Below are 72,089 nucleotides of genomic sequence, written 5' to 3' on the forward strand. Positions count from 1 at the left end.
TTGTATTCTGATAATAATCCAAATAAAATAAGATCAAGTAAAAGTAATAAATATAAATATTTGATAAAATAAATGGTTGATGATTATTTTCCAAACTTAAGAAGAAGTACTATAGATGATTCAGAACCAAGTTCTCCTGAAAAAAAATAGGTGAAGGTTTAATTTAAAAATATACAGATAAATCAATTGAATATGTTTGGATGAATGATGTTAGACAATTAATGGATACAATAGCAGTTATTCATGGTGAAGATCTAGCTGGAAATAAGAATTACCATTATGAAAAAGTTAGTATTTCACAAATGTTAGCATATAAATTTAGTGATCTTGTAATTGATAATCCAAAAAGGATTTCATATCTAATTATACTTTTGAATAATCTTCCACATACATTATGGAAAAGTGATAAATATGGAAAATGATTAGTAAATACTTTAATTAACAAATTGCCATTTGAAATGCATTTTCCTGGTTATAATTAATGTGGTTGAGGTACAAAATTAGAACGAAGATTAGCTAAAGGTATAAATCCATTAGATGAAGCTTGTAAAAAACATGATAATGCTTATAGAGATAATAAACAATTGGAAAAAGACATATAGCTGATAAAGAACTACAATTCGCTACAAAAGAAATAGTGTATGCCAATAACGCTTTGATTGGTGAAAAAGTTGCAGCAATGGCAGTTAGAAGAATAATGTATGGAAAACCAAAATTAGGTATGGGAATTAATTTTGATGAAAATGGTTGGGGATTATAATTTTAAAAAAAGTTTATTATATTTTTAACTATATAAATGAGTAACTTTACAATTGATTATACTCTTCTATCTAGTGGCAAAACTAAACTAAAGTCAATTAAATTTAAGTTAAGTAATGAACAATTAAATGCTATTGAGCCATTTTTAACCGATGTTCAAAAAAGATAGAAAGAAAAGAAAGTTGATGGAAATTTGCTTGTAACATTAGCTATTCCTGTTGTTAAAAAAAATTATTAAATACTTAACAAAAAAGAAAGATGGTCAAGGATTAACACAACATGAAGGCGGATTTTTACCATTATTATTAGCTGCATTACCATAATTAGATACAATTGGTTCCTTAGCTTGTAGATCTGCAGCAATTGCAAATGCAGTTATAAACAAAAAGAAAGCTGGTAAAGAACTAGAAGAACAATAAGACATAACTTAGAAATGGGAAAGAAGGCAGGAACTGGAATAAAGAAAACAAAAAATTTCAAAAAAGTATTTAATAAATATCCTAATGCATTAAGTAATTTCGATATAGAGGAACCTACTAAATGATTAAAAATTAATAAATACCATAATGCATTAAGTAATTTCGATATAGAGGAACCTACTAAACAAGTAAAAATTAAACACTTTCGTGGAGTATATATCATTGATGAATTACCAAATAAGCCATTTAAAATTGAATGTGGAATAGTTAATTTGGTTACATCTGTTAATCCTGGTACACATCAGATTTGTTATTATAAAAAAAGGATAAAAAAGTTTTTGTTCATTTATTGGTAATATACCTAAACAATTAGTTAATTATTTAGGAAAAGATGAATTATTTTACATTACAGAAAGAATACAAAATTTCGATGAAGTAATATGTGGTCATTTATGTATATTTGTTTTAAAATTACCATGTGGTAATTATAATTTTAATGATATTTTAGATTTAATAAATAGACATTTTTGGGAATAATATCAAAACTGATGAGGGATCATCGTATGATATAAGGTCATTGGAATCAAAAATTAAAAAGGATATAGAACCCAAAATAGATAATTTAATCAAACCATTTCAGAAAGAATTACATGGAATTTTTAAAATAAGTTAAACTTTTGTTGATTGTAAAGGTAGAAGAATAGTGAATATAAACGAAACAGTAAATGGCTACAATGCTGTTACTAAACAATACTTAGAAAAGGGATATGGTACAAAACCTCAATATACGAACATTCTAAAACTGCTCAATAATTATTTTACTAAAGAAGATGTAGAAAAAGCTTATTCAGAATATATCTCAAAAAACAGACATAAATCCATACTTAGAACAGTTAAGTAATCCTAAAGAAAAACTATATGATAAACAAATAATTGAATTTACTTTCTCAACAGCTAATGAACTAAAAATGTAGGTATTTGAATATCTTTTCATACTTAAAAAAGAATTATTATTCTTGCTAAACATACTAATGGATATTTCAACTTTGATGATTTTGTTATATCAGTAAGTTTAGATAATGGTGAATATCAACCAATAAATAATAATAATCTATCAATACCAGTACACACATCAAACTTTATATACGCACAATTAAAAGATTCTGTTAAAGATTCTCTTAAAACGTTTCCAGTTGATGTAAAGTTAATTTTATTTGGTGAAATAATTTAAAATTCAAAAATTTAATAAATTTTTTATCTATATAAATGGAAAATCATACTTCACATGACTATCATATTTACTGTTTAAAGTGAAAAAAGTTTACTGATACTCAAATCCACTTAGAGTAACAACTAAAAATGAAAGAATTGAAGGTCTTTGTACAGCTTGTAAATCTAAAAAGAGCAAATTTCTTTAAAAAAATTGTAAATGGTGAAGGTCTAAATAATAATATTCATGAAGAAATAATTAACGAATTGCATAAACCAATGAGAAAGAATTTTAAAAGAAGAAATATTTCTTTTGGTATAGATGACGCATGGCAAGCTGATTTAGTTGAAATGGATTCTGGTATTTTCAAAGGAATTTCAAAAATAAACAATGGTAATAAATATTTAATAACAATTATAGATGTGTTTTCTACATATGCTTTTGCTGTACCTATTAAAGATAAAACAGCTAAAAATATAGCTTTTCAAAAAAATTTATTGATAGACCACCAAATAATTTACAAACAGATAATTGTAAAGAATTCTATAACAAAGAATTTAAAGAAATAATCGAGAAATGTAACATTAATCATTATTCAAATTTTTCGGAGTTAAAAGCATCTGTTGTTGAGCAGTTGAACAGAACACTTAATGTGGAAGAAATTTGCTTTACAAGGATATTATAAATGGATCAATCTAGTTAAAGATCTAATTGATGAATATAATAATACAAAACATACTACAATAAGATTGAAACCAATAGAATTAAATGAAATTAATTTTAAAATAACTAATATGGTCTCTAGTCGCAGACTAAAGTCTGCTTCAGCTGACGCTAATGAATTTGACACTAAATTCAAATAAGGTGACAAAGTGAGAATTAGTAAACTTAAGGGTTTTTTGAAAAAGGATATACAGCTAATTGGCCAACAAGGTATTTAAAATTGGAGAAGTTATTCATTCTAATCCAGTTACATATAAATTAAAATATATAAAAGGAAATTTTTATGGACAAGAGCTACAGAAAACGAAATATCCAGATGTATACTTAGGTGAATAAGTTTTAAGAAAGAAAGGAGGTAATGTTTATGTTAAATGGTAAGGTTTTGATAATTCGCATAACAGTTGGATGAATAAAGATAAAGCTATTTTATAGTAGTTTAGTTTCATGATAAATTACCAACAAAAGATAAATTTTCTAGTAAATTAAATGTTTGTGACGTGTAAGTGATGAAGATTATGAACATGCAAAATTAGTTTTGGAAAAATTCAATATTAAAAGTCTTGGTGAATATCATGATTTATATCTTAAAATTGATGTATTATTGTAAGAGATGTTTTTGATAATCTTAGAGAAACATGTATAAATACATATAATTTAGATCAATCTTGGTATTTTACAGCACGAGGATTATCTTGGGATTCAATGTTAAAAATCACTAATCAAAAACTTGAATTATTATATGACTATGATATGCTTCTAATGTTTGAAAAAGGAATAAGAGGTGGAATTCCACAATTTTGTAAAAGATATTTAAAAGCAAATAAAAAATATTTAAAATATTTTAATAATAAAGAAATATCAAATTATGTAATGTATCTAGATGAAAATAATTTATATCATTATGCTATGAACCAATATTTACCATACGGCGGATTTAAACGGGATGAACCAAATTAAAAGACTTCTACAACAACAAGTGAAATGTCAAACAATAGTTAAGATGGACAGATATTTGAAGTAGATCTAGAATATCCAAAAGAATACATGATTTTCATAAAGATTTACCACTAGCCCCAGAATCAAAACTTGTCCCAGTTACAAATGAAAGTAAATTAATAACTAATTTAAACAATCTAATTAGTTAAAGAAGTATATAGATCTGAACTCACAGTTAAGGACAAAAGCCACAAATGATTTTGAAAAAGATTTCTATACATTTTTGAAAAATTTAGTAGTTGGTAAAATAATGGAAAATATAAGAAATAGACAAGATAATAAATTAGTTTCAGATAGTAAAGTATGTGATAAACTTCTAACTAAGGCAAACTTTAAACGTAGTTCTATATTTACTGAAAATATAGCTGCTACTCATAAGAATTAAACTAAAATTATATTTAATAAACCTATTTGTTTTGGATTGAGTACACTTGATTTATCTGAAGAATTAATGTACGATTTTCGCTATAGAGTTATCAAATCTAAATATGGCGATCATATTGAATTATGTTATCAAGATACAGATAGTTATATTTACAATATAAAAACCGAAGATATCTACGAAGATATGAAATCAATGATTGATTATTTTGATACAAGTGATTATCGAACAGATAATATATTTAACATTCCACTTGTAAACTAGAGAGTTGTTGGTTAAATGAGGGATGAATGGAATGGAATAATAATGGAAGAATTTTGTGGTTTAAGAGCAAAGCTGAATGCTTATAAAGTTGGTGACAAAATAGAAAAGAAATCTAAAGGAATTAAAAAATGTGTTGCTAAGAACAAAATAAGTTTAGAAGATTATAAAGACTGTTATTTAACAATGTAGACAATATAGAAAATTTAATTTAATTAAAAGTAAGAAATATGAAATATATGCAATTCAAGTAAACAAAAAAGCTCTGTCCTCATGATAATAAAATATATGTTTTAGAAAATAGAATAGATACATTACCATATGGTTATTACTCATTACTGAAAATCTGATAAATAATTATTATATATAAATCTAATAAAATTTTTTCTATATAAATGGAGACTATAATCAAGAAGCTTAATGATGTTAGTGCCTCAAAAGGGATAAAAAAATAGCTGAACTAGAGATTAATGTTTTATATAATGTTACTGACTGTGAATATTTAAATACTAAATATGGAGAAAAAATACGTATGGAACTTAATAATGATTTAAAATTTATCGTACCAGATAGATATTACAAATTAATTAATCCTTGGCAACTTGAAATAATTAAAAAAGGGCAAATGAAACTGAAATATAAAGGAATGAAGAAACTTAAAAATGGAAGTAATGAATTTCATGATACAGAATTCGTGATGTGAAATTTTTAAAAAACTATTTTTCTAATTATTTTTATTTCATTTAAATGGACAACAATAAGCGTCAGCTAAAGCAGAGTTTAGGCTATGCCAAGCCACAATTAAGACAGTGTAGTGAATGTATGATTACAAGCAGCATTGACGAATTTTATAAAGATAAATAACGAATAGGTGGATATACATATGTATGTAAAGAATGCTGTAAGGAACATAATAATATTAGAATTACTTGTAAATGTGGTAGAACTGTAAATAAGTCTTCATTCAAAAATCATTTACAATCAACAGGTTATAATAATCTTAGGCTGCTATAGTAGACAGTAAATAATTTTAGAAGACACGTTTTTCGCAATAGTCAAAAATAGGATAATTTTTGGAATGCAAAAAATGCCTCTTTTAAAAACTCTTTTTAAAATAGTAGTTAATTACGTAATATAAATAATTACATTACTTTCATCTATAGGAAATGTATATGAAATAAATGATTTTTTACGATAACTGTTATATTATTTTATTATATTATATTATATTATATTATTAGGGAAAAGGGATAGTAGTTTTTTTTTAGGTTCTAGTTCATTAGATCAATCTTATGGAAAATAAAAAATTGTGTTAACAAGTAATTTTTTATTTTTTATAAGATTGGTCTAGTGGTCCAGAACCTACAAAAACATCCTACTTACCTAGAGACACTTTCACCCCAGAACTCTGCGCCGCAAAGGATTTTGAGGCGCACATCACACTGAAATGTAATGCACGGCAATGGTACTTTCGAGCCTACGCCATTTCGTTAGTTCTCAGAGACCAGTTAAAGGAAGAATTGGTTCACCCATTTGCAGTTGAAGTTTTAGGATCTATTCCTTTTAGTAAACGGGCTACCCCATTAGTTATAGTGTGAAATCCATTGCGAAAGATCCCCCGATGCGACTAGTTTGAAGTAACTGTCAATGCCCAGTCAGAGATTTAGCCTATTCCGAAGCCGGAAGAATTACTGACAATATTAGAAGTTGGGAACTTCTTCTCTGAAATAGACCTAGCGGATGCATATCTCCAACTTCGGCTTGATGCAGAATGTCAACAGTTTCTTACACTTAACAGACCACACAGACTTTATCGTTTGAAATGCCTAATGCTTGGTACAGCAAGCGCCCCATCCTATATTCAATGGTTCTTAAAACAATTAGTACTCAATGTGGATGGAGACATTAACTCTTTAGACGACATCATTGTAACAGGGAGAATCACAGAGGAACACCTTCGCAATCTGAAATCTTTATTCAGCATCTTAACGGAAGAAAAGAAAAATATTTTTTCTGGCCCAAGATTGAACATCTCGACCACATAATTTCGAGGTCGGGCATTAGTCCTCTGAATAAACATTTCGAAGCCATAATCGAACTTTCCAGACCAACAGCGCTTAATCAGATTAGGTGGCTTCTGGGGAAGATACAGTGTTTTCAAAAGTAGTTACCCGCAGCAGCAACAGAAACAGTCCCCTTGCCCCATTTATGCAGAAGAGGGATGCCTTTCCAGTGGATACCAGCTTGCGAGCGTGCCTGCCACAGGCTGAAATCCCAGTCGTTGCGGGCCCCGTGCTTTGCACCATTTGATCCAACAAACCAGATAGTTATTGCGACAGACGCATCTGATACAGGCGTCGGAGCAGTCTTGGCAGACAGGGAGGCGGATGGCTCTGAGCGCCCTGTGGCCTATGCATCGAAAATATTGACTGACACCCAACGCAGGTACTCCCAAATAGAGGAAGAAGCGCTGGCCACCATCTTCACATTAAAGAAATTGCAAGTTTTTGTTTATGGCACCAAGTTTCACCTTGTCACAGACCATAATCTGCTGGTCTTATTCAGCGCTGTAGTAAAAATTCCTGACACGACTCCTCACCACCTCCCACGCCGAGTGTTATTTACTAGTATGAGATTCATTTCTGCAACACGACTGAGCATGCCAACGCTAATGGCATCTCCCGCCTTCCATGGGGACCCGATCTACCGATGAACAAAAGAAGAAATTGTGTGTTTTTCCATCGACGAAGAAGCAGAAGCCGTCGTAGATTCTCTTCTCATTACCAACTCCCGGGTTACAGGCGCATCCGGTAACGACTAGGTACTCCAACAAGCCCGGAGTCAGATACTTCACAGGTGGCTCAAATGAAAACTTCCCAAGGCTTCCATCAGTTCCTTAGTGCTCCCGTAACTTCTTTAATGCCCATCAGCTCAACTTGATCGACGGAGTAATCGTTTCTGACGAGGGACACCCACAAATAGTCATTCCTTATTCTTTACCTCAGCACGTCCTACAACTACTTCACGAAGATGAGAGGGGGGATCCCGAGCTCGACTCCTGGCTGGCATGGCCTTGCATGAAGCAGGAGACTGCCAAAGCCAGCAGAAAGCCCCATGACGTTCATTTGTTCTTGGCCACCATGTGATCGCCTATGGGAGAGGGTACATATTGATTTTGGAGGGTAGTGTTTAACGCCATGTTCTTGACAGTAGTTGATGCTTCCTCCCGATTTCCGTACATTGTCCGCTGCAATGGCACATAAACCACCAACACCATCACACCCATAGAGAAAAAGTCTTTACACTGAGGGTCTGCCGGAACAACAGCAGTCCACAATTCCGTAGCGAGGAATCTCGTGGTTTCAGTGTTCAGCGTAGCATTCACCACATTCGAGCGCCCTCCCCCCCCCCCCCTCCCCACCATTCCATCCACAGTGTATGGAGAAACCGAGAGGATGGTCTGCACTTTCAAAATTCAGATGAACAAATACTTCCAGGAACACTCCACTGATGCATCACTAACTTTTTTTCTGAGCAGTTACAGCTCCACACCCATCGGAGACAAAAGTCCTGTGGTACTTCTCCACAGTCAGTAACCCCAGACCGTCCTTGGCCTGTTCATGCCAATGCCACGGCCCACGCCACCAGTTGCCTGCTTCCAAGTTCCTCCCACAGACCTTGGTGTGGGAGAAAGGATTCAGCCAGAAACCAGCCTGGGTTCCGAGAGAAATCGTCCAGCACCAACGCCAGAAGGTTTTCTCCGTGCAGCTTCTGGACTGGGAGATTCTGCGACAGGTCCATCAACTTCTTCCCCACCTAGTTTCCCAACAGTCTTTACCGTCCCCCTCTCTTCACCACCGTTACCAGTCACCTACTTCTCATCATACCTCAGGCCACACAGTGAGTGTAACACCAGACTTATACATGCCTTTTTCCCACACCCAACTGACCAACACTTCACCCAAACAAGAGTAACCTACCCCAGACGTCGCCCAGCCCAGAGACTGTCCTTCCCGGACTACGAGATCTCGACCGGTTACCAGTCACGAATAAATCCGGATGAGGATGAAGACATGCCACTGCGTCCTCCGGCTCATTTTGCTCCGCTGCAGAGGTCCACACCAAACAACCTTCACCCACGGCCGGGGAGTTTTCGTCCGTATGCTCCTGCACCCCGAGTCACTAACGTCGTTGAGGGCTCGGAGAGGGACCCCATGAATGTGGCATTCACTCGCAGCAGATGCTATCCCGCTCTTCCAAGGGGTGAGGTATCCACCACCGTTAAAGCTCGGCTCTGAGCATCGGCACCCTCCATTACGCGAAGCCGAGAAACGCACCGTTGGAAGCAAATCCTCGTGCGCGGCCCGCTGTTAGCATTGCAACTGTCTTAGCGCGAGCGCGATTCAAACCACAGCGATTGGCCACGCATAACACTAGGAGATTGGCCGCCTAGAAAATACAGCGACCCGAGCCGCCGGCTCCATTAACTTTGGAGCCTTATTTTGCGTCACTACTGACGTCTACAAGCCTGTTCTCATCGTGTTATGTCCTACTCCACAACTCGGGAGTGCTTCGCTGAGGTGGACCTGCTATTCGACCTTGACTTGGCTGCGCTCAGGAATTAGAATCCGAATGAAATACTGGAGCTTGGACTTCAACATTCACTAGGCTTAGTACGCCGGAAATCAGCATTTGCCTTGCACTTCCTGGATACTGGTAACCACCATAAACTTGTATAATTATCTATAAAGTGTTCATCTCCAACTTGGCGCTTGGTAACAGAAATATTTGTATTATTGTTGTGTCAAGGTGAGATATATATTGGGTTATTCCTGGTTATAACATTTTCGTTCCTTCAATGGCGTATGATTGCGGTGATTATACAATCACCATAAGTCATAGAGGGGCCTGATGAAGGTGGAGAGGGCCTTCGAAACCCATTAGAATTAAATAAGTAATAAGTACGGATAAACAGCTGACGATTTTATTCATTACTTTACATATTTTTATCACCTGCTATCTCACAACGCATTTGAGGTTGAGAATGGAGGTACGAAAACTTATTTTCTCTTGGTAAGATTGTTTTTCACTGACAGCGCGCTATTGGATGGTTTTGTCCAGCTGCCTCCGGAGGTCCCTGACGATGAAGATGAGGTCATGGTAGCGCAGCGCCCATGTACTGGAGAATTTTACCTTCTTGCCTGCTAGAGTACTGAAACGTTAGGGAGCTAGGTGGTGCGCCGGTAAGCTGCTGGGCCTTAATAAAAACCACAAACCTTAAGCTAATTTATATAAATATGTAAAACTCCAGATTGTAGAAGGAGCTTTTATCATTTCGTGTAGGATATCACACTTCCGCAGTATCAACAGGAAACATTTATTTTGATCATATTGGATTTAATTAAAATAACTCCAACCAAAAGTTTTTATTAAGCTCACTGTTAAGAACTTTGATGTATTTAAATGAATTCTTCAGCCAATTGAAACTAATAAAACTCAATTATGAAGAATGAATTTTTAGACAGTAAACTTAGAATGTGTACAAGATGTTCAGAAACCGTTGCTGTGCAAGTTCTGCTGTACAAAGTGAAACTCCCTCTTACAGTGCGGGTAAGCGAATCACCTTTTCAAGGCCTTTACAATACTGTGAATAAGCTACATGTAATGCACAAAATTTATATAAGCACACACACAGTTAACACACATACGCAATAAAAAACCCGTCCTAACTTCAAGAGCCGAAAGTATTTAATACTTGGAAGACAGTCTCTAATTTGAATAAATGCATGGTCTCTCACGGAATTAATAAAATCTTCTCGGTCTTCTAGCAGGGCCAGGTAATTAAATTCCAATGAGATTTCGACCGAACTCTTCTCAGCCGTTGTCAAGTTGTAAATGACTGCCGTGTCGCCCTAGCCTCACCTTTCTATACACACGCTGCTGGCTGTGGCGTCACTGGTGCTCACATCTTAACCAAATGTAGTTTTCCTTCTGTGTCCATCGCGCTAGCTTCAACCTCGCGATGGCTGGGTCCCAGGCTCCGCTGAGCTCCTAACCGCTATCCTTACTGATGGTGTTTCCAAATATTTTTATTTCTGCAGCTTCTTTATATCGCTTTCTCCAAATTCCCTCCGTCCTCATAATGCCAGATGTTTCATCCAACAGAATTTGGTGTCGATTTTCTAAACTGTGTCCATCATAGGCTTCATGAGCGACCATATACGAGGGTTGGAACATTAATAGTGGAAACTGTTTACAGCTCGTACAAAATAGATACGTGTTTCAAAGTTGTACTGACCTTTAAAGAAGTCACCAGCATTGTGGATAACCCGTTGCCAGCGATGTGGATGTCATACGATACTCTAAGCAGTGCCAGTTGTGTTGACAGTTCGAGCGGCGCGGTCTATTGTCCGACGAATCTGTAGCAGTTCTGAAGCGATTGCCGTGAAGTGTTACCTTCAGTTTACAAATCGAGTTGAGCTTACGAGGGCTTAAGTCAGGGGAGTGCAGTAGGTGGTATAGCACTTAGCAGCCCCACCAGTGAAACAAAGAAGTAACAGCTTGCACTGTATGTGCTCGAGCATTGTCCTGCAAAACGATGCTCAGGTCCTGCAGAAAGTGTCATCACTTCTGTCTCTAAGCTGGTCGTAGGTTGTGTTCCAAAAATGAACAGCATAGAGACAGAAGTGATGACGTTCTTCAATTATTTGTTGGCTGTATTCCAATCTCCGTCTTCCTCTACATTTTCTACTCTCTACAGCTGCTTCTAGTACAACAGAAATTATTACATGTTGTCTTAAGGAGATGTCCTACCGCCCTGTCTCTTCTTCTTGTGTGTGTTTGGCATATATTTTAGACCGTTCATTCCATTCAACAGGCACTGTCATTCTTCTTCACTTTCACTTAGGATGGCAATGTCATCAGCGAGTCTTCGCATTAATATCCTTTCACCATGAATCTTAATTCCACACTTAAACCATCCTCTTATTTCCGTCATTGCTTTTTCCTTGTCTTGATTGAACAGTAGGGACGAAGAGACTACATCCCTGTTTTACACACTTTATAATCCCAACGACTCTATTTGTTCCTTCATGGCCCTTCTACAAATTGTATATTACCCTTCTCACCCATATTTTTCCCAGAACTTCCAAGACTTTGCACTATCTGACATGTCGAACTCCTTCCCCTAAGAATATGTCTTGTTTTCTCTGTAATCTTGCTTAGATTATTAACCGCAACGTTACAACTGCTACTCTGGTGCCTTTCCCAAAGCCAAACATATCGTCACCAAACACTTCCTCAATTTTCTTTTTCATTCTTCTGTACATTATTCTTATTAGCATCCTGAATGCATCAGCTATTAATGCTCGCACTTCTGGGCTCTTCCAATCTTCGTAATTGTATAGATGATGTTTTTCCCAAAGTCAGATAGTATATCGTCAGACTCATACATATTATACGCCAATGTGAATAGTTGTTTTGTTTCCACTTCCGTCAATGATTTTAGAAGTTCACATGGAATGTTACGAGGCCTTTTCGGAAAGTAAGGTCCGATCGTTCGCAAAATGCAAACCACTGTGAAAATCGAAAATGTTTTTTGCAACAGTTAGTTACACCTACCACTACTTCTCTGCATAGTCGCCGCCCCGATTTGGATATTTGTCGAAGCGTTGTACCCACTTTCAAATACCCTCGTCATAGAAGGCAGACGCCTGTGATTCCTGCCAATTCTCTACACTGGTCTACAGCTCATTGTCTGTGACATAAAATCGTTTTCATAGCCAGCGGTTCATGACAGCAGAGATGAAACTCAGGGAGAGTTAATTACAGGCTCTATTGTGGGTGATCAAGTACTTCCCATCGAAAACGCTGCAGGAGCATCTTCATTGCCCCTCAGAGTGAGGTTGAAAATTGTCCTGCAGAAGGAAACGCATGACAGCTATATTATGTGGGCTGCATGACATCAGGCGAAATCTCTCACCAGGCCCTCATACTTGGCGGGAGACACTGTTGTTCTTAGCATCTGTATGTGCTCGACGTGCGATCAGGACAGGGAAGAGTGATCTTGCGATCGACGGTCATACTAGAGGCACTGCCCAGCCCATCTGCGCAAAGCTTCATCAGATTTTCACTGTGGTTTACATTGCGCACTCCATCGAACCTTATTTTCCAAATCGCCCCCGTATTTATCCCTTCTGCCTTATTTAAGCTTAAGTCCTCCAAACGTCTTTCAGATTCTGATTCTAACACTGGCTCTGCTATCTCTTCCATACCGAGACTTACTTCTTCTTATACCTGGTCATGAGGAAAGTCCTCCTCCCCATAAAGGTCTTCAGTGCACTCTTTCCACTTGTCCGCTCTCTCCTCTACATGCAATTTCCACTGCACTCTTAATGTTAGCGCACTTACTTTTAGTTCACCGAGGGTTGTTTTCACTTTTCTGTAGGCTGAGTCAATCCTTCTGACAATCATTTCGTTTCTCGATTTCTTCACATTTTTGATACAGCTATTTTCCTTTAGCTTCCCTCCACTACCTACTTACTCGTATTTCATTCCTAAGTTACTTGTATTTCTATATTCCTTAAATTACCTGAACATTTTTATACTTCCTTCTTTCATCGATCAGCTGAGGTATATCTTCCGTTACCCATTTATTCTTCGCAGTTACCTTCTTTGTCCCCACATCCTCCTTTCCAACTTCTGTGTTTTCCTCTTTATATGTCCATTTCTCTTCAACTGAATTGCCTACTGAGCTATTCCTTATTGCGATGTTTATCGCTTTAGAGACCCTCAGGTGCACCTCTTCATTCCTAGTACTTCCTTCGGCATTGAATGTCCCTGCTGGACTCTTGAACTTCGGCTTATGCTTTATCGACACAGAACTGTGATACGAGTTTATATCTGCTCCTGGGTACTCCTTACAATCTAGTAGCTTATTTTGCAATCTCTGCCTGACCATGATGTAACGTAACTGAAATATTCCCGTATCTCCGCGCCTTTCCTAAGTATACTTCCTCCTCTTGCGACTCTTGAACAGAGTATAGATGTTACCGGCTGAAATCTATTACAGAACTCAATTAATCTTTCTCCTCCCTCATGCCTAGTACGAAGCTCATATTCTCCCGTAAGCTATCGAAAGCTTCTTCGGAGCCAAAGGGTCCAGACAAAGGGTCAGCGTCGTAATTGCACCGTCACGGGACAAAGGCAAAAGCCCTATGGCTTCACGCCAGCACTGTAGGCTCTGTTAGGTGTACGTGACCTGAAGCAGTGCTTAGCCATCCAGCGATCGTCGAGGGAGTGCTGAAAAGTAAAGCCTTCGAATGCTTAATGTGAAAACTGTTACAGATATTAAAAAGAAACCAATTATTTTTAACATTCTGCAGCTTTATTCTTCATGTTGACACATTTGTTTCGCATAATAGTCACCTGGCGATGAACACACCGGAGACCCGTTTGTTGATACCATCGCTGTAGAATGTTTGACTTTGTTGACGGAGCCACAACATCACCTCTGTTAGCACGGATTCATCACAATCAAAGTGTGAATGTCGAAGGAGTTCTTTTAATTTTGGAAACAGATAAAAATCGGCTAGGACCTTGTCAGGTCCGTGTGGAGAATGATAGACGACAGTGAACCAAAGGCGTTGGACTGTCGCTTGCGTTTTGTCTCGCATTGCCATGCTGAAGAAGTCGGCGCTCCACGTATGAACAAACTCTTAGATTTAGAACCTCGATCACAGCAATCTTTTTCTTAACCACCGCTGTGTTACACACCACATTTCGGAACCCAGTAGCGGCAGAGACCTGCAAATATCTAGGCTTGAAGATTAGAGATGTAGAATGTTAATATTGTTTGTTTTTAATTTTTCGCATAAAAAATTCGGTAGCATTGCTTTTCAGCATGCCCTCTTAAATATGCCTCATATTTAAACATATGTAGCCTGGCAGTCACCCTCATCAGTGACATGTCTTCGCTATAATACGAGCTGACATCGTTTTACAAGCAACCACAATGAGATTTGGCCTCAACTTGCTGCAAGCCTACTGCAGGCTCTGATTCCACTGCTGTGGGACTTAACCCGTTCCAGCTGGTGTGGCAACACCAGGTCTACTTCCAGGTAATGCCAGCCTCTTAATCTGGGCAGTAGCAGTTTGAGATCAGGGAGGTACAGCTGTCTAACTACTTTTGCCTGTTTGAGCACACTGTTAGGTGACCCATGTATTTTGAAGAGTGAAATGAGACGTCATGATGACAGTATATTTCTTTAACTTCTTTATTATGGCCCCCGGTCTTAGAACATCAGGAACAGCTTGGTGGAGGCGTCCAGATACCTCTCACGCGAAACAATAGATGTCCGGCATTGCTGACAGTCCAAAGAGCTGCGCCGAGCATGGACTTCACTGAATACCACCCTCACCGATGTCACCATCTATGATGGTAAAGACAGCGAGTTAGCGCAGCTGATGATACCACGTAGGTAGCCATAACTTCCCTCCAGCGAGCGGGCGGCTCTCTGCTCCAGCGGCGGCTGTTGTCATGACTCAGGGCAGGTCTCTGTATTGCATACGGGGATGCCACTCAGGGTGTCACAGGCTTGTGGTGTAGGCTGTGATACTGTGACGAGAATACTTTAGTACTCAAACGACTGAATACTTATACGCTCCTGAGTACGTTCGTTCACAGTTTAAGACACGTACTCTAAACACTCCTGTTGTGACAAATGAGGAAATACTTTCTGTTCTCTATTTGAGTATAGGAGTGTCGGGTTTTGCTATATCACTCCCAGCTGGCTCTGCATCATAGCGCCTGTCTGCCATGTTTTGCTTCGCAACGCATAACACTCTTGCATGCCTGCGGCCGGCTGTTTTGGAACTTACTTCCACTCTGGCGATTTTTTTGACCGAATAAGGTCGTATGCTAATTGCCCTTCTTTTTTATCAAGTCTCGGTCGCTCGGGTCGATCAAGCTAGATTAAGCTTTACACTAGAGTTCCTGGCGAATGGCCCTTCCGGGCCTGTTTCGCTTCTTAAGAATTACTCTAACAATTGGTTTTTTTAACCCTATCACTTCATGTTACACATTTCTACAAGGCTTCTTCTCCTGGTTCTTAAACACCACGGAACTCTTTTCATTACTACGATTTTTGCACAACGACTTCTAACTTTCTACTCCAAACCTGCAAGCTAAAATGAATCAGTTACCCTTAATACTAGGCCCTTGTTCGTTCATCTTCCTTGTGCTGCTCGGGTTACCTAGTCCACTAAAATCTGAACGACTTTAGGGTCTGAACTCAGTCTTGTGCTTCGACTTCTACGGACCAAAACAATGACTACGCTTAACAGAAATAGTGCCCATGCGGTGGTTGGTATGACATTAGTCAATGTTGTCTCTTTTCGGTAATGATTTCCCCGGTATAAATATACGTGTTGTGCTGATGTTCCCAGACATACTCATTCCTTCTGTTGCTTCAGAAGTGTGTTTGTCGACTGCATTCATTGCGGCCCTAAAGTGTGTTTCAAGCTGATTACATTTGCGGCAGTGGGCTCCTCACGCCAATAAAAACGAAGCGGCAAAAAATTCATGTGTATTATTCCCGAAATTGTGGCAAGCTGATGGAAAGTGGGCCTCATTCTCTCGGATGCTGTCCCAAGTAATAATAAACCACTCCCAATTAATTCTAGCCTCTTTGCTGCCATAAGCTTCCACTGCTCAAAACAACTAGCCACTACTACCGTCTTGTCAGAGGTAGAGAACAAAAATGCGCCTCGACCTTCTGAAGATGCAATTCCAGCTCGATCACATTTTTATTGCATTCTCTTACCTCGTTATGTCCCATAAGCAATTCACTGCACAGGAATTCGGCCTTTGTCTTATTGGCATATGCGGACATACCACAACTTCCCCTCTGCAGCGTTTTCTTGACTTTGCTTCCTCCATTACTACACTGTCTTACCTTATCTTTTGACGTTAATAATAGTTGCAATGCTTTTACTCATACAAATATCTTCAGTATCCCCAACTTGACATGATATGCACAAACTATGTATCACTGGAAACGTGCTTCTTTCCTTGCTACTGGTAGAGAAACAGAAATGGAAACTATCGCTCCATTAGTTCTCACCAACACCGTGGCTACCTTGAAATTAGAAGATGAGTTTTTGTGCTCGTGTTCTAACACCAACCCCAACTCCAGCTGTAGTTCCTCTGTAGTCTCCAAAGACCCTCTGAAAACTGCTCAGGTTACAATAAGTTTACCCGTAGCTGACGTCTTACAGCCTCCCTCCTGAAGTTCTGTTACCTTGGGTACTTCTGTTTTTAGTTCCCTGATATTCTGATCAACTCTCTCTTACGTAGCTCTGGCACATCGCAGAGTAAAACTAAACTAAACTACGTCCGAACAGGCCTTGTAAGGTCCAACGGTACCGACCGGCCGCCGTGTCATCCTCAGCCCACAGGCTTCACTGGATGCGGATATGGAGGGGCATGTGGTCAGCACACCGCTCTCCCGGCCGTATGTTATTTTACGAGAACGGAGCCGCTACTTCTCAATCACGTATCTCCTCAGCTTGCCTCACAGGGGCTGAGTGCACCCCGCTTGCCAACAGCGCTCGGCAGACCGATTGGTCACCCATCCAAGTGATAACCCAGCCCGACAGCGCTTAACTTCGGTGATCTGTTACCAATGTGGTAAGGCCGTTGTCAGTTGTTGTAATAGTCATGTGTTATTCTATACGTCCTTCTATAAACTTGCAATCCGCGTAATGTGCCAATCGCTCATGGCTTTGTTCTCTTTTGCCCACTGCTTAAAGCTATTCTATAGGGTCGTCCACTCTTCGAACATCTTCCTCATCAGCAATGCCAAATATTGTTTCCTAAACTCTACCCACAGCTTCGATCCAAGCCCTCTTCCTTCATGTACGTGGAATAACCCCCCGTATGTGATCATCTCACTCCTTAACCTATCGCTTTCCTACCCCTCAATTTGACAGCTGCTCCGCAGCTGCTTACACTAATTGCACTAAATCAGCACCAAACCCCAAAAGAATATTCAATGAATTTCTCCAAGGCCTTCATCCATACGGATTCCTCGTTGCTATTTCATTTACAACCTTATCTTCCTTTCCGGTCTGAATCACCTATCCCTGGAATAACGTCCAGACTCCCATGGAAAGGCTTCTACAGCCCTAAGTGCAGTAGACATTCTCGTTAGCAATTGGGTCTTTACTGTGAACGTGGTGTCTACACCTTGGTATGGCCCTCGATACTCGTCTTTCCCTCCGGTGTGTACGAAGTTGATTGCGTCGCTCACTGGCCAACTACTGTGACCTTGCCGTATGGCCCACTACTTCTCTTTACTTCTTCAGTGCTTGTGTATTTGCCCTCGTTCTCTGTTCCAACTTTATCTAATTACTCTGGCAGATCCCTTAACAGACTCTCCAGTCTTCCTTTTCTTTGTTTTCGCTATGTCGAACGATGGTGGCATTCTATGAGCAGGTACTACTTTATAGGACGATTATTCTGTATTCATATGCCGTTTTGAGATGTAGGCGGAGACGACATACTTTAAGAAGACATCCCATGCACGTCCATGTGGTATCAACACAACTTCCAGATTATCCTATGCACTCATTCAGTTCTTGCATTGGCTTGTGGATTGAGACGAGTCGTCCTCAACTTCTTAATATTCAATAACTTACACAGTTCCTTGAATAGGTGTGACGCGATGTTCGTTCCCTGGCCTTCAACTATTGCTTTTGGCAGTCAAAACTTCACCGTCTAGTTATTCACAAGTGCTCGTGCGTCTGTTGTTGCCTCCTGGTTTGGTACTGCGACCATTCTTAGGTATCTTGAAAAATGATCTACGATTGCCAGTACTTATTCCCTGCAGATGTTTCATTGAATAGACCTAAAACATCAATCCCTAGGAATTCGAATGGTTCTAATGTATGAGGTAACCTCTGCAATGCTATTCTTGTGCGACACATCTCGGCTCTCAGTGCACACTGTCGCATTTCTGCACACACTGGTTTACGTCCGCTGCCTATTCTGCGACTAATACCTTTCTCCTGCTCTTGTGTTGGTGGATCTGCAACCTCCATGACCTGCTGATGTGTGATCATCAGATTCTTGTAGCACTGTCTTCTTTATCTTCACTGGTGCCACCATCTGCTGTCCCAACTTGGTTTCTCTGCGTAGACGCTCATCCTGCATAAAAGAACTGCGACGGCTTAAAATACTGCTTACATTCGTCATCCTCACTCTGTGTCGTTTACCATTCTTTATGCTCAGTACCGTCAATATACTTTTCTGCTTAAGCCATGCTTCTTCGTTTATGCTGGACTTTGAAATCAAATTCAGTGTGTCTTACTACCCATATCATCTCCTTACTAGAAGGATCCTTTAACCCCTATAACTATTTTAATGTCGTGTGATCTGCTATCACTCTAAACATTTTACTGTACAGATAATATTTGAAATATGCAAGTCCATAAATTTGGCTTAACATCCCTTTCTCAACTGTGAAATAATTTCTTCCTGCAGATTTTAGTAGTCTTAATGCGTGAGGTACCGGGTGTTCTCCGCCTATACCTCTTGTGACAATACACAGCCAAGTGCATCGTTTGATGCATAACATTAAGAAACAAATTCTCTATTAAAATTCGGAAATATCAATAGCGGAGGCGGCCAGGGTGGCCGAGCGGCTCTAGGCGCTTCAGTCCGGATCTGTGAGACCGCTACGGTCGCAGGTTCGAATCCGGCATCTGGCATGAATGTGTGTGATATCCTTAGGTTAGTTAGGTTTAAGTAGTTTGAACTTCTCGGGGACTGATGACCTTGGAAGTTAAGTCTCATAGTGCTCAGAGCCATTTGAACAATTTTGAACCAATTTTGGAGTCAATGTTAAAGATTCTTGTAGCTGCTCAAAAGCATGCTGGCGCTTCTCTGACCATACAAATTTAGTACGCTGTTGTAACAACGGTGTCAACGGTCTGGCAATAACTGCAAATCCTTTTACGAATCAGTGATAATAGTTCGTGACTCCCAAGAATAATTTCACCTCCTTTACAGATTCTGGTATAGGAAATTCACGTACAGCTCTAAATAATCTTGGGTCTATCTTAACCCTATGTTTACTAATGATATGACTTAGCTATGCTACCTCCCCCATCACAAAATTACACTTTTGTGTACTCAGTGCTATCTTTGCTGCTTCTAACCTTAGAAATAGTTCCCTTAAATGCTGCATATGCCGTTCGATATCACATCCATAGGTGATTATGTCATCGAGATACACCTAGCACTGCTGTGGTTTTTGAACCTCATTGTACTCTGTTCAACAATCTCTGGAACACTGCTGGTGCATTTTTTAATCTGAGTGGCGTTCTTCTGAATTTATACTATCCCCCGGAAAACGCTGTTTGGTGTCAATCCTGTGGTGCAGACTCTATGTGAGGGTAATCAATCTTGAAATCCAATACTGCAAAATCTTTTAATTGTCCTAAATGCTCCAAAACTTCCTTCATCTTGGCAAACGATAGGGTTCCGTTATGATTTTCGCATTTAGTTGTCTGTAATCATAGCAAAACCTGTATTTTCATTTTCCATCCATCATCAGGTTCATTTTATTGGCACGAAGACTACTTCTGCCCCCCTCCCCCCCTAAAGGTTACTTTCTTCAGTTAATCCATCTTTCAGCTGTTGATCGATAAATACCTCCAAAATTGGCTCTAAGTACCTAGGTGGTCTGTAACAGAATGGTTATTCATTTGATATGTGATCATTTGCTGTTATTATACAGTGCTGTGTGTTATTTGTTGCTGGTAATGGCCCTTTTCGAAAAAAAGAAATAAAAAGATCGCATACTTTTGTACACGGCTGCACGTTCAGAGACCGTGAATAGTTACAATTCAAAGAAAACAGCTCTCGGTCACTATTTTTAACGAATTTCGTTAAAAATTCGTTAAAAATAGTGACTGAGGGCTGTCTTCTTTCACTTTTAAATCCTTAAATTCCAAAAGTAATTTTTTCCATTACTTTCCAGTTGCTTCCCTCTAGGTACTTCACTTTTCCTCATAATGCAGTTTCAATGGCCTTCGGCGATTTTCCATGGCATCCACCCCTTGTTCCACATTCTCCTTCCTCCTGGATATGCCATAACCTCCTGGTTACCCCATTATCAATCCCATGTCCACTGCGCTAAAATTTATCAATAGAAACAGGTACCTTCTTTTTCACCCTTTTTTGTACACATACAGAACCTCTTTTAACAAAGCGACAATCTGATCTAATAGTTCATTCTATTCTAACGGTTTCACCACACACAAAATTCCTACGAGCAAGCTCGACTCAACACTGACCCAAAGTGATTTCCCAGTACCTTTAGATGCACAGTCTAGAGAACAAGTCTGAGTGTGAACATTCACGATTTAATCTGTTCATCTTTCGCGACACTGACTATGCCTTCTTACAACTGTAATATTTTTCCATCCAGTTCCACCCCATGTTGCTGACGATCGATTATGGCACAATGCTGATACATGAAGTGTAATTGTTGTAACCGCGACAGGGACTTTAGCGGGTTTGCCGCTAACGAAAACGCGGCGGGACCGATGGGAGCGGCTCGTGAACAAACAATACGGACGAACGGCAATGGAAGGACAAGCACGATGACAGACAACCAAGCAAGACACCAAGATCAACATCAAAATTCTAAGCAACGGGGTCACAAGAGACGACCTCACGAAATCAAGCCAACGCCCACTCGTAAACGGGAAGTAATCACACGCAACATAAACATGAAGTCAGTAAGCGAGATGTCAACTGAATCAACACGAATACCAGACTGCGTCGCTGAGTGAGATGCAGCCGCCTAAATACACAACAGGGGATGTCGCTGTTGGCTGCTGGGACCACGTGCTCCACAGTGGCGCCCTCACGTTAGACTCATGGCCAGGAGTGCGCGCAGGCACGGCTTACGGCGCTACTGCTGCAGCGACCTCTGGTGGTCATCGAGCTCCATGCCGTCTGGCGCGGATTCGAAACCTGCGGCGCTCGGTACCAGAATAATCATAGAATCATTTCACACCCCTCTCTCACATATGTCACCGTCTCTACGCATTGTTTAAATTGAACCATATCCAGGTGAAAGTCTATGTCCACTGATCCTAATGCTGTGTCTTCTTTATCTCCCACTACACACAGTCTGTACCGTAGTGGGTTCGATTGCTTACGTTTCATCAGATCATTACTGGCGACCGACACATGCGCTACTGTGTTCAACAATATCCAGCAACCATTTTCTCCGACTGTTCCTCTCATCACACAATCCACCTCTTCATACGATTTCGTAGCAAACAGTCTTACTGGGGATGACCGTAGGTAGACCTGGGGATCCCGTGGGAGTTTAACACCTTATTATTCCCTGGTCCTCTACTTCTAAACCTATTACTTCCTCTTACTTTATTCATAACACCCCGAACTTGGTGACAATGTCTCCTTACATGCCCCACTCGCCTAAAACTGAAACATATCATATTATCTGCAAACACTGCATTCCATTCGACAAATCAATGTCATGTTCTATAGCTAACCGCACTGCTGTGCCCAAATCAGTCGGACCCTCTGCTTGTCCATACATATCTTGACATTTCCGCATGCTACCCTCTCAAAAAGCATTGAGAGCTCCCTGCTCAGCTTCATGCAAAGTAATTTAATTGACTGTAGCATCCTGTCCTAATTCAAAGGTACAACCATTAAGTTTCCTTATCCCATTTACAAACTGTTCCACACTTTATGTATTTCTCTCGGTCATTATATCTAATTGTTCCCTACAGCGTCTGGCACTACTTCGTTTCGTTTATCTCTGAATTAACATTCTTTAAGTTCTTCGAATGTTGTGGCTCCCTTAAGAGTTTATGTGTGCCCTAAGTATGTTTTAGTTTCTCCTGTTAACCTCTGTTTTGCAACATTCAATAATTCCTTATGATACCAACCTTCCATCTCAGCCAGACTTCCAAGGTCTCGCACAAAGGGCAGCCTATCCTCAGTTGCCTTACCAGAACAAGGAGCAATTAAACTTGCGACTGACAGATCTACACCCCGTTGTGATGATCGCGATTCCACCAACCTACGCAGTTCTGTATTGTCTGCTGTTAATTGTACTACCCTTACTAACAACATGCATAGTGCTTTCAGCTCTGACACACCTTGCATCAATGGTTCTACCAGAACTTCTTCCTTGACAATACTAATTTTGAGGAATAACATTCACAAGACAAGAAAACAAAGTATGTTAAATTAATTCTTATGCCTAGTCATGAGCCATCTCGACTCCCACCATTGCTTAGCCACATGGCCCTAATGTTTATGTGTATAACATTTTACTGCAACTGATTCCATACATGGCGCTGAGTAGCTCTCAGGTTAACACTCTGCACATGTAACAGGCACTAACCAAACGCGACTTCCGTGATCTCTAAAACAGGACTAATCCACTAGTTCTCTACCTGCAATAAGATCTACTTTGCAAAATGCATGACCATCAAACGAGACGTTGCTCTAACAAGACGACATCAATTATCTGACTCCAGGGTTAGACAACCCAAGGATTGTAACCCATGGAGAGTGAAATGAAACGTCAGGACGACATAAATTTGTTTAATTCACATCTTTATTCCAGCCGTCGGCTGCAGTACATCCAGAAAACCTTGGTGGAGGCTTCCATTTGCCCTTCAAGTGAAACAATAGTCGTCCAGCATTGCTGACTGCACATAGAGCAGGTCTGAGCATGGCGGCACACGAAAGCCACTGTCAGTCACCTCTCCAGCTGGGACCATGACAGCAGTATAGCAGCACAGCTGGCAATACTACTGAGGCAGCCGTGACCTTCCTCCAGCAATAACGTCGTCGATAGCCTCAGCTCTCATCAGTAGGCACTAATGCTGAGAGCTATATTCCTCCACGGGGTCATTAGTGGGATTATGCGACTCGCGTTGTGTCCTGACCTGAGCCACAAAACTACAACTGGATAGTGCACATTCATTGCCACACATATCCGTGACTGCGGCTTAGCTGAGCGCTGGCGTCACAGCTTGCTTGCCTGCATTAGTGCTTTCACACCCTCTGTCGTCAGCACACCTCGGAGAGCGTTACCCCTACAGAGAGTTGAATTAATGATGTTTTCTTAAAGACTTAACAGCATGCAACCAGTAAACCGCTCGTCACCTTACCGCTTCACTACCCAGTGGGGTAGGAATGGCTTATAATATTGTAATCTTGGCTCCACCATCCACTGTAGTGACCAACCTCCCCCACCCATTACAAAATGAACACGGACATTATTAATTTTATAATTACATCACAGTCATGCACCCAGGAAACTTGTAGGTAGTTTGTTTATATGTTTGATTCTTGGCAGCGCTTTAGACTATATTGATATCAATGGCAGCACTGTGCGCCCTCTGTAAGAGACTCTATGGCTGGTCGGACTCGTAGCTACAAGTTAATAGTTAGCAGTGAAGGAGGTGTCCGCCCCCGGTAGCTGAATGGTCAGCGTGACAGACTGTCAATTCTAAATTTGTGTTCATTTTCAGCCTATTTTTTCGCGAAATGAAAACACATTAGAGAATCATGAAGCAGGCATAAAAGAACTGCGGATCAATGTTGACGAAAATCACAGCACTTTGCAAGCTAAAATAGGCTGAGTTGTATCTACCGATACGATCACGCAACGTGTAAAAGATCAGGAAAACTTAAAGGACACAGTGGATACTCTAAAATTTTGTTCAGAATAACACACGGAGGAAATCAGCTCATTATCGGAAAAAGTAGCCGAACTTCCGGATCAGTTAACAAATTTATCTACGAAGGCAGATGATGATTTGAACTATGCAAGACCGGCAGCCTTTATTGTTACAGAGGAGTACAAGGACCTTAGGAAATTTCAACAAAGTCAGAATCACATTAAAACTCACCACAAAAGAGAAATGTGGGAACTGCAAGATCAGTTGGCAGACGTGATACAAGAGTTACATATTTCAGAGGATACTCGTGCTCCGACATGGGAAGAGGGATTTAGAAATTCTGAAGAGTCACAAAGTAATAACAACGGGTATTTCGGTGATTTTGAAAGGAATCGACAGGGTGCCGCGGGCCTTGAGATGGACCGCCGACACGACGTAAGAATCACAGATTTGCGAGTCGCCGAAACGATCATTTTGACTACAAAGTATTCATTACAACACGTTAATTTAAAACATTCAAATATTCCAGTAATGGTATACATCCACAAGTTTGACTTCATCAATTTTCTCATTGTTTTCTTCCTAATTGGTCATTAGCGCATAGATTAGAATTTATGTGTGGCTATTTAGAAAATTAATCAGCTGTAATACTGCGGCCGGTTTTTCGCGACTGTCACAAGAAGGAGATTTTTATCATGCCTTCCTTTCAGCATATTGGTCTCAGGATACTCAAGTTCGAGTAAAACATTATATTATAATAATGAAGCATTTCGCACAGGCGAAATTTTCCAGCCCTGTAAAATATTTTGAAAATATGTTGCATTAAAATCAGTGTTTGTCAAACCCGTACAGCCCCTCGGAACTCATCCGCATTTGCTTAATTAACATTGCCTGAAAATTTAGGACATATTATTTTGGCAGGACGTTGCAAAGATGATATCGAAGCTTTTCAGGGAGCTTTACAAGAACTGGAAATCGACACTTACAATCGCATGATGCGAAAACCGGAAAACAACAATTACAGGTCACATCGAACACAAATATGTGCCGACAGAAATAATAACCAGACACAACGAGGCTACTCTCATAATGTAGATCGTGACCAAAACATACATCACCCTTATGACAACCATAGGCAGAATAACAACAGTTACACAGAAAGGTCATTTTTCCGTTGGAATGACTATGACAGAGACAAACGTAGAAACAGACAATATGGCAACCAGAATAATTATTATCAAGGCAGACAAAATAACTTCAGACAAAACGGTCCACTTGGCAATTACGATTCCGAGAGAAATTTTCTACCACTTAATCGACAAGAAAGAAATTACAGAAATTACCGACAAGACGACAGACGTTATAGTCATGACGACAGACCTGAGTTTAATCAGAACTGGCGTGATTCAAATAGGGCAGAGCCCTCTCGTGAAGCTGAAATTGTAGAAATTAGACTTCCAAATCCCAGTAATGACGTACGACAACAAAGAGATAATAGACAGTGACTCGCACCGCAGACAGCCAAAACACGCACTTATGAATCTGACAACGTAGCTATCGTTACTATCAGTTAGGTGAAAACGGAAGACATGATGGACCTACTCCAGGAACATGGCACGAAACAAAACAATATTGCAAACCTTGTAATTCACATCACAGCAAATGACATAAAATTTACAGCAGTACTTAATTCTGGGTGTCCTATTTCAGTAATTAGTGAAACAGCTTTCAGTAAATTGCGCCACACTTCCTTTACGTAAGATTAAATTACGAGGTGCAGTTTTTGCAGAAAGTACAGATGTAAGCCGACAAACTAACTGTGAATTCTTATTTCAAAGCCACAGATATATCATGAATTTTCTTATTGTTCCATTATTGGCGATGGACATTCTAATGGGTGTAGACTTTTTGAAAGAGTATAAAGCAGTTTTAAACTTTCACAGCGCTGGAATAAGTTTAGAGAAAGAAGGTAAGCCAATAGCTTTGAAATTTGAAGATTTTCTTTCAAACCATGACGAGGAAATCAATCGGCTTTCTTTTGTTAGATCACGGTTAGGCAATTTCGACAGAATCTGACACTAAACATCACTTTGCAAATACTAAGAAGGATGATATTGTTAAAGTTTTAGATACTAACGTTTTAATTCAGGGGCAACAGTCTGGATGATTGACTGATCTGGCCTAGCAATATCAACCAAAATGAACTTGCTGTGCTGGTACTGCGAACAGCTGAAGGCATGGGGAAACTACAGCTGCACTTCTTCCTGAGAACATGCTGCTTCACTGCATGCTTAAATGATGATGGCGTTCTCTTGCGGAAAATTTGCGGAGATAAAATAGTCCCCCAATGGGATCCCCGGGTGGGGCCTAGTCAGGAGAACGTAGTTATCAGCAGAAAAAAGAACTGGAGTTCAATGGATCGGAGCATGGAGTGTCAGATCCCTTAATCGGTTAGGTCGGTTAGAAAATTTAAAAAGTTAAATGGGTAGGTATAAGTTAGATATAGAGGGAATTAGTGAATTTCGGTGGCAGCAGGAACAAGACTGCTGGTCAGGTGAACACGGGTTTATAAATACAAAATCAAATAAGGGTAATGCAGCAGTATGTTTAATAATGAATAAAAAATAGCAATGCGGATACGCTACTAGGAACAGCATAGTGAACAAATTATTGTAGCCAAGATAGACACGAAGTCCACGCCTACGACAATAGTACAAAGTTTATATGCCAGCTATCTCTGCATATGAGGACGAGATGATGAAAGGACTGAATAGACGTATGATGTGATACAAAAAGTTATTCAGATAATCAAGGTAGACGAAAATTTAATATTCAATGGGGACTGGAATTCCATAGTTAAAGGAGGCGAAAATTTAATAGTCATGGGAGGATTGTAATTCGACAGTACAAAAGGGAAGAGAAGGAAAAGTAGTTGGTGAATATGGAATGGGAGTAAGGAATAAAAGAGGAAGCCGCCTGGTAGAATTTTATACAGAGCAAAACTTAATCATAGCTAACACTTGATTTAGGAATCATGAAAAATGTTGTAAGCTTGGAAGAGGCCTGGAGACACTAGAAGGCTTGAGACAGGTTATATAATGGTAAGACAGAGATATAGGTACCATGTATTAAATTGTAAGATTTTTCTAGGGGGAGATGTGGATTCCGCCCACAATTTATTGGTTATGAACTGTTGACTAAAACTGAAGAAACTGCAGAAAGGTAAGAATTGAAGAACATGGGACCTGTATAGAGCGAAAGAACCTGAGACTGTACAGAATTTCACAGAGAGTATTAGGCAACGACTGACATGAACAATGGAAAGAGATCAGGAGAAGAAGAGTGGGTATCTTTGAGAGATGAAATAGTGAAGACAGCAGAGGATCAAGTAGGTAAAGAGATGAGGGCTAGTATAAATCCATGTGTAACAGAAGAGATATTGAATTTAAATCATGAAAGGAGAAAATATAAAAATGCAGCAAATAAAGCAGGCGGAAAGGAATGCAAATGTCTCAAAACTGAGATAGACGGGAAGAGCAAAATGGCTAAGCAGGAATGACCAGAGGAAAAATGTAACGATGTAGAAGCATGTATCACTAGGGGTAAGGTAGACACTGTCTACAGGAAAATCAAAGAGAGCTTTGGAGGAAAGACAACTTAGTACTGGAGGGAAGCGTGGAGGGTAAAAACTGTAGAGGGAGACTGTAGCGACTCTACCGTTTAGGATAGAGAAAGTTAGTTTTGTACGAATTTGGAGCACGAGTTATAGCTAGGTGCTGGCCGGATTGCAGTAAGTTACGCATACCAGCTATTGCGAAGACAAATAGAGGCCACAGGGACATAGAAGTGCCAGAGAGGGCGCACACAGCAGTTTCCATGGTGCAAGTTACAGGCAAAACAGGGTCACTGGCCAACCTAATTGTTATGCATACGTGACTCGAAGCGGCGTATTAGCGAAATAGAGGCATGCAGCCGAGTATAATAAGGTGTTGTCTTCTAACGAGAGTGGTTCAAGTGTGACAGCTCTCCTGGACGGCGATGTGTGTCACACCGCTGGGCTACATGCAGCAACAGATGAGACGACAGCATTCCAGTCCAGGATGGGTCGTTGGTTCGACGCACTGAGGCCGACGTGGGGTCTGCATCCAGACAGTGGTGAACCACTCTTCAGCCCGCTACTGCAGTCAATGGTCTCTGCTCCAGACACACAACGGAGACTTCCAAGGCGAGGGCCACAGATTCAGACGCCAGATGGCGAGCGGTTGTTGCCACCGTGTTCTCAGCTACACCAGCGAGAAAGAAGCAGCAGCGGGGCCAGCCTATGACTTCCAGGGCACAGTGAGGAAACTACAAGGACGGAATGGCTGAGTCGTCTGCTGGAGCAGGCGTCCTGACGTAATCGGAACTCTGCAGCTGGTGTACAGCGCTGGCTTGACACAGTGCATAGCACTGGGTCGCTGGGGCGGTGGCCTCAGCATTGCGGGACGCTGTGACACGGTCCGAGGTGAACGGGGCGCTGTAGTAAAAACAAAAAATCATTTGGAGAGCTCGGATGAGTTTTAATACAGCACCTATTGGATCCCACACACTACATTTGGTGTCTTCCCGCTACATTTGGCCGTCCTGATACATTTGGTGGCAGAAAGTGGCCATAACTTTTGGTGTTCGAGTAGTGGACATCGTCTGTGCAGTACGACGTTCGAGCCTAATGCTTGCAGTACGGTTACAAGATGTTGTGAGTTTTGGACGTTTTCTTGCCTATTTTTTCGAGTATGGCTCCTGGCACGCCACATTTTTAGATATTTTCCGTGGGTGTAATATTATTTTGTTGTCAGAGTAAGTGTTACTATGTTTAGGGAGTAATACTGTTTTTGTAGCATTTAATAGCTTTCGTACAGGTTTGAGTATGATGATACCGAGTATAATGATACTGAGTGCGATGACACGGAGGTGTAGGAAGTCAGGTTGTTCTTGTACATTAATGTTTTGTTTTGGGACTAACTAGGAACGAAAGTAACACAACGGCTGGGTCAAGGACACGAGGTGTGGATTTTGATGCAAAAAGTATCACAATTGACAGCAGACAATAAGCAATTGAGAAGTGAATTAACATGTAGAAGTGAGTGGGAAACCGCATCTGATCAGCTGTTGTTGCCAAGGGTGCAGAGGATTGATCCAGCCGCCATGAATTTGATTATTCGGTTTTCTGGCAAGGCATCTGAGGATTGTGTTCATTTGTGGTGGACTTGGAAATTTCAGTTGCGATGAGCGGTTGGTCTGATGAACAGTTGTTACATGTAGTCAAGATTAGATTAACAGGTGAAATGAAGACATATGTAAGGTGTTCTAATGCCTTATGGAATACAGGACAGTTTAAGCAGTTAAGGGAAGGGCTTTTACAAAGGTGCAAAAAGCAGAAGAGAAGTGAATTAACATCTAGAAGTGAGCAGGAAACCGCACCTGATCAGCCGTTGTTGCTTAGGGTGCAGAGGATTGATCCAGCCACCATGAATTTCATTATTCTGTTTTCTGGCAAAGCATCTGAGGATGTGCGTTCATTTGTGGATGAATTGGAAATTTCAGCTGCGATGAGTAGCTCTGAGTACTATGGGACTTAACTTCTGAGGTCATCAGTCCACTAGAACTTATAACAACTTAAACCTAACTAACCTAAGGACATCATACATATCCATGCCCGAGGCAGGATTCCAACCTGCGACCGTAGCGATCGCGCGGTTCCAGACTGTAGCGCCTAGAACCGCTCGGCCACCCTGATCGGCTGCGATGAGTGGTTGGTCTGATGAACAGTTGTTACATGTAGCCAAGATTAGATTAACAGGTGAAATGAAATATGTAAGGTGTTCTGAGGCCTTAAGGAAGGCAAGACAGTTTATGCAGTTAAAGGAAGGGCTTTTACAAAGGTACAAAAAGCACAATATCGCTCGGTACTATAGGGAGAAGTTAAGTGCAATGCCAAAGAGACAGGGGGAGACGGTGGAGAAATTTGCGGACAGGATAAGGGAAATTAATGAGTATACTTACGAGTTGGGTCAGAGTGATGAAGCGAATAGTGTTTTGTTGCAGGAGGCCAGTCAAAGGGCACTTGTATTTTTGAGATGGTTACCGGCGCATATGTCACGGAAAATGCATTAAGGAACTCCGAAAAATTTGTATTTGGCCATTCAGCTGGCAATTCAGTGTGAGGAGGTAGACTTGGCAACATGGATACACGAGAGGCAAACAGTGTTTACGGCGAATGTGAAATGTTTTAAGTGTGGTCGTACAGGACATGTGCAGAGGAAATGTACCCAGTCACCAAGGAATAGAAGAAGGGGTGGAAATCAGCAGCGTGGAGGATGGAGAAGCGGAGATAGTAGGAGTGGACAATCCTTAAATGGCCAAGGGGGCCCAAGACCCACCTAAGGGCGAACCCGTTTAATTTTAATGCTGCGAATACGTAAGCAGAGGTGGAATGTTCAGTGGTAGGATCCGTAGGAACTAAAAAGTTCAAGATTTTGTTGGACACAGGGGCGCAGTGACAGTTGCTATCAAGAATATAATGGGACGAACGAAATTAGTCCCACCACGATATAGGTTGCATGGAGTGGGGGATAAGGAGGTCACGCCTTTGGGGTCGGTGACAGTTGACCTTCGCATAGGGGAAGTCCAATTTAATGCATGCATGGAGGTGGTACCATGGGTAAGCGAGGGCTGCAACATGATCCCAGGAGGAGGTTTCTTGCATCAACACCATGCCAAAATTGACCTTGGAAAACGAACTGTGGAACTTGGTGGAATGTTATTTCCGCTAGGGGAAAGTGTTGTCAATGCATAGCTGTCATGAGGGGCGTTCAACGTAATGAACAAACCAATTGAACGGCGTACATTAGCATTAAGGCTTAATTCGCATGAGTGTGTGTCTAGTGGCACCGGGAAGTGTGCGGTCGAATCTTCCTGTGGGTGCAGTATGTGTTACTGAACCATTTTAGGATAATGAAGTTTAGGGTTCACTGACTTGTTTTGTAAAACACAGTGTTGTACGCGTACGGCAGGGGAACGACGGGCGAGTAGTTCCCGTGAACGTGGATAATTTTAGCTCTGTAGACGCGAATTTGAGGAAAGGAGTTTTAGTAGCAAATTTGGATGTGCCAGAGGACGAAGATTGGTGTTCTAGAGGTAGACAAAGCGATCAAGCCGACAGAACTGCATTGCATGACAAAATTAAGCATTTGAAAGGAGAAGAAAGAGAGCATATGGAAGAATTATTGCGGGATTTTAAGAATTTGTTTTTTCCACAAGGACCGTTACCAGCAACTCCATTAGTTCAACATAGGATACCGGCAGGGAATGAAGCACCTGTTTACCGTAAACCATACACAGTACCGAGGTATTTTCAGCCGATTGTAGAGGATTTCATTGATCAGCAGCTTGCTGACGGTATTACAGAGCATTGTAATAGTTGCTGCGCAGAAGGCATTGTCGTTGTGCCTAAATAATCTACGGATGGAACTAAGAAATACATGTTCTGTTGTGACTAGCGATACCTCAATAATAAGACAGTAACGGAAGCATACCCCATTCCGAACATATCGGAGACTTTGGCTCACTTAGGACAGTGCCAGTACTTTTCTACGATGGATTTGACAAGTGGTTATCATCAGAGGTGGCTCCAGAGGATCGTCCAAAAACTGCTTTCTCTCCACCTGGAGGCCATTACCAGTACATTAGAATGCCAGTCGGTTTAAAAAACGCCCCGGCAACGTTTCAGAGGTTGCTAAACAGTGTCTTGAGAGGTTTGAAACCACGGCAGTGTCTTGTCTATTTGGAAGATAATATAGTGTTTTCAAGTAGTACGGAGCAACATAGACAGCAATTAAGGGAAATCTTTATGAGGTTATGAGCAACTCGTTTGACATAGATCCTGGAGAAGTGTCATTTCGCTTTAGAAGAAGTAAACTATTTGGGTCATATTATCAGTAACAACGGTGTGAGAATAGATCCGAGGTTGGTTCAGGCTATAAGGGATTTTAGGGAACCGAAAACAGTTTGGAAGTGCAGTCATTCATCGGACTCAGTAATTTCTATGGAAAATTCGTGAAGGGTTTTGCAGATTTAGCACAGCCATTGACGCGATTGTTACAGAAGGGTGTGAAATTTGAGTGGACAGAAGAGTGTCAGCAAGCGTTTGACAAACTGAAAGAAGTATTAACGTCAAGTGGGGTTCTTGTGTTTCCATATTTTGAGAAGGAGTTTGCACTAGCATGCGATGCATCGAATCAAGCTCTATCCATGCTGATGCTGAGTTTCTATGTGGATTCTCATCACCATGAATGGGACGAGTATTTGAAGCATATTGCATGAGCATATCATGCAAAAATCCATACAAATACAGGTAATGTACAGGCGAAAAATGCCGTAACCGTTTGATTTAGTGAAGCTACAGAAAGGAAGGAGTGGTGAATCTGTACATCAGTTCGCAAGGACAATTCGGCATGTTTGGAAACGGGTACAAAAGGCCAATACGAAGGCTTTGAAAAGGCAGTAAGACGCAGTGAAGCGGAAAGGAAGTTTACCGCAGTATAAAGTGGGGCAATGGGTAATGCTGTCCAGCCTCTATATACGCAAAAAGGGAAAATGGAGAAGTTCCTCATGAGGTATCAAGGGCCATACCAAGTTCTTGAAACCGCGGGCAGACCTCTCAGCTCCCGACACACGCAGGAGACTTCCGAGGTGAGAGCCGCAGATTCTGACGCCGGATCATGGGCGGTCGTTGCCACCGCGTTCTCAGCTACACCAGCGAGAAAGAAGCAGCAGCGAGGCCGGCCTACGACTTCCAGGGCACAGCGAGGAAACAAGGACGGTGACGGCTGCGTCGGCTGCTGGTGCAGCCATCCTAACGTAATCGGAACTCTGCAGCCGGCGTACAAAGCCAGCTTGACACAGCGCGTTGACCTTGGTCGCTGGGGTGATGGCTTCAGCAATGAGGGACCCTGTGACGCAGACCGAGGTGAATGGGGCACTGTAGTGGAAACAGTGAATCATTTGGCAAGCTCGGACGAGTTTTAATACGGCACCTCCTGGCACCCATCCACTACATTTAGTGTCTTCCCGCTACATTTGGTCATCTTGATACATTTGTTGGCAGAACGTCGCCATAACAGAGACCAAGAGAGGAATACACTAAACAGATGCAAAAGGATGTAGGTTGCACTAGTTATTATGAGATGAAGAGGCTTGCAGAGGACAGAGTAGCCTGGAGAGCTCCATCAAACCAGTCTGTGGACTGAAGACCACAACGACAGGGAGTGTCTGCGCCAATGCACCACAGTCTCATTCAGAGTAGTGTGCAATCCCCAATTTATAAATTGATGCTTAGCATCTTTCATGTCTAGGTCTGCCACAATGAACCAAAATCTCATTCTGAGTTGTGCGCCATACACTATTTATTAAGGCACTTTTAGCACCTTGAATGCCAGGAATGGATGCACTTGAAGCAGCTCGAAGCTTTTCCTGACAGTTATGTGACTCTAGGCAATAAGCTTGAGTCAATATACTTTCAAAAAACTTTTTCTTTGTTTGTGACCGCATTGTCAATATACATAGAATTACATAGGTTTCTGTCTTCTGTCCCTGTTGCAAGCTACCTTCTTCAGGGTGTTTTTGTTTACTGTTGGATGAGAAAACTTTGTTTCTTATATACCTGCAGACATGGCTGTTATCTGATTCTGATAGGCTGTTTAGGACGAAGGGAGGGATGTTAGAATTTTACAGGTGTTTGTACTATTTCTTTTCATTGATGGAAACTCGACGTTTTAATTGGTGTTTGCATTACTGCTTGTGACTGGTGGAAATCGGCGAATGGAAGACCAGGTGGCAGGTGTGACTGGCGTAGTTTTCCTACTTTCTAGCACTGGCTGAGGCCCGCCAGTACTCTATGTACCTTCGGCCTCTGCCGTCTCCCGCGCGCCTGCATGTGTTGCTTCACGTGAGCTGCCATCCCGTAGCGCTGTTATTGCTGGCAGCCCAGACTTCGGATGTCGGTACCCGTCTTCTCTGTTCTCATTTGCCGGTCGCTTGGCTATTTCTATTGCCTCTCTAATCTTCCTCCGAAAGTAAGAGGCTGTTTCGCCAGTACGCATGCTTCACCAAATTCAGTCTGTTTGCCGCACTCATCCTAGTGTTCTGCCACCGCTGACTTGGTATGCTGTCTTAGTCGGATAAGTCTTTCGTATTCAGATATCCGTGTGCTGATTGGTCGCCCCGTATCGCCAACATACACTAATCCACATTCGCACCTGATCTCGTAAACTCCAGCAGCATGTAGTTTGTCAACTGTATCTTTCGTTGTGCGAAGAACATTTTTTATTTTGTTGCTGCTTTGGAATATCGATGCCTGCTCGTCGGGGAATTCTGGCCATCCGTTCAGTGAGACCTTGAACATACGGTAATGGAGCGATGTTTTGTGCTTCCTTTTGCTCTCGTCTATTGCCTTCATTTTTCTTCGCCATAGTTTTATCTATTTCTTTCGTTCCATAAGCATTGGTACAAGAAATGGTCTTGAGGTTCTGTAGTTCGCTCTTCAGATGTTCCTTATCGTTGGTCCTGTGAGCCCTTTTGGTTAAAGTGTGCAGGGGGAATTCTTCTGTATAGGGTGATGATAGGAGGAGGCGTGCTGGTACCTGTCAGTACTGGTTCGCTTCCTATATACTCTGTGGCTCAATTTACCATCAGGTTCTCTGTAAACTTCCACGCCGAGGGAAGGCAGCACCTCATTCTTTTCTGTATGTATAGTGAACAGACAACAAGTTGTCACTATCAGCCTCGTAGGACTCAAGCAATCCCGCGGAACTGGTCCTTCATTGCTATTTGTTGTCTTCTGTTAGGCACCGAGGAAATCAGCGGGCTCACAAACTATGAGTGCCCCAAGAGGTGGACGAGACTGTCACTACTACTACAGACGTTCAGTTCAGCAGCGGTGTGTTTGCTTGTGAATTGTAGATCACCTCGAATGAGAATGTCCGCACGTTCCAGTATTGCAGAACCACAACTATGTGTGGCCGGCCGTCACGCGGGAGATCAGACAAGTTTCAGCGAATTTGTTGCGATGATGACGGGCACCAAGCCCAACGACTCATCGTGCTTTTATTCACTGCCAAGGGTCCGTCGATATTCTGCAAGCGCCTATGAATATCTGTGATATAAGATTTATAGCCAAAAGACACTCAATAACGCCTCTCTGCTTGGAACGATACAAGTGCCATTTTGAAGGTTACGTACAGTGCCGCCACACATCGGAATTTCATGAAACTAGAGGGACTGAAGCGATGTCGCAAAAGAATTTCCGAATTTTTTCAACCGAAGCCAGCCGAGAAAAAAATGTGTTTTGTTACTTACAGAGCGTCCTCGCAAATGCTATGGTTAGTCCTCTTTCCCGTCTTGAGACGGTTTACATTGTGTTGCTACGACAATATCATCTGTATAGCAAAAATTTTGAGTATATCGCTTGAGTTTAAGTAAAATGGAGTCTGCACCGGCATCAACGATATTCTACTTTTTCTTATGCGATTTACTTGCGTGCGGTTACTACGAACGAGCGATTCTTATGCATAATCTCCAGCAGTTCAGTGGAATAAGAATGGCTTTTTTTGTTTTCGTCAGTTTTATCAGACGTCTACCTTGACACACAGCACGGTAGGCTGCAGTTAATAAACGAAAGCTTGTCACATTAGAAGCGAATTTCAATAAATGAAGTGGGAGTTAAGATCTGCTCACTACAGCTTAGGTTTGATTTGAATCAAAATTTCTTTAGTCTTACTATGCTATTAACAACTGTATATACTGAGCAGAAAATTAACTTTTCTAACAATTTTAATATATACTGGTCAGAGAAGCGAAACTGCTAGATTTCAACGGTCTTAGAATTACTGCTGTTTCAGAGATTGTATTTCAAATTGCTGTCTTCAAACGTTAAGACTATGACAGCAGAATTGTATAAAACATTTTCGTTGTAATTGGCTCAGATTGTTAATAAGTTCAGAATGAATACCATTTCCGGCAGCCTCGCTCAATTTGGGCTCATTTGCTATGTTAATCATGTTATTAGTAAAGCGAGAATTAATATTTCGATCTTCATTTAGCCTAGGTCGATGTCTTCCAGTTATTATTTAAAGAATTTTTAAAATATGCGACTATTTCTTTTCACCAAGGAATCAAATATACAATCAGGTAACAAAATTCATGCACGAATTCAGATGGCCGTAGTATCGCGTACGTAAGTTATAAAAGGACAATGCATTGGGGAGCTATCATTTGCACTCAGGTGATTCGTCTGAAAAGGTTTCCGATTTGATTAAGACCACACCACCGGAATTAACGGACTTCGATCGCGCAATGGTAGTTGGACCAGGACGCATCGGACATTCTATTTCGGAGATCGTTAGGGAACTCATTGTTGTCCACAGTGTCAGCAGTGTGCCGAGAATAACAATTTTCAGACATTACCACGCACCAGCGACAACGCATGTGGTCAAGGGCCTTCACTTAACGACCGATAGCAGCGACGTTTATGTCCGGTTGTCAACACTAAAATACAAGCAAAACTGCATGAAATAACAGCAGAAATCATTGTGGGGCGCACGACGAACATATCTGCTAGGACAGTGTGGCGAAATTTGGCGTTAATGGGCTTTGGCAGCAGACGCCCGACTAGAGAGCATTTTCTAACAGCACGACATCGCCTGCAGCACTTCTCTTGGGCTCCTGACCATATCGGTTGGAGCCTAGATGACTGGAAAACCGTGTCCTCATCGGATGAACCAGATTTCAGTTGGTAAGAGCTGATGGTGGGGTCCAATTGGGCTGAAATCTCACGAAGCTACGGACACAAGTTGTCAAAAAGACACTGTGGAACCTAGTGGCGGCTCCCCAACGGTATGCGCTGTGTTTACAAGGAACATACTGTCTCGTCTGGTCCAAGTGAACTGATCATTGACTGGAAATGGCTATTTTCGACTACTTGGAGACAATATGCAGCCCTTCATCGACTTCATGTTCCCAGACAACGATGGGGTTTTTGTGGATGAAAATGTGCCATGTCACAACGGGCCACAACTGTTCGCGATTGATGTGAATTTCCGGGCAGTTCAAGCGAACGATTTAGCCACCCAGGTCGCACGACCTGAAACCCATCGCACATTTATCCGACGTATGTTAAGAGGCCAGTTCATGTGCAAAATTCTACACCAGCAACACTTCCGCAATTACGAACTGCTATAGGGGTAGGATAGCTCAGTATTCTTGCAGTTTACTTCCAACGAATTGTGGAGTCCATGACACTTCGAATTTCTGCACTACGCCGGGCAGCCGGACGTCCACACGATATAAGGACCCGTGCAGGGTTGCTTCGCGTTCCAGGCGCTTTGCCATGGTTCGCGCGGCTGCCCACCGTCGGAGGTTCGAGTCCTGCCTCGGGCATGCATGTACGTGTTGCTCTTAGCGTATGTTAGCATATGTTAGATCAAGCAGTGTGTCAGGACATAGACCGATAACCTCAGCAGTTTGATCCCATAGGAGCTTACCACCATCTACACGAGGAAGTATTCCTTGACACATCCACTTCAGTGTAATTTTCTGATGTTCGTGTTATCTGTCGTCAAACTGAGTCAGCACTTTTGTATAATTACCTTGGGTAGCATCACAGGTAGTAGGTTACCTGTGTGCGGAAGTCGTTGACAGGGAACTGTTAGTTGCTAAATTCCTAGATCAGGGTTTGTGTCACGTTGATGTCTCGCTGATCTTAAAGCTTCTCAGTCTCTGGCTTAAGAAACAAAATGGAACTCTCGTTGTTCCATTCAGATCACTAGGCTTTTCTCATTTTTGTAGGTTATGGTTAACCTCCAGTTGATGTGTTGGCAGCTGCAGTCCCCCATCAACTCTAAATTGTATAGAGTTGACGAGTGAGAACATTGAATATTTACTGTTGGTGATTTGTATACTTTTTAGTTTTTTACACATTTTGTTCCTTACACATTCTTTTGAAATCCTACTCATTTATTATGAAACAAATGCCTTTGCATTATTCTTCTCCAAGACTATAAATCAAGTGCTTCGACTCACTACTTTTCCGGGTTTTCCACTGGTCATTGTTGATTCCCATATAACGTTGAACTCCAAATACACGTTTTCACAAATTTCTTTCTGAAATGAAGACTTATGTAACATACTAGACCGTTGGACATTAATATTTCAGCACCATGAAGGCGGCTTGCACTTAACATCAAATTGGTGTGATCTTGTATTCCGTATATACTGAACAACTACGTAGCTAGATTGTTGCTCTGAAATAAAATTTGAATGTTGTAGGTTTGTGACAAGCTCGTGTTACGCCTCATCGAAGATTGGGAACCGTGTACCATCAATGAAACTCGGCAGCGACAGGTTCGAGACCTGTTGAGACTGCTTGTAATAGTTCCATGATAACGCTGCAACCTGATGGCGGGATACTACGACTATGACACGACTATACACTTATCTGCCAGAACCTTATGACCACCTACCTAATAGCCGGTTTATTCACTTTCATCAGTGCGACGCGTCGTGGCATGTAAGCAATGAGGCCGTCGTAGGTATAAGCGACTTTGTGCCAGTAAATTCTGGGTAGGGGGCGATGAGCTCTGACCCAACGTTCAGTCACATCCCAGCTGTGTTCGACCGAGTTCAGATCTGCGAGTTGGGTGGCAGCCCATCAATTGGAAGCCGACACTGCATTTCTGGAACCACTCCATCACACTCCTGGCCTTGTGCCACGGTGCATATCTTGATGAAAAAAGCAGATCATCACGAAGGGGTGTACGTGGTCTGAAACCAGTGTACAACACTCCTTGGCCATAATGGTGTCTTGCCCCAGCTCCACTGGACCCATAGATGCCAACGTGAATGCTCCCAAAGCGTAATGGAGCCACTGCCAGCTTGTCTCCATCTAGCAGAAAAAGTGTCAAGGAGCTGTTCCCCTGGAACGCCCTCCCATCAACCAGATGAATAAGGTATCGGGATCCATCAGATCATGCAAAGTTCTGCCACTGTGCCAGCGCCCAATGCCGATGGTGTCGTCCCAATTTCAATCGTGGATGTTGATTTCGTGGTGTTAACATTGACATGGGTCGTCGGCTGCGAGGCTCATCGGTAGGACTGTTCGGAGCACTGTGTGTTCGTAGAAACGTGCACTATGCCCAGCATTAAAATTTGATGTTAGTTCCACCACAGTTCGCCGTCAGTTCTGTTTTTCCAGAGTGCCCAGACTATGGCATCCGACACCTGCAATTACTGGTGCCTGCCCACCCTACGACGTTTGGACATGGTTTCACCTTTGTTTCACCACGTGTTGAAGACATTCACCACAGCAATCCTTGAACACTCGAAAAGTCGTGCAGTTTCCGAAATCCTCGAGCCGAGCGTCCTGGCCGTCAGAATCTGTCCTCCGTCAAACTCAGGTAGATCGCTCGCCTTTCCGTTCTACACACGGAAGACACTCTCACTGATCCTGCATGTACCGTGAGTGTGTGTGACCAGCATCATTTCTTGCCAGGTGAAGCTGATATCGCGTGGAAGGTTTATATCGATAGTAGGTCGGTGCTCATAATGTTCTGGCTGATCATTGTAGAATTGTTGGGTCCAAGAGGGCAATATCGGCATACAGATACTCAACAGCCCTGCCGCACAACGCCCGGAGGGAGATATCGTCTGTTAGGCCGTGCTGGAACGTGTAGCCGCGTCACAGACGGTAAGTGACCAAACGGGCTCATCTGTAGCAAGACAAATATCTGTACAGAAACGTACATGTTGAGACTTCTCTTAGGTACGGTGGAAGAGCGATTGTTGCCGATTGTGGTCCACCCAATGACAACAGTGGGGACGGGCGTGGCGCCACGTCTTTATCTTTTCTCGATTCTGTATACAGGAACACGATGAATGCAATTGTGTGCGAAGGCTCCGAGGATAACGAAGGCTTCGGTACAGCATTTGCCTTCGTTATACAGACCTAGGACCTGTGGGTGACAGTATGGTTTGCTTTTGGGTACGCAACATAGTTATCTGTGACTCGCGAAACCAGTAATTTAGTCAGCAGATGCCACATTTCTGACGTGTTACCAGCGATAGCTGCGCTACATCGAAGACGTATCCGTAGGTTTTCGACATGGTAGCATAGGTCATCATGCTGCCTGTGCTGTCCTGACATGGCCCAATTCAGAAGGTAATCATGCACTGGCCACTAAGTTCTCAAGATCAGTCAAGCACTCAAAATATCTGGTCATAGAGTGACAGGAAAACACTATGCCACTGCGCGCCATCTGGCGATTTCTGGCCAAAAGTTGAAGCAGTATGCAATGATATTTCCATATCTTTTGTGAAACATCGCTTTGATTCGCTTTTCATTCACGGTATAGCCATTGTAGCTATCCGTAGTAGTCATTCTTTATACTAAATTTCACTTCCTGAATACGATGAAATACATAAAAATCAGCGAAGAAATCTTCCTACTGTACTGTACATGCGTCACGTAAACTTTGAGAGAGATCTGTCTGACGCCTCTCACATCTTTTTGTTCTTCTAAGCTGTCCACTGGCCAAATAATGGTGAACGTAATGAACCTCTTCCAAAGAAATATGCCATTGTTTCTACAAGTGTACATGTTTGTTAAATTATAATCAAGGTCCGCACTCCTTAATCCAACTTATGTGAAGACCAAACCTGACAACGGACGACGAAGAGGTAGATTGATGAAAAGAATATGGGAGGAAGATGCTGGCGTGTGTCTCACTGCCTGCACTTTGAACAAGACATTTGGCCTTCTGTGATTCAAAGTCTGTTGTTTGTATCCACAGGTAATTTGAGTGTGAAGAGAGCAGAAGCAATTGGAGTCATACTCGTAATTAGCTTCCCTGAATACATTTTCATCTACGTACGTACTCCGCAAGCCATCGTATGGTGCGTGGTTGGAGGTACCCTATGCAACTACTGGTCATTCCCTATCCTATTCCAGTCTTAAACAGAACAAGGGAAAAACGACGGTCTGTATGCCCCGCAACAGCCCTAAGCTCTCTAATCTTATCTTCGTCGTCCTTAAGCAAAATGTATGTTAGCGGCAGTAGATTCGTCCACCAGTCAGACTCAGATGTCGGTTCTCTAAATTTTCTTAATACTGTTCCCCCAAAAGAACGTCGCTTTCCCTCCATGGATTCCCATTTGAATTCCAATGCTCTCCGTAATACTTGCGTGTAGTTCGAACCTACTGGTTACTGTGTAGCAGCTCGCGTCTGAAATGCTTCAATTCTTCCTTTAATCCACCCTGTACGGGTCGCAAACAGTCTAACAGTACCCACACTGGGTCGCACTGGTGTCTATATGTGGTCTCCTTTACAGATGAACCACACTTTCCTGATATTCTTGCATTAAACCGAAGTCGACCTTTCCTACTACAATCCTTATTTTCTCATTCCACTTCATACTGCTATGCAACGTTACGCCTAGATATTTAATCGAAGTGCCCGCATCTCGTGGTCGTGCGGTAGCGTTCTCGCTTCCCACGCCCGGGTTCCCGGGTTCGATTCCCGGCGGGGTCAGGGATTTTCTCTGCCTCGTGATGGCTGGGTGTTGTGTGCTGTCCTTAGCTTAGTTAGGTTTAAGTAGTTCTAAGTTCTAGGGGACTTATGACCACAGCAGTTGAGTCCCATAGTGCTCAGAGCCATTTGAACCATTTAATCGAAGTGACCGTGTCCCGCAGCATAGTATTGATACTGTATTCAAGGAATATGGGGTTTTGCCTACTCACTTGAATTACATTTTTCTGCATTTATAGCTAGCTTCCATTCACCACACCGACTACGACTAGAAATTCTGCCAAAATTATCTCCCATCCTTCCTACAGTCACTGAAAGGCTATACCTTCCCACACACCACAGCATGATCAAAAAACAGCCGCATACTGTTGCTTACCCCGTCCGCCAGATCATTTAGGTATCTGTAGCATCACACTTCCCTGGGATACGCTTGATTATACCCATTTCTCTGATGGACACTCACTGTTAAGTACAATGTACTGTGTTTTGTTACATAAGAGGTCCTCGAGCTACTCGCGTTTCTGTGAACCTATTCCATATACTTGTTCCACCAAAACAGATTTTAGATAGACAATATGGCTGGGTCTTGGTAAAATTTGCTGTTTTGAAGAACGCGCCGCAGCGCGTAGTGTAAAGCAGTCGCCTTACATTTCTGGCGGTGGCGCCGCTGTGGCAATCGCAGCTTTGGTGTCTCCCTCTGGTGGGAAAGGGGAAAGGTTGCCTGTTCACGTGCATTTAACGGGCGCTATGAGTGTGAGCGGTTGGTCAGTCGGATTGAGTCTGGGTCAGTCTCGCGTCACCAGTTGCTGGTCTGTCTCTCGTTCGCATTTGTGCCGCAGTTAGTGTGTCTGTCGTCGGAGTGCTGGGATGTCTGTCGTTTGGATCAAACTTTAAAGCCGGCAAATGAGAGTCTTGCCACTCTACCAGTAACAGAATTCAGCTAGTGGTCACCCGGTCGGGGCTGACTTCCTGCATCTGAGTCTGCGCGTTATGTCGCCAGTCTGCTCTAGTTGCTCGGGCAACGGTCATTGGCGGTTGGTCGGTCGCGCACTGAGACACAAGATGACTTGTCCGCCTTGAGCGTCGGCGCGTGTGAGGTCGCCACGTCAGGCCAGTGAGCCGCACCGTATAGCGAGGGGTAGTGGCTTCGCGACCGACACGAGAGCAACAGGAGCCAACCCACGACATCGGACTGACCGGTGCGAGCTGCGACACCGTGAGACGGAAGATCGGCGCGCCTTCCTGCGTCCGTTGAAGCGGCTGGCAGCGGACGGTTCGGGAGAACGATTTGGGTGTGCTGCGCCAGGTCTTCACCAGACATCGCAGTTTATTAGAAGTTAAGTGATTCGTGATGTGTTGTCTCATTTACTTGTTAAATTCTGTTTGCTTTCTTGGTCAGTCTCTCGTCTCCAGCTTGCTCGACTGTCTCCCGTCCGTATTTGTTAGGCAGTTAGTGTCTGTCTGTTGGTCTGCCATTCGTTAACTGCTGCCTCTGACATGTTTGTCGGATTCGGTGTTAACGAATTTATTGCTTAAGGTGTAAAGACCGAATTCCTGAAATATGTTTTTATCCTGCCTATCATCTTGAGAGGTGGTATATGTGTAATATAGAGCATGTTTGTACATTTGATGTAGGACTGCATTTCATGGGTTTTTATTTAAATGATCATTTTAGTATATAAAGTTGCCACCCTTCCACCAAAAAAGTCCTTTTAAAAATAAGTTGCACTTTCGGTGGCAAATACTTTTTAATGCAAGTGTTTTGTACCATTTCCATCCCTCTTACTGGGTGCATAGTTATGTGTTTTTGTGAGTTGTTAAAAATTCTAGTTTAAAATAATCTGGTGTGTTGGAGATTAGCACCAGTGTAGTCTTACAGAGGCTGTTGTGTGCGGTCGTGACTACAGCCGTGTTATGAGGGAGCGGCAAGCTTCTCAGCCCAAAGGCTCCTACTGTCATAATAAAAAAATGGTTATTTCTGCCTCTGAATAATTGTAACTTGATATTTAGAGGGTGCTTTCCGATTGTAATTTTAAATCTTTTTTTAAGGAAGGATTTTAGGAACAAAATTTCCATTTGTTGAAATTTAATTTGTTTCCATCAGTTACTGAGTGAAACTACATCCAAGCTCACAGACTGTGATTAAATGTGTTAATGTTCTTGATGAATCGCTAGTAAATAAAGTAAATTATTAAGAAAAGGTTTTGAAAGTAAATTCACGGTTCAATGGCAGTCCTCACAACTCCGAATAGGCAGCTCAGAAACTAACTTTGCGGCTCTAGCTGACATACTGGCGCCAATGAAAGGCAGACAAATTGCTGACAAGTCGAAAGTAACGCTCCTGGCAGACGTACTGATGCCAAAGATGTCTACCAAAACTTTGGGAAGAGTGAAGAAGATTTCGAAAAATATTCAGGATCAATTTTGGCTGGTGTCGCATGGGCTAATGCTGAGATCAGAGTCCTCACAGGCCGCTAATATGTGGCGTCGACCTTTGTGAACCTAGTAAGACGAGAGGTGGGGGAGTCGTGCGGAAAATTTCACCAACTACGATATGAGAAATAAATAATCACGAATTCTGAATGGCTGACGCGAGTTTTGGAGGAATTATTTTTGATGAGCCCCCCCCCCCCAATGAACCATGAACCTTGCCGTTGGTGGGGAGGCTTGCGTGCCTCAGCGATACAGATAGCCGTACCGTAGGTGCAACCACAACGGAGGGGTATCTGTTGAGAGGCCAGACAAACGTGTGGTTCCTGAAGAGGGGCAGCAGCCTTTTCAGTAGTTGCAAGGGCAACAGTCTGGATGATTGACTGATCTGGCCTTGTAACAATAACCAAAACGGCCTTGCTGTGCTGGTACTGCGAACGGCTGAAAGCAAGGGGAAACTACAGCCGTAATTTATCCCGAGGGCATGCAGCTGTACTGTATGATTACATGATGATGGCGTCCTCTTGGGTAAAATATTCCGGAGGTAAAATAGTCCCCCATTCGGATCTCCGGGCGGGGACTACTCAAGAGGATGTCGTTATCAGGAGAAAGAAAACTAGCGTTCTACGGATCGGAGCGTGGAATGTCAGATCCCTTAATCGGGCAGGTAGGTTAGAAAATTTAAAAAGGGAAATGGATAGGTTGAAGTTAGATATAGTGGGAATTAGTGAAGTTCGGTGGCAGGAGGAACAAGACTTCTGGTCAGGTGACTACAGGGTTACAAACACTAAATCAAATAGGGGTAATGCAGGAGTAGGTTTAATAATGAATAGGAAAATAGGAATGCGGGTAAGCTACTACAAACAGCATAGTGAACGCATTATTGTGGCCAAGATAGATACGAAGCCCACGCCTACTACAGTAGTACAAGTTTATATGCCAACTAGCTCTGCAGATGACGAAGAAATTGAAGAAATGTATGATGAAATAAAAGAAATTATTCAGATTGTGAAGGGAAACGAAAATGTAATAGTCATGGGTGACTGGAATTCGAGTGTAGGAAAAGGGAGAGAAGGAAACATAGTAGGTGAATATGGATTGGGGGACAGAAATGAAAGAGGAAGCCGCCTGGTAGAATTTTGCACAGAGCACAACATAATCATAACTAACACTTGGTTTAAGAATCATGAAAGAAGGTTGTATACATGGAAGAACCCTGGAGATACTAAAAGGTATCAGATAGATTATATAATGGTAAAACAGAGATTTAGGAACCAGGTTTTAAATTGTAAGACATTTCCAGGGGCAGATGTGGACTCTGACCACAATCTATTGGTTATGACCTGTAGATTAAAACTGAAGAAACTGCAAAAAGGTGGGAATTTAAGGAGATGGGACCTGGATAAACTAAAAGAACCAGAGATTGTACAGAGATTTAGGGAGAGCATAAGGGAGCAACTGACAGGAATGGGGGAAATAAATACAGTAGAAGAAGAATGGGTAGCTTTGAGGGATGAAGTAGTGAAGGCAGCAGAGGATCAAGTAGGTAAAAAGACGAGGGCTAGTAGAAATCCTTGGGTAACAGAAGAAATATTGAATTTAATTGATGAAAGGAGAAAATATCAAAATGCAGTAAGTGAAACAGGCAAAAAGTAATACAAACGTCTCAAAAATGAGATCGACAGGAAGTGCAAAATGGCTAAGCAGGGATGGCTAGAGGACAAATGTAAGGATGTAGAAGCTTATCTCACTAGGAGTAAGATAGATACCGCCTACAGGAAAATTAAAGAGACCTTTGGAGATAAGAGAACAACTTGTATGACTATCAAGAGCTCAGATGGAAACCCAGTTCTAAACAAAGAAGGGAAAGCAGAAAGGTGGAAGGAGTATATAGAGGGTCTATACAAGGGCGATGTACTTGAGGACAATATTATGGAAATGGAAGAGGATGTAGATGAAGATGAAATGGGAGATATGATACTGCGTGAAGAGTTTGACAGAGCACTGAAAGACCTGAGTCGAAACAAGGCCCCCGGAGTAGACAATATTCCATTGGAACTACTGACGGCCGTGGGAGAGCCAGTCCTGACAAAACTCTACCATCTGGTGAGCAAGATGTATGAAACAGGCGAAATACCCTCAGACTTCAAGAAGAATATAATAATTCCAATCCCAAAGAAAGCAGGTGTTGACAGATGTGAAAATTACCGAACTATCAGCTTAATAAGTCACAGCTGCAAAATACTAACACGAATTCTTTACAGACGAATGGAAAAACTAGTAGAAGCCAACCTCGGGGAAGATCAGTTTGGAATCCGTAGAAACACTGGAACACGTGAGGCAATACTGACCTTACGATTTATCTTAGAAGAAAGATTAAGGAAAGGCAAACCTACGTTTCTAGCATTTGTAGACTTAGAGAAAGCTTTTGACAATGTTGACTGGAATACTCTCTTTCAAATTCTAAAGGTGGCAGGGGTAAAATACAGGGAGCGAAAGGCTATTTACAATTTGTACAGAAACCAGATGGCAGTTATAAGAGTCGAGGGACATGAAAGTGAAGCAGTGGTTGGGAAGGGAGTAAGACAGGGTTGTAGCCTCTCCCCGATGTTGTTCAATCTGTATATTGAGCAAGCAGTAAAGGAAACAAAAGAAAAATTCGGAATAGGTATTAAAATTCATGGAGAAGAAATAAAAACTTTGAGGTTCGCCGATGACATTGTAATTCTGTCAGAGACAGCAAAGGACTTGGAAGAGCAGTTGAATGGAATGGACAGTGTCTTGAACATATAAGATGAACATCAACAAAAGCAAAACAAGGATAATGGAATGTAGTCTATTTAAGTAGGGTGATGCTGAGGGAATTAGATTAGGAAATGAGGCACTTAAAGTAGTAAAGGAGTTTTGCTATTTGGGGAGCAAAATAACTGATGATGGTCGAAGTAGAGAGGATATAAAATGTAGGCTGGCAATGGCAAGGAAAGCGTTTCTGAAGAAGAGAAATTTGTTAACATCGAGTATTGATTTAAGTGTCAGGAAGTCATTTCTGAAAGTATTCGTATGGAGTGTAGCCATGTATGGAAGTGAAACATGGACGATAAATAGTTTGGACAAGAAGAGAATAGAAGCTTTCGAAATGTGGTACTACAGAAGAATGCTGAAGATTAGATGGGTAGATCACATAACTAATGAGGAAGTATTGAATAGGATTGGGGAGAAGAGAAGTTTGTGGCACAACTTGACCAGAAGAAGGGATCGGTTGGTAGGACATGTTCTGAGGCATCAAGGGATCACCAATTTAGTATTGGAGGGCAGCGTGGAGGGTAAAAATCGTAGAGGGAGACCAAGAGATGAATACACTAAGCAGATTCAGAAGGATGTAGGTTGCAGTAGGTACTGGGAGATGAAAAAGCTTGCACAGGATAGAGTAGCATGGAGAGCTGCATCAAACCAGTCTCAGGACTGAAGACCACAACAACAACAACAACAACATTTTTGATGAGAAGCCAGAGAAACGAAAGGGTACCGAGATACCTCCGCCTGGGGTCTCCTTCGCCGACTCTCTCCGACAGCGGCCCAGTAGAAGGCTGGACGGATCCCATGCTGCGAGTGCCAGAGAAGCAGACAGTGAAGCCATTCTACGAGCACACAGAGAATAGCTGGCAGACGCCCTCGCCTCGCTTAAGAATGAACACGTTGCGAAGGGCCTGGCGGACAATGAATGCCTGTCTAAAGCTGTTGGACCTCTGGAGCCTCTACGATGAAATGTCAAGAATGCACTCACTAAAACATGTGATTTCTTGTGGCCTGCCTGAGAAAGAATATCTCGACAGTTCCGACACCCCTCAGGCACCAGGAGGAGGATACACAAAGCGCGAACAATTCGCACAGGAGACGTGTGAAAGAAGTCAGCCTTCTTAAGAAAGATGTTTTTTGGACAGTATGGGTGTTCCTTATAAATCACGGACGCCAGCAGACTCTGAGATGAAGCCCAAACATGAGTTTGTCCAGGAGTCACACAGAGACAGCGATTATAAAGAAGTGTGGTGTGTCTGCTCTCACAACAGCTTTAGATTGCAGAAAAATATCTTAAGAATGTGAAGTCGTGAGGAACTCGGCAATTCCCGAGTCACACACCAGCTCACACAGTGTAAAGAATTTCCACCTGCACTGCGAGGCGTGGTCATTAAAGGAGTATCAGTCATTGGGTGGCATTGAAAATTTGGTCCGCCAATGACAACGTAGAGGGGGGAAAATGTCGAGAAATCGTTGGAGTGGGAGGTGGATGAGTAGTGAAGAGAAGAGTCGGCGAGACAGCGCTGGAGTGAGAGAACATGGGTGCTCTTCTATCCTTCGCCGACACCCGCTTTCCGACAACGGGATATCGCAGCTTCGGCCACGCAGCCGACAACGGGCAGACAACGCGGAGATCTTACCTGGACCTCGTCGCAAGGCCGCGATTGCTGATGAGGCCAGTGGACTCATGCCGCACAGCTCTGAGGCGAAGCGCCGTGCCGAAGGAACGGCTCAAATGGCTCTGAGCACTATGGGACACAACTTCTAAGGTCATCAGTCCCCTAGAACTTAGAACTACTTAAACCTAACTAACCTAAGGACATCACACACATCCATGCCCGAGGCAGGATTCGAACCTGCGACCGTATCGGTCGCGCGGTTCCAGACTGTAGCGCCTAGAACCTTTGGCCAAACCCGGCCGGCGCCGAAGCAACGCCTGCGACCGACAGCACTACGCGACGAATGATATAGCAGTGACACGATTCATCCTCCTCTTACCGCGAATAACTGTGTCGTGTCAACGCTCTGTGATAGTGGCCCTGAGACTTTTAATTTTGTTCTGGTTTGTGTAAACAGCTCTGAAGGGAATACATTTCTTTCATGTTTTAGTGATCCAACCAATCTTTTACATTCATACATCAACTTTTCAACTTCGAACCCTTTGTGTTAGATTTGATTTTATTTATTAATGTCAGTTAATTGTTGGTGCCCAGTGTGGGGCGAAGTCATTGGTAATTTTCATGCTGTCTAATATGATATAGAAGAATTTCTCCAGTTCACAACATTTTTGGCGCCAGACGTGGGACTATCTCACTGGTGATTTTCATGTTATGTGACATCTGGAAAAATTTCTCGATTCACTACAGAACAGAAATCGTTCTGTCCGGTAGGGTAGTCGACAAGACATCCTGTTCTGGAGGGTAAAAGGGACATTCTTTTTCGGCGAGCGGAGCAGAGAGCATTATAGTCCAGAGGCCATAGAGAGAACACCTGAGTCAGCGAGTGGCAGACGGCAGAGCCATTCTGAGAACGATAGTGTGCTGCTGGTCTTCGTTCCACATCCGAGATGGCAGCTACAATGGTTAAGTATTCACGCTATAGTGTTGATATGTGATTGAGATGGGTGTCATGTGAAATTTAGGATCCTCACGACCAAACTAGAGTCGTTTCACAGTCATTGTTACGATTTTTAGCTTTTCATTTAAATTATTTCACGATTTTGGATTCAACATTTGTTACAATGAATCTTGAGATAGAACTGACTTGCTTGTTAACTTGCTTGGTGGGATTATTAATTCTCGTGCATGTCTAATGACTCTTTGACTCCAGGGGTAACGTAATTATTTCTTCCCCATCATTTAAAGACGAATCAGTCACAGTCTCTCCTGCATACTGTGATTTACAATACCTTGCGGACAGAGCATACGCATCGCTTTTAACAAACACAGTTTAATATATCATGAAATTCTTAGTATTTCTGAACGAGGACACTTGCCATTTTCAGTGTGTTTACGTATGGAGATCTTGGCAAAATAAATTTGCTGTAATCGAATTCCCCTGGACACCATTTCAGTAATTAATTAACCACACGTCACATGAAAATACAAGGAGCACTCAATAAGCAAGGCAACACATTTCTTTGTCGGCCGATTTCGGTTGGAAGAATGCGGAATTTGTTGTGGGACATCGTGGAATATTTGGGCTTCACCGCCTACAGTTCCATGAAGTTCCGATAGGTTGCTGCACTATACGTAGCCTTCAAAATGTCGTCTGTAACGGAAGGGCATTCCTAGCAGTGAGATGTCATTTTCTTTTAGCGGAAAACCAGAACGTTGTAGATCTTCATAGGCGCTTGTAGAGGTCTACAGAGACGTGGCAGTGCTTTTGCACGGTGAGCCGTTGGGCATGGCGCCTGCCATCATCGCAACAAGGTCGTGACTATTTGTCCGATCTCCAGCGTGCTAACCGGCCGCGTACAGCTATGACTTGCAATGCTAGAAGGTGCCACTAAAATGCAAAGGAATTTTTTCTTCTTCATGACAGCGCAAGTGTGTACACCAAGAGGAACTCACAAAACATCATTGTTTTTCTTCATCCATCCTACAGCCCCGATCTCCCACCTTCCGAGCTCCATCATCTGCTTGACCCAATGAAGGATGCATTCCGTGGGTCATGCAGACATTGAGGCGCTTCCAGTAAGATGGCGTAAGTCCGTCGCATTCAACCAAGACTATGCTGCAAATTATAATTTTTTAGCCAAAAGGTTGGGAAATAATATAGTGGATGGAAATTCTAAGTAAGACCAACTTGCTTTCAGAAATAAAGTGTTGCATTATTTATTGAACCCCTCTCTTAGATTAATCAAGGCTATCAGCGATACTTATATGTAAGGACATTGTTTCTATTAGCAATTCCGTGGTGCATGTTTCCTTTTAAATCATTTATCTTGCAGCCCGCCAGGATGTCCACATAGCCCATATGACACGTTGTTCCCCATAGTTATACACAGTTTTCTACACACCGTAAACTCCGTCCAGAGGACGCAGGTTCGATTACAGGTACTGCCAGTAATTTTTCCTTGGTGGGAGGAGTGGAACTGGCTGCACTCAGGCTCTTGATGCCAGATGGGGAGTTACTTGACCAAGTAGTGGCGGTTTCCATGTGCCGAAAACTGACAACAGTCTGGAGAGCAGGATGCTGACTCCACGCCTAGAGTGGCGTTCTACCAAATCTTTGTTTTAGTACGCTACATGAATGACATAGTGAAAGATACGATTACCAGTAATGGTAGCATTGATACGAAAAGAAACATAAATGAATGTGTGAGAGGAAACTGGGAGCCGACGACTTCTTTTTGTTTTTCGTTTGCTTGTTTGTTATGCACATAATTAGAACCACACGTTGTTCAATGTTACTCCATAGTGTACTTTATATCATTACAGGATATAAGTAGGATTTTTAGGTAACAAGAATTAGTTGACTGCCTACGTTCTGCGTTTTTATGCAACAAAAGCATTTACTTTTGATAGAAGTGCAGTTTACGTACACAAACATAATAGATTTATATAATTAAAGCTGTTTTTGTATCCAGTAGAACGTTTATTATCACTATCAATGTCAAGTGTTTCTTGTTGTTATTGTTAAGTGCGGGAATTGTTTATGTAAAACAAAAACATGTTTGTTTTAAGCCCGACGAAGTATTAAAGCGATGTGTTGATAATTTATGGTTAGCGCACTTTTTCTTTTTTTTCTGTTTATCCTTATTTTTAAGGAAATGCTGTTTTTGAGCTCTACAAGCAAAATACGTATTTTTTATTGTTTTCTATAAAAGCTCTTTGTTACATTTTAAAAATCAACACCTGTCGTATAAAACCTGAATTCAACATCGATACCTTCGATTTTGCTGTAAGTACTGTTTATTTTTAAGTGGCAGACCTGAGGATAACAATGTACAACAAAAATTTTCCGTAGGCTATGCGTGCCTTTATACATACGCAATCAGTTTGTAGACTGCTCCCCAGTTTCAAGAGTAAACGCTGGCCGGTGTGGCCGAGCGGTTCTAGGCGCTACACACATCCATGCCTCGGGCATGGATGTGTGTGATGTCCTTAGTAGTTCTAAGTTCTAGGGGACTGATGACCTTAGAAGTTAAGTCCCATAGTGCTCAGAGCCATTTCAACAGTAAACTAGTAGCGTACTGATCGCGTATGCAAACAAAGCTATTGAAATGAGGTAACGTCCGGCAGGTACGCAACACACTTAACGTTCAGGCAACGCGATTACTATCCCAACCTGCCAAAGCTACTAGGAAAACTACTGCAGCCTACGCCATCCTACGACAGGCTACGGCAATCTGCGGTAAAATCACAACTCTTACCACTCCCCTCCATAATTCACCCAATGACGCAATTGGCTGAGGATGACGCGATGGTCGGTCGGTACCGATGGCCCCCATGGATACGGCAAGTGTTCCATAAATATAGTGCCTTTTCGCTATCCTTCAAAGCGCTACAGTTTCAGTGGGCATCAATGTAGTTGACAAGTTTTAACGAGGAATGCTCCGTTTGCCTGTGTCAGTGACAGGTATGATACGTGATATACGTGATGCGGTGCTCCAGTAGGAGGAGGGCGGTGTGGGCGAGGTGTCGCGCCGGGCGCAGCGCCGGCAGCCGTGCCGCGGTCGCGCACGCATCACGCAACAAGTCCCGGGGCGCAGCTGCGGGCGCCGCCGATCGATCGATCAGCGCAGCGCGCGGCGCCGGCCCGGCGTGCCGCGCTGTGGTGTGGGGGCGGCACGCCTAATTGAATAATGCTAATGAGGCGGGCTCGGGCTGGCCGGGGGCGGCCGCGTTATGCCGCTGAGCCGCCTGAGTGATGACACGCCGCCCGCAGCGCGCCCCCACTCACCGCCCCCACACCGCCCCCACACTGTCCCTGCCACGTAGCGCAAGCGACGCACGGCCCGGCCGCCTACGCTATTTGGCTTTTTAAGCCGATTACGCGTAACGCGATAGAAAGGTCCTCTGCGGTGCGGTGCGGGTCCTCTTAGCCAAAGATAACACCGCCTTAATACAGGCATCTCTGCTACAAAGGACAGTGACCACATACTGCCCATTTATCAGATGCTGGCTACTGCAGTTCCGAAGCTTTAAATACCCGAGCAGATCTGCTACTCGAATCGAATTGCTATGGGTATTGAAGATGTATGAATGAATTACGTGCCATGTGCAACAAGCTGAGATGCATTACACTTATACCTCCAATAGTTCTTTCCTCCATTAAATAATGCAGCACTTTTTTTCTGGAAGCAATTCGGTTTTATTCAGGATTCCAACGTACCATATTACACCACTGGCCACTAAAATTGCTACACCACGAATATGACGTGCTACAGACGCGAAATTTAAGCGACAGGAAGAAGATGCTGTGATATGCAAATGATTAGCTTTTCAGAGCATTCTCACAAGGTTCGCGCCGGTCGCGACACCTACAACGTGCTGACATGACGAAAGTTTCCAACCGATTTCTCATACACAAACAGCAGTTGGCCGGCGTTGCCTGGTGAAACGTTGTTGTGATGCCTCGTGTAAGGAGGAGAAATGCGTACCATCAAGTTTCCGACTTTTATAAAGGTCGGATTGTAGCCTATCGCGATTGCATTTATCGTATCACGACAATGCTGCTCGCGTTGGTCGAGATCCAACGATTGTTAGCAGAATACGGAATCGGTGGGTTCAGGAAGGTAATACGGAACGCCGTGCTGGATCCCAACGTCCTCGTATCACTAGCAGTCGACAGGCATCTTATCCGCATAGCTTTAACGGATCGTGCAGCCACGTCTCGGTCCCTGAGTCGACAGATGGGGACGTTTGCAAGACAACAACCATCTGCACGAACAGTTCGACAACGTTTGCAGCAGCATGGACTGTCAGCTCGGAGACCATGGCTGCGGTTACCCTTGACGCTGAATCACAGACGGGAGCGCCAGCGATGGTGTACTCAACGACGAACTTGAGTGCACGAATGGCAAAACGTCATTTTTTCGGATGAATCCAGGTTCTGTTTACATCATCATGATAGTCGCGTCCGTGTTTGGCGACATCGCGGTCAACACACATAGGAAGCGTGTATTCGTGATCGCCATACTGGCGTATCAACCGGCGTGACGGTATGGGGTGCTCACCTCTTGTTCACATTGACGGCACTTTGAGCAGTGGACGTTACATTTCAGATGTGTTACGACCCTTGGCTCTACCCTTCATTCGATCCCGCGAAACCCTACATTTCAGCAGGATAACGCAAGTGCGCATGTTGCAGGTCCAGTACGGGTCTTTCTGGATACAGGAAATGTTCGACTGCTGCCCTGTCCAGCACACTCTCCAGATCTCTCACCAATTGAAAACGTCTGATCAATGGTGGCCGAGCAACTGGCTCGTCACAATACGCCAGTCACTACTCTTGATGAACTGTGGTATCTTCTTGGAGATGCTTCGGCAGCTGTATCTGTACATGCAATCCAAGCTCTGTTTGACTCAATGCCCAGACGTATCAAGGCCGTTATTGGGGCCAGGGGTGGTTGTTCTGGGTACTGATTTCTCAGGATCTATGCACCCAAATTGCGTGAAAATGTAATCACATGTCAGTTCTAATATAATACATTTGTCCAATGAATACCCGTTTATCATCTGCATTTCTTCTTGGTGTAGCAATTTTAATGGCCAGTAGTGTATGCTCCATTCTTTTGGCTACAAAACCCTAATTTTCAATGTAGCCAGCGTTAAATGTGAGGCCTCACTCCATCTTACTAGAAAGGCCTATATGCCGGTATATTACCACTCAACTGGTCGATATTTGAGCCAACATCCTACTTCATCAGTAAACTCCCCATCATCCAAGTACTGCTTCCCGCGAGATGCACTGGTGCGGGATCCGGTTTGTGGAGTGGATGAGGAAGTTTAGTGAGCTTCTCTTGGGTGCGCAAACTTGTGTGAGGCCTTGCGTTGTCATGGACGAGGAGAAGTTCGTTTGCATTTTTGTGGCCTCGAACACGTTAAAGCAGAATCTTCAATTTTCTGAGGGAGATCGGACAGATTTGCACGATAATGTTTCGCTGATGACAGGAACCTCGCCCAACAATTTACCCTGCTTTGGTTCACAATCAGGTCTACGAAGACATTCTACAAGCGCCTATGAATATCTTTAATTCTGTAGTTTTTCGCCAAAAGAAGTTTAATGACAGGCCTCTGCTTGCAACACATCTCAGTTACCAGCAGATGTCATTTTAAAGGCTACGTCGGCACCTATCGGAACATCACGAAACTATAGGGTCTGTGTGGGGAATATTCCACGACGTCCTACAGAAACTCCTGCTTTTTTTTCAACTGAAATCGACAGAGAAAAACGTATTACAATGCTTATTGAACGACCCACGAACAACATGTGAAAGTTCAGTATTTGTGTAGGTGAAGGAACAAATAAGGAACACGCACGGTTAATATTAGAGGTACTGCAGCACTAGCGTTACATTACAGGAATGACGGAAATGAAAATTCGTGCCGGACCGGGTCTAGAACCTGGATTTCCCGCTTCACGCAAAAGGTCGCCTGAATCGCTTTGGCTACCCGTGAACGACTCTCGGCCGGACCCAGTCCTCCAACCGCCGTCGTTCCTGAGTCATAGAATGCACTCGTACACACATTGCGCAGTTTCTGTACAGGGGAGGACATGTTAACTGAAAGTCGCTGTCCTGTGATGGCGAATAATTATGATATTGCAGTGTCTGTGTTGTCAAGAAGAACAACGCAATATTCATTCTGACATGCATACATGCAACGTTCTTCTTAACAACACACTCTCTGCGATATCGCATCACATTCGTTTCCCTTTCAGACAAAGAGACAGCTAAAGGTGTACAAGATTTTCGACTAGCTGGTCAAGCAAAACGTGGATCATTGTTGTTGTTGTTGTGGTCTTCAGTCCTGAGACTGGTTTGATGCAGCTCTCCTGTGCAAGCTTTTTCATCCCCCAGTACCTACTACAACCCACATCCTTCTGAATCTGCTTAGTGTATTCGTCTCTTGGTCTCCCTCTACGATTTTTACCCTCCACGCTGCCCTCCAATACTAAATTGGTGATCCCTTGATGCCTCAGAACATGTCCTACCAACCGATCCCTTCTTCTGGTAAAGTTGTGCCACAAACTTCTCTTCTCCCCAATCCTATTCAGTACTTTCTCATTAGTTATGTGATCTACCCATCTAATCTTCAGTATTCATCTGTAGCACCACATCTCGAAAGCTTCTAGTCTCTTCTTGTCCAAACTATTTATCGTCCATGTTTCACTTCCATACATGGCTACGCTCCATACAAATACTTACAGAAACGACTTCCTGACACTTAAATCTATACTCGATGTTAACAAATTTCTCTTCTTCAGAAACTATCCTCTCTACTTCGACCATCATCATCTATTCTGCTCCCCAAATAGCAAAACTCTTTTACTACTTTAAGTGTCTAATTCCCTCAGCATCACCCGACTTAATTCGACTACATTCCATTATCCTCGTTTTGCTTTTGTTGATGTTCATCTTATATCCTCCTTTCAAGACGCTATCCATTCCATTCAACTGCTCCTCCAAGTCCTTTGCTGTCTCTGACAGAATTACAATGTCATCGGCGAAACTCAAAGTTTTTATTTCTTCTCCATGATTTTAATACCTAATCCGAATTTTTCTTTTGTTTCCTTTACTGCTTGGTCAATATACAGATTGAATAACATCGGGGAGAGGTTGCAACCCTGTCTTACTCCCTTCCCAACAACTGCTTCCCTTTCATGTCCCTCGACTCTTATAACTGCCATCTGGTTTCTGTACAAATTATAAATAGCCTTTCGCTCCCTGTATTTTACCCCTGCCACATCGAGAATTTGAAAGAGAGAATTCCAGTCAACATTGTCAAAAGCTTTCTCTAAGTCTACAAATGCTAGAAACTTAGGTTTGCCTTTCCTTAATCTTTCTTCCATTCGTCTGTAAAGAATTCGTGTTAGTATTTTGCAGCTGTGGCTTATTAAACTGATTGTTTGGTAATTGTCACATCTTTCAACACCAGCTTTCTTTGGGATTGGAATTATTATATTCTTATTGAAGTCTGAGGGTGTTTCGCTTGTTTCATACATCTTGCTCACCAGATGGTAGAGTTTTGTCAGGACTGGCTCTCCCAAGGCCGTCAATAGTTCCAATGGAATGTTGTCTACTCCGGGGGCCTTGTTTCGACTCAGGTCTTTCAGTGCTCTGTCAAACTCTTCACGCAGTATCGTATCTCCCGTTTCATCTTCATCTACATCCTCTTCCATTTCCATAAAATTGTCCTCAAGTACATCGCCCTTGTATAGACCCTCTATATACTCCTTCCACCTTTCTGGATCATAAGCTGATGTATTAATCAATTCTGTAGCGTCCAGAAAGAAGGTAACTGGACAACGTCACACACACAAAGAAGCAAAAAGAATATCAATGAAAAAAATCGATCACTGGGACAGGAGCAGACGAAAACAAGGATCTTCAACATGCGGAAAGAAAGACCTCGCTGTATCTGTGCAACCTCAATAAAAAGAGAAAAGGTTAGAGGCTACGTACAGAGAAAAGGAATCTGAGGTGACATTGAATGTGAAGAACTACGCACAGAAGGAGATAAAGTTGCCTTCTACGTGGGGCTTCTATTAAGATTTATGGAAGATACAGGTCGATCAGAATTTCGCCCAATAGGAATATAGCTGCGATATCATTTATACCACCAGGGATGTTATCAAGTTACGACACCATCATCCTCGTAGAAGCCTTTTAACAGAAGAACTTGCTATAAAAGGACACTACGGATCGCTCTCTTTCGGACGCTAAGCCATAGGCAGACCAGCAGGAGCTCCCATCTTCCTCAAACCATGCCTTGGATAAGTAAAAGAAGCAATAAGAGATGAAGAGAGAATTACTGTTAAGACGAATCACGTCAGAATAATAGGCACACATGCTCAACCACAGATGACGGTAGAAGATGAAATTAATAAACTAAAAAATATATTAACACAAAGAAAGATCGGCAATGGCGTAGTTCTCGCAGGCGATGTCAACCCAAGGACAGACACACTAGACACGAAAACAGAAGTGATTCTGGAAATGCTAGAAGAAGGAGGATATAGCCTCATCATCGTACCCGATCTGAAAACCTACGCAGCGCCCAATGGAAACAGTGCAATAGACCTTGTACTACTCAGAGGTGAAGGCATAAAGGCAAGTAATGAGAAAGCACTCCGGACATCAGCAGTAGCACCAATAACAAAATACATACCCCTCACAAAAACTTTTCAATTTAATCAGCCATCACCAACAACCAATCTCAAATCAAACAGTACATCCAGGATATCAGATATACAGAAGTTGTAGGAAAGACTAGGAAAAATAGAAAAGACAAGACTCCTTATATAGCTACACCAGGCAATGGATGCAGTGGAATTATCCCCAGTGTCTCTGTAAAACAGAAACAAAAGGTAGGAACTCGCAATCAGGGTTCGACTAGGAATGTTATGATGAGCAGCAAGAGTCGCTATCGGAACTACACGGAGCCAGAACCAGAACACACAATCTGACCAGTCACTACATGCCAGCCAGGGAAGGTCATACAAAACACTAATAAAGAAGAAGGCGGACCACATAGGAGAAGATGGCAGACGTCAAGCAGAGTGTGCTCAAAGAGATCCGCTCATAGCGCTGAAAAAAGCTAGATCACTATCAATAAATGGAATCTCAGTGGACACAAGGGAAACTATTTTGAAGCCATCCTGAACCTCCAACACAAGAAACCAGCCCATGAATACAGTACAACGGAAACAATAGCACGTCACACCTCTATAACAAGACAATAACTACGTCAAGTGATAACAAAGGCAAAAATCAAAAGAACTGTAGGGAAAGTCGACATATATCTAGAACGCTTCGAGCAATCCTATTAAAAATTGAAGACTACTGGTTGGAGCTGTTCAACAACTACATGAGCATAGAAAAAATACCAGAGCAATGGGAAATCAACCATCAATACATTTTCCAAAAGAGGCACAGCCCTCGAAAACAAATCTTTCGCAGTTTTCATGGAAATATTGACCAATAGGCTTACCACTGAAGTAGGTGCTCAAACACCAGAAATACTACTTTGGTTTCAGAAAGAGAAGAAGCATTCTAGCAGTGAACTGCTGAAAAGGATAAGTGCAAGGCACACTAAGACACCCAGTGAAATCACATTTTGTAGTCTATACAGAACTGTTAACATAAGAATACTCATCCGAAAAGTCAGCCAGTTAATTGACGACAGACGTCAAATAACGCAAGTACTTCTTCTAGCCATAGTAAGACAAAATATCAGATGGTACCATTGTATCCAAGAATTTAACTCAAACACACAGCGCACTACAAGTAGACCTGATCAATCCGACACTGTTCAACATCATGACACCAGTTATGATGAGGATCACCAGAAACACTCATACTTTTCGCGGATAACGTAGTAATAGGTCCAGAGCACAAAGAACAGCTACAGAGGGTGCTAACGAGACTCACAAAATGGGCTGTGGATAATCGATTACAAATAAGCAAAACTAAACAGACGATTTTCAGAAGAGGTGGTAAATTCTAACCAAAAGACGCGTTGGCCCTTCATGACAAACCACTAGAAGTAGCATCAAAGGACAAATATCTCGTAGTCACTCCGCAAACGATACGCACATCATTCAACATTCATAGGAAAGAAAGAGCAACGGCAGTAATAAAAGCAATGTACAAAATCCAATCTAGCCGCTACAGTCTGGAGCCGCGCGATCGGTACGGCCGCAGGTTCGAATCCTGCCTCGAACATGGATGTGTGTGATGTCCTTAGGTTTAAGTAGTTCTAAGTTCTAGGGGACTGATGACCTTAGAAGTTAAGTCCCATGGTGCTCAGAGCCATTTGAACCATTTTTGAACAAAATCCAATAGCGTCAAAAACTCTCAACAAAAATTGCAATGACACTATAGAAAAGGCCATAGCACCAACAGTAACTCACGGGATCCAACTGATCTGGGACAAACCCTAAGTCAGTGACACAGAAACAGTAGAAAAATCCCGCTTTATGAAACGGATACTGGGCATCGGGAAGACAGCTCTTCCAAGAATGGCTCACATCTTAGTGAAAGAAATCTTCTTCATAGAAGTTATCAGAATGCAGATGTTCCTGCCCAACACAAAACTACGAAAGCAGACGCCAAGTACTCATAGAAAAACACAACTCTATTTGGAACGACTTCCATTCAACCAACTCTACAATTACAGAAGAGAAGAAACAGGCAAACTACGAACTGCGACACGTAGTAACACGATATGAAATACATGGATTCCACCACAAGATCTGCAAAAACAAGAGCTTCCAACAGCAAAGTGAGTTTTGCTTGTGTGTACTATACAATAAACACTACGGAAGATATTATCCAGAAACTGCAGAAAAGAACTGTGTCAATAATAAAACTACCTTTGTATTTGCATTTGTATTAGTTTGTATTTGCACCCTGTGCACATTTTCATTAATAAAAGGATTGCATAATCTTAATTATTGCTCTGTCTTTGTAGTCCATTTGTTGTCTAAATAAAGTTTATTCTGTATTAAAATGACTGTGAATTTGAAACTTTTGCTACTCTATTCATTTGTACTACAAAGAAAACATAGTCCCATTTATACATTTAATTCTGCGTTTGACTGGCACCCTGTATTGACTTTTTGTGTAGTGAGATGTATACACCATATTTGTTGACATGGAGTAGCAGACTATACGGTTTTTGGTCGTTTCTGACCATCAGATAGGTAATGGGGAATTTCAAAAAGCAGCGGATCTAATGAACGCCATTTTATTAAATCCCACAAAAACAATAAATTATTCACCATAAGATTTAGAGATGAATGGTGAAATACTGCAGTTGACTGTGTAAGTAGGAAACCAACGCAGTGCAAAATACTCAGCCGTTATAAAACCCACATTAGATGCTCGATGTAACATCGGAATTGGATTCCGTAGAAGTGTAGGAACACACAAGGCAATACTGACCCTACGACTTATCTTAGAAACTAAGTTAAGGAAAGGCAAACCTACATTTACAGCATTTCAAAACTTAGAGAAAACTTTTGACAATGTTGACCAGAATACTCTCTTTCCAATTGTAAAGGCGGCATGGGCAAAATACAGGGAGTCAATGGGATATTTACAATTTGTACAGAAATCAGTGGGCAGTTATAAGAGTCGAGAGGGACGAAAGGGAAGCAATGGTTGAGATGGGAATGAGACACAGTTGTAGCCTACCCCTGATGTCACTCAATCTGTACGTTGAACAAGCAGTAAAGCAAACCAAAGATAGGGATAGGAATCAAAATCCAGGGAGAATAAAGAAAAACCTTGAGGTTAGCCGACGATATTGTAATTCTGTCAGAGACAACGAAGGACTTCGAAGAGCAGTTGAACGGAATGGACAGTGTCTTGACAGGAGGATATAAGATGAGGATAATGGAATGTAGTCGAATTAAATCAGGTGATGCTAAGAGAATTACGTTAGGAAATGAGACACTTAAGGTAGTAGATGAGTTTTGCTATTTGGGTAGAAAAATATTGAGGATGGTCCAAGTGGAGAGGATATAAAAATAGACGGAGACGGGCAAGGCAAGAAAAACGTTTCTGAAGAAGAGAAATTTGTTAAAATCGAATATAGATTTAAGTGTCAGGAAGTATTTTCTGAAATTATTTGTATGGAGTGTAACCACGTATGGTTCTGGAGCATGGACGATAAACAGTTTAGACAAGAAGACAACAGAAGGTTTCGAAATGTGGTGCTATTTGACTAAAAGAAGGGATCGGTTGGTAGGGCACGTTCTGAGGCATCAAGGGATCACCAATTTAATACTGTAGGGAAGCGTGGAGGGTAAAAATCGTAGAGGGAGACCAAGAGATGAATACACCAAGTAGATTCAGAAGGATGTAGGTCGCAGTAGTTACTCGAATATGATGAGGTTTGCACAGGATGGAGAAGCATGGAGAGCTGCATCATACCAGTCTTTGGATTGACGACCACAAGAAAATAGGATTGGTGATGGTATTGACATCCAAAATAAAAGAGACAGCAATTGATCCCTGGAATATATATAATATGATGATCCTTATGAGCTAATAAATCAATTGCGACTGGCCATGGCAGCAGCTGCTGCTGGTAATACAAGTCATTCGACTGAGGTTGTTTCAATAATCTCTGAGCAGAGAGAGAGAGAGAGGTATAACGGAATTTAGCATGGAAACAGTAGTTCAAAAACTGCACAGACTAGGCATGATACGATACAAAGTTAGGATGACTAATGGGAGGCTGGTCTTATATATATGCTGAAATATTCATATGCTAATAATGCATTCAAGTTCATTTTAATGGTTACTGATATACACTTCAAATTTTCCTAGGCATTGCCTGTCAAGACAAATATGGATAGGATTGTTGCGGAAGTGTTTGAGCATATTATGCAAACAGGGACGATTCGATGCTTGGACAACCTCTAAACCGATCACGGCTGAGGGTTTCACAATGGGTATTTCAAGACTGTGTTGCAGTGGTATCCAATACATCACTACTCACCGTTCACTCACCTCAAGGCGAGTATTGTGGAACGTCTGAAGAGAATAATAAAAGCTCAAATGTGGATGTGTTTTAATCTTTGCAGCTCATACAAATTGATGGATATCCTTCCAGAAAAAACTGCACAATATAATCGAGCCTAACACAGCACAATAAAAATGAAACCATTCAATGTTCATGATAATGGACATATGGATACTATATATTATCGTATTAAAATGATCGGTGCTCGCAAACAGAAATTTAACATGGGAGTATGACACATATTTCTCAAAACACGAAAGAGCATTTGGGAAGTCATATTCACAGTTTCCAGAGTGCAGAACCTACGTCTTACAGGTAGAGCCCAGAACCATGTGATTTACTCATAGAGCGTGTCATACATTGAAGAACCAAAGAAACTGGTATGCCTGCCTAATATCGTGCAGAACCCCCGCGAGTACACAGAAGTGTAGAAAACACGACGTGGTATGGACGTGACTGATGTCTGAAGTACTGCTCGAGGGAACTGACACTATGAATCCTACAGGGCTTTCCATAAATCCGTAAGAGTACGAGAGGGTGGAGATATCTTCTGAACAGCACATTGCAAGGCAGCCCTAGATATGCTCAGTAATTTCCGTGTCTGTGGAGTTTGGTGGCTAGCGGAAGTGTGTAAACTCAGAAGAGTGTTCCTGCAGCCATCCTGTAGCAATTCTGGACGTGTGGCGTGTTCCATTGTCCTGTTGAAATTGCCAAAGTCTGTCGGAATGCACAATGGACATGAATGGATGCAGATTATGAGACAGTATACTTACGTATGTGTCACCTTCAGAGAGGTATCTAGACGTATCAGGGGTCCCGTATCACTCCAACTTCACACGTCGCACACCGGTACAGAGCCTACACCAGCCTCAACAGTCTCCTGCTGACATACAGAGTCCATAGATTCATGACGTTGACTTCATACCCGTACACGTCCATCCGCCCGATACAATTAACAACGAGAGTCATCTGACCAGGCAACATGTTTCGAGTCATCAACAGTCCAATGTCGGTGCTGACGGGCCCAGGCGAGGTGTAAAGCTTTGTGTCGTGCAGTCATCAACGGTACACGAGTGGGCCATCGGCTCAGAAATCCCATATCGATGATTTTTTGTTGAATGGTTGGCACACAGACACTTGTTGATGGCCCATGATTGAAATTTTGCAGCAATTTGCGGAAGGGTTCGTCTTTTGTCACGCTGAACGAGTCTCTTCAGTCATCGTTAGTCCCGTTCTTGAAGGATCTATTTCCAGCGGCAGGATGTCGGAGATTTGATGTTTTACGGATTCCTGATATTCAAGGTACGCTCGTGAAATGGTCGTACGTGAAAATCCCCACTTCATCGTTACCTCGGAAGTGCTGTGTCTTGTTGCTCGTGCGCTGCGTATAACACGATGTTCGAACTCACTTAAATCTTAATAACCTGCCATTGTAGCAACGGTAACTGATCAAACAACCGCACCAGGCACTTGCTGTCTTATATAGGCCTTGCCGATCGCAGTGCCGTATTCTGCCTCTTTACGTATATCTGTATTTTATATGCATGCCTATACCAATTTCTTTGGCGCTTCAGTGTAAGATGTTGAGAAGACAGAGTGCCATTTAAATGATGGTGATGCGGCTATTACCAGAACAATCAAGGACGTATAGAACTCTCAGAAGCAGCTAGAAAGCAAGAAGGCAAAACGAAATGATGGAAACAGCAGCCTTCGGAAAATAATAATTTTACCTGAAACCATACCAGATAGGACTAGTTGTTTTCAAATATAGGGTAAAGTCCATTAACTGTCTTCTGGAGAGACCGCTTGCAAACTCATATCTGCTCAAGTATTTTAGGAAAAAATTCATAGTTCCAAGGTTCCGTGATGTGTTTATATGGGATACATCACCGAACACCATGTGGAAATCTGGGGAAAGTGAAACTATGAATTTAAATGTTGTTGGAACAGCAGATACCCAAAGGGTATTATATATTAAGAAAAATACAAATAACGTCTACTATTTCGATTCATTTCGAAACCTGCAGCCAACAGAGGGGTTACTACAATACTTCACCACAGAAGACGTGTGTTCTAGAATCTTCATTGCTACGAAGACTTTAATGCTTACTTCAGTGGGCATCTGTGCATCATGTTCCTTGTAACGTTTATGACTAGGAGTGCAGTAAACATCCACTCATCAGTTGAGGTTCAGATGCAGTGTCCTTTACTCTGACTTTAAAAGAACGATCGTCTGTATTAAACGGGAATTACTCCCCACTGATTGATTTAAGCAACATGGAGCGGAGTATTGCGTGATTGGACTGGAGACAGGCAAGAGTATCCCGAATATCACAGAGATAAACAATAAACTTCATCTGGATATTAATGGTAGGAAACAAACTGCGCAATTAGAACCTGGTACATACGATACTGACGGGTTAAACGTCTTTTTAAAAAGGTTTGGAGAAGGAACTGTGGCATATGCAAACATCGGAACTCATTAAACTGAAATAAAGATACCAAATGGAGCGACTGACTTTAACCAGAAAGGTTCAGTAGGGCGGCTACTGGGTTACACAAAAGGACGATACTGACGATTTAAACGTCTTTTTAAAAAGGTTTGAAAAAGGGACTGTGGCATATGCAAACATCAGTACACTTTAAACTAAAATAAAGATATCAAATAGAGAGACTGACTTTAACCGGAAAAGTTCCGTTGGACGGCTACTGGGTTTCACAAAAGGACGGGTTTTGAGGAAGGAACCTAATAAATTTTGCAGATCTGATTAGTCAGCGGATATGCTTCCTGTCAGCACAATCCGTGTCGAGCGTAAATTTTAAACTAACTCTTATCTCAACAACAGTTTAATTCTTACAATTTACAGATTCTTCTCATCAATTGGAATAGGGTATTAGATTTTTGACACACTAACCAACGCTGTTTACGGCTAGGTGGCAGTTGAGACATTGGACTATCTGTTGCTGCTTATTGTGGACCAGGATGACCACTCATCGACTTTTATGGCGAGGAAATGACTGTACGACTACATCTAAAGTGGAACCAGCAGCCACCCCGAATATGCAGAGACCCGGAAGCGACTACTACCTCCAACCAGCTGGGACTTGTAGCAGCTTCCCAGCATAGTAGTATTCACTTCACAGACAGGATGCGCATAAGATATAAAACCAACATCGCAGAGCACGGCACTTCACAACAGAAAACCACGGTTGTAACTCATGCGAACTACCAGTTTCTTAAACCTCTTTCTGAAACCTCGCGATGACACTGTTTGGTGTAATTAGCCAGGTTTAACATGACGAGTGTATTATATTCCAGGAATACTTCTCCCACGAACCTTATATGTCAATCACATTTAACAAGAACGACGCAATTCGAATTGTCTGCCAGCATTGAGCCACTTTAATCCTCCCCTGTGGGATTTTCATATATCTTTGTGGACCATTTACGAAAAGGGATGTTACTCCTACAGTGTCACTGAACCTTACAAGTGTTGCTTTAGCGTTCCTGTTTCATGAGATACGATATGAACATAACAGAGTCAAGACTGACCATACACACAATGCAGGCACAGCGTCAACTTTTCTTCTATGTCGTATATGAACTATTTAGAAAATGCTGTATTGTTTATAGACGAGCCAGTGGGTAGACCCTGGAAGAGTACAAAAGATTTACTGTATGTATACTTTGAAGACAAGCTGAAAATTCTTCTGAATGCTAATAGAAACTGATTCAGGCATGGAGTGCATCCGATAACAACTCATACATTCAAGGTGCTCAAGAGCAGAACGAGATCATTATCAACTGAATAATACGGAAAATGCCACACATTAGTGTATGAGATGAGCAGTGTTTGAAGATTTTAAATGTTCTGAATGATGGTATATTTCAACTGTTAGCTTTCCATTCATGGGAGATTTTCGAGTACCCAGTGCTGCTGACTGCAAGCTGACAAACGTGGGCTATTAATATCTCTGCTGAACTGGAGATGCCCAGGTTAATCACATTTGAGTTTCATATCAGTAGAAGAGTCAGTGTTGCAAACGATTCCACCAAATTTTACAATTGCTGGTTAACCAATGCTAGAGTCTACCTGAACTCTGAATTCTACCTGTGTGATAAATTACACCTGTAGTGGAATGAGAATGTACACAGTCTATGATGTAACATGTTTTTGAGGTTCAGTGCTCCGTACTATGAAGAAGATGGATGTCTACTCAACCCTCGAAAATTCAAGTAACTGGCGCCAACCACAGTAAGAGACAGTTCTAAACAAAATGATATAGTTAAACTGGGACCTATAAGTGTGTGAACTGAATCTGAATGCTCACTAAACTTCCCAGAACACACTGCAGCGTATGATCTAGTTCTACATGACCATTTGATGAACTATTGTACACTCAATGGTGTTGTGTAACGAGCTGTGTAGACGAACAGGTACTGAGTCACACCCAGAGCATTTCACAATGGTATCTCAAGGAGTGAACATCGTTGCAGATGCTCAGGGTTTCAATGATGATGAGCATAAGCAATTCATATTTAACGAAGCTATATTCATAGTATACACAGATGTCAAGGATATGAAGCGCGCGAAAACACGGAGGAGTGTAATTGGTAAACACCTTTCTACTATGGAATTCATTTAGATGGTCCTGATATACCCTATAAACATATGGTGACGTCACTTTGATTATTCGACCTCTTGGATACCATCCCCTACGACAAAGTCGAGTCCGGAACCGCGGGACTGCTACAGTCGCAGGTTCGAATCCTGCCTCGGGCATGGATGTGTGTGATGTCCTTAGGTTAGTTAGGTTTAAGTAGTTCTAAGTTCTAGGGGACTGATGACCTAAGATGTTAAGTCCCATAGTGCTCAGAGCCATTTGTACCATTTTTTTGACAAAGGCGAGGAGAAGATAGCATGGATGTCTCAAATCTGCAAGTTTCCTGATATTCATGACTTTCAGTTCTATGGGTGTCCTGGTCTCCGTCGCTGTAGAGGAAGGAGAAGTGTAAAAATATTGTTGTGTCTGCATACGAAAGCGTAAAATTACTTTTATATTGGATGAGAGATAAATGAATTTATAGCTTAAAATCTGTGTATGATTTCTTTCCATTCTGCTGCCACTTTGACAGTGTACAACTTTGGCCATGTTTGTGGTTATCCTCAAGCACAGGAGAGAGAATTTTAGACATGTTTGCTGTATGTCTCTGGAAGCGATAGGTTTTCTGTAAATAACACAACAAAGGTGAATGGTAGCGAATTTTTTCATCTATTAATTTCTCGCAGAGTCATTTTGATTCTTCTGGTACAATTTGCTTCTTGAGACATAGTTTAGTTGTTGAGGTTCACTTTGGTCCTTGAGATACACTTTCGTCCTAAGATTTTAATGCAGATATACTAATAATTACAGGTCGATAAAGATCCGTTCTAATATTTTCAGAGCAGAGATACTTTAAATTTACACACTATTACCATAACTAAAAAGTATGACTAGAAGATAAAACCTTCCACAGTCTACCAAACAGTGGAAACACCAGTTGAGAACAATTACAGCTTTCGGTAGGAATTATTGACAATGTTTTGTACCATATTCCAGGGCACAGTAGCACTGGTTGAAAGTGTCTACCATTGTTTTTCCAGAGATGTAGTGGTACTTGATAAGCATATTTACAAATTTAAATGTAACTATCTGCATTAAGAAGTAATTTGACGTGATGGATGGCAGCAGGTGAAACTTTAACAATAGACTACTTACATTGTACACAAATATTGACGTGTATATATATATATATATATATATATATATATATATATATATATATATATATATATGCGCCCTAATCCATCCACTGCATAAAAAGGGAGACATGGCAGATATAAACAACTATCGAGGAATCTCCCTTCTCCAAGTCACTTATAAAATCCTCTCAGCTTGTCTTCTTCAACGAACACAAGAACAACTCGAACACAGTATTGGTGAATACCAAGCTGGCTTTCGCCCTCACCGATCCTGTGCAGAAAAAATTTTCAATTTGAAGACAACACTAAAATACAAAGCAGTCAGAAACAGTCCAATCATTTGTTCCTTTGTTGATTTCGCAAAGGCTTACGATTCAATCGATAGGCAATCTCTCTTTATTATCCTTGAGGAGCTAGGACTCGATCCGAAAACCCTAAACCTTATCAAAGAAACGCTCACAAACACAACTTCTAAGATCAAATTCCTGGGTGAAATATCAGAGCCCTTCCTGATCAAAACCGGCGTCAGACAAGGTGACGGCTTGTCTCCACTCCTCTTCAACCTTGTCTTAGACAAAGTCATCCGAGAATGGGAAAAAGAACTGAAGAATCAAAATTACTGGAAGCCTATACAACTAGGAAGATCGAAAGATGGTATTAAAATTTCATGCTTGGCATTTGCAGATGACGTGGCCATTCTAGCAGAAAACGAGACCACAGCAATTAAACAGATAGACATTCTCAAAGAATGCGCCGAAAAAGTTGGGCTACAAATTTCCTTCCAAAAATCCTAATTCATCTGCTCAAAATTTGAAACTCAAAACCTGACTACAAAATATGGACAAATTTAGAGAGTTCCATTCTTTAAATACTTAGGCGAGGTCCTAGAACTCACAGGGGGAGAGAAAACTGCACAAAAAGTTCGACTGCAAAAACTGAAAAGAGCATACTGGAAAACCCACAACATCTACAATAAAAAGTCTCTCTCCATTCACTCAAATATACGACACTAAAATACAGTAATCAAGCCCGAAGCACAATATGCCAGCGAAACACTCACACTCCATAGAAAAGGCGACCTGGAAGGCATCCTGAAAGAGGAACGCAAAATTATCAGAAAGATTCTTGGCCCAAATAGAACTGAAGATGGATACAGGTTACAGTCTCGGAAAACTACAGAAAAATTATCTAATCTCGCCGCAGACATCCGGAAAAGAAGACTAAAATTTTACTGTCATATCCACAGACTCCCAACACCCAGACTCTCCCACAAAATTTTAATATACATTGAAAAATTGAAAACCATACCCTGCATAAAAGAAACCAAAACAGATCTAGCAAATGCACAAATAAATTCTTCAGAAGTTATAAACAGAAATGTATACAGGCAAAAAATCAATAGTTGGAAAGTACAACCCGAGAATGAAGTTTGCAAGAGACAGGGGACAAAATGGACAGAGGAAAGAAAGAGAATTCATGGGGAAAGAATGAGAGAAGTTTGGAGAATTAAAAAATTGAATCGGAAAAGCTTTGCGTGATCCGTATGGGTCCAATCGCACATAATAATATATATATATATCGTCTCACTCTGTCTCATTCACACAACACTCTCATCAAGTGAATAGTGTGAGTATAGGCGAGTTTCGGTGCCACCATCATAAATTACTTGTTTATCATCATGAACTGACAAACGGATTGCAGACTGCAGCTCAGTGTACACCTTGTGCCATCGAAATCGAATACTAGTTTGGTGCACCATGTGCGATGTATGATGGCTGCAATGGAGCACCACCACTGGTACTATACAGACACTGTAAATAACGCTCAATCCTGAGAGCTGTTGATGTTGCAGAAGTCCCTTTGCTTGCCTCTCGTGTGCGATATGTGTACGTCTTGCAAATTAGACCAACAAATCCCACAATCGATAACCAGTTCACATCTTCTTTCCTTAGACTGATAACCTTCTTGTTCTATGTAACAGTACCGTAAGTATTATGGGCCGTATTTGAAGCCGGCCGAGGTGGCCGAGCGGTTCTAGGCGCTATAGTCTGGAACCGCGCGACCGCTGCGGTCGCAGATTCGAATCCTGCCTTGGGCATGGATGTGTGTGTTCTCCTTAGGTTAGTTAGGTTTAAGTAGTTCTAAGTTCTAGGGGACTGATGACCTCAGAAGTTATGTCCCATAGTGCTCAGAGCCATTTGAACAATTTGAACCGTATTTGAAGACTCGTCAAATTCTTAAGATGATGCTCTCTGTGTCAATATAAATTAACTAAGGATGAGCGCAGTAAGGGAATAGGTACATGTGGAAATTGGACTAGTCTAGTGTGGATTTCCTCACACAGACAGATCATGGACTCTGCAGTTGTCTTCGAAGTCTCCAATGCAACTAATTTCTTGTTGAAAATAGTGACCCATTTGACATTTGGTCTGCGATTCACTTCTTAACACCATAATGCCCGTTCCGACACATCCTAATAAGAAAAGCTCAATATTTTCTCAGAACTTCTATCGTCTTATCTAAATTTGCAACACCCATCTATTTATAAAAGTCGTTTTCGAAATAGTTTTTCGTGAATGCCTTTTTTCCGGTGTTTAAATCAATATAATCCGTCAACCAGGGTGGGCCTTGGACTGTTCAAGCTGGTGGAGGCTCTGTAATGGAGTGCGGTGCGTGCAGTTGGACTGATGTGGGACCCCTGATATGTCTATATACGAATCTGACAGGTCACGTGTACATAAGCACCCTGTCGGATCATCCGCATACATTCATGTCCATTGTGCATTCCGACGGACTTTGGCAATTCCAGCAGGACATTGCCACATCCCACACATCTAGAATTGCTACAGAGTGGCTCCAGAAACACTTTTCTGAGTTTAAACAGTTCCGCTCACCACCAGACTCCATAGACATGAACGTTATTTAAAAAATATGGGATACTTTGCAACATGCTGTTCGGAAGTGATCTCCACCCTCTCGTGCTCTTACGCATTTATGGGCAGCCCTGGAGGATTAATGGTGTCAGTTCCCTTGACATTATTGAAGTCCATGCCATGTCATGTTGTGGTACTTCTGCATGCTTGTGGGGTCCCTACACGATATTAGGCAGGTATACCAGTTTCTTTGGCTCTTCACTGTATTACTGACACTGATTTGAATTTCATGTCGTGAGATCCTTCCTCTCCAGCAATTCAGCATGGACATTCTTTTCCCTGTCAATATACAGGTGGAGAGGGGAAGGAGAACTGGGGGAGGGGGAGGACTGGGGGATTTCCCAGAAGAGGAGGGGGTATATGATTGATAAGTT

Source organism: Schistocerca piceifrons, chromosome 2 (genome assembly GCF_021461385.2).
Source record: "Schistocerca piceifrons isolate TAMUIC-IGC-003096 chromosome 2, iqSchPice1.1, whole genome shotgun sequence".
In the NCBI taxonomy this organism is placed as follows: domain Eukaryota; kingdom Metazoa; phylum Arthropoda; class Insecta; order Orthoptera; family Acrididae; genus Schistocerca; species Schistocerca piceifrons.